The following is a 72,089-nucleotide window of genomic DNA, read 5'->3' as shown; positions in this document are numbered from 1 at the left end:
ATGTGAGAAGTGTAGATGACAAGTTCATGAATCAGAAGACAATTTGATGAATTATTTTTCAAATTGACCCAATTTATCAACGTTAGGCATAAAATTGCTTTTGGTTTCCAATATTAGGGGTAAAATTGCACCATTTTAGACGTTAGAAGTAAAATTTCTCATAAACCAAAACGTTAGGGGTATTTTTCACCTTAACATTTTAATCAATATTCAAATGGCTATTAGAGGTGCTCGATTTTGAAGTTTAGGAGCCATAGTGAATTAAGTGGAAAGGTTTAGGGCTATGGGTATAAGTTTCCCTTATAAAATAGATAAAAATCATTTGGGCGGGAAAATACTCCGTCCATTTGCTTAGTCGCGCGGGGAAGTACAAGCAGAATCAGATCACAAGACTCGTGTCTCTCTGCACTTCCCCTTCTTCCTAAACCTACTCACACCTCGCCATTTTCTCTCATATTTTATGCCCCTTAAAGTGAGAATCTACCGGAAACTCACACAATGAACGCCGGTGGCCGGAGATGGGGCCGCAAGGATTTTGGCCGGAGTTCGAAGAAGCAGAAGCTGATTCGCAGCGCTGAAGAGGAGCTCGATGCTAAGTTCGGTTTTGATCTCTTCACCGAGGGCGAAAAACGCCTTGGTTGGCTTCTTAGTTATGCTCCCGTAAGTGGAATCCATTTTCGCATATCCGATACAGCCCCAATTTGTTGAGCTCATCTTGAATTTCTTGCGTTTTATCTGGTTTCTTAGTCTCGGAGGAATCCAATTGATTTATGTTTTTTTTGGGTCAAATTGCAGTCATCTTGGGAGGATCAAGAAACAGGCACATCGCATAGTTGCGTTGATCTCTATTTTGTTTCTCAAGTGAGTTCCTCTTAGTAAAAAAATGTATGTTTTGGTTGTATTGCATTGATATATCAAATTAACTATAAAAGAGTCGTTTCAATTGAATTGCAGGATGGTTCTGCTTTCAAGTCGAAGTTCAAATTCCGCCCTTATTTTTATGCCGCCACAAAGGTAGAGCAACTATTTGTTGTTTTTCACATAGTTCTTTTAGTTGCTAATCCTACGTGATGTACCTAATACAGGAAAAAATGGAAATGGATGTTGAGGCCTATTTGCGTAGACGCTTCGAAAGTCAAATTGCAGATATTGAGATTGTAGAGAAGGAGGACCTAGATCTTGTGAGTCACTTTATCTTGTTTTTCACTAGGTTTAGTCCTCTAGTTGTATCGTTTGAGCCTTGGAGGAATTTTTCCTTTTTCAAGTTTGGGCTCTTAGATGTTTTCTCTCCTCTAAATCTCCAATGCCCACAAAATGCTTCTCTAATTTTATTGAATGTCAGCATGAATTGATATTCTTCCAGTGCTTTTGATATTCCACCTGTTGCATTATTTGGTGTATGTTTGTATCTACTGATTGCTTTATCTAATTATTGACAGAAAAACCATTTGTCCGGTTTACAAAAAAGATATTTGAAAATATCGTTCTCAACCGTCCAACAACTGATGGACGTGAAGAGAGATCTGTCGCATGTTGTTGAGAGAAACCAAGCAAAATTTGAAACTGCAGAAGCATACGAATCCATATTAACAGGGAGAAGGTAATGCTTGCTCTTCTGAATATACATTCCATATTCTTGGAAGTCCCATCATTTGGCTTAAAGTTCTAATAAGAAACTTTTTTTTTTGTCACATGCTTTGCACTTCACATTCATCTTGAACCTTGACTTGCATTTTACATTTAGTTATTGCCAATACGTTTCTTATGGTATTTGGTATTCGACAAGCAGAGAACAAAGACCTCAAGATTTTCTTGATTGTATAATTGATCTTCGGGAATATGATGTTCCATATCATGTCCGCTTTGCCATTGACAACGGTGATTTGTTATGCAATTCTGTCTATTTTTGTTATGTTATTTCTTTTCAAGTTAAATGAACTTCTTAACTATTATGTGACAACCTATAATTCGATGCCACTCAGATATCCGATGTGGGCAGTGGTACGATGTTAGTGTGTCCAGTAACGGTGTTAAGCTTGAAAAGAGGACTGATCTTCTGCAGCGTGCTGAAGTTCGCATATGTGCATTTGATATCGAAACTACCAAACTTCCTCTGAAGTTTCCAGATGCTGATTATGATTCAGTAATGATGATTTCATACATGGTTGATGGACATGGGTTCTTAATTATTAATAGAGAGGTAACTATATATATATATATATATATATATATATATATATATATATATATATGTATGTATGTATTATCTTATGGCATTTCTTGTTGCTATGATAAATATGTTGTACGTTGGTTTTTAATACATCCGTCTCAAATGTAATATCTTATATCTCACTTTATCCATTAAGTAGACAGATTAAATGTTGTGCGGTGGTATGCTATATTTTGTACATTTAGTTTTCAAATTGTTCCTTTTGAATATTGTTTTATCCCTTTTCATCTCTTAATGAAAAGGATGATCATGTTTAGTTGCTTCAATTGATTGTTCCTTTATTCAGTAGATCATATGCAATTTATGCAGCATGCTGATGTGTTTGCAAGCTGAGCATCATAGAGAAGATTTTAAAGTGTATTAAGCTGTTACAAAGTGCATTTAGATACAATATGGAAAGGCAATGAAATTTGAGACATGCTTTTGGCAAGTGTTATAGACCATGGAAATAGAGAGAAATCCATGGGATACCATGTAGATTTAGAGCCTACATGAATATATTTTACTTAAGAGCAATGCACATATATACACAATGTTCTCCTTCAATCAAGGAGACAAACTGACCCTACCAGCAGCCCTATATCAGCCTTAGGCAATTCATTAACCCTCAAGCTGAATCATGGATTTTAATCATGTTCAGCTTGCTATAGATCCTTATAATATAGTCTTAAAGACAATACAACTCAAAACAAGAAACTTAAGATGCTTTGGATATATAAAACATAATTTGCGAGACACAACCTAGAAGCACAAATCGGACAGGAGAGACGACAGAGGAACATCAAGCTTTGTCGGAAACGGACAAGCAAAACTCATTCGAAGCAACACACAAGAGGCTGGCAGCAATGTAATTGCACAAAAGGAGATTCACCGGCAAACTAACCGGACTGACATGTCGAAAACAGAGAGGCAACGGCGACGGAAGAGGTTCGACGACAATCCGTTGAGGTGAAACCAGACTCTGCTCACAAGGCAGACAGTAATGCTGAAAAAACAGCCCAAAAACACAAACCCAGAAATTCTGCTCACAAGGCAGAAAACAAATTCTGGAATCTCAATCGAGAAACCCAAAACAGAAGCCAAAACAAGGCTCTGATACCATGTTATAGACCATGGAAATAGAGATAAATCCATGGGATACCATGTAGATTAAGAGCCTACATAAATATATTTTACCAATGCACATGTATATACAATGTTCTCCTTCAATCAAGGAGACACACTGACCCTACCAGCCCTATAGCAGCCTTAGGCAATTCATTAATTGCAGTGACTTATGCTGAAATAGGTATATCCTCGAGGACATTCAAGAGGTAATGAGAAAAGAGAAAATGATGCATATTAGGTTAATACTTCATGTTGCTTGATATTTTAAGGAGGTCTGAGGTGTTTCTACTATGATATAAAAGGATACAAATACTTATATTCCTGAAGTAAAATTCAACTTCATCTGTCTTTATCTCTTGTTCAATTTTTCATCTTTATTTAAACCTTGACCTCTCTTTAGATATTAATCAAAGTTATTGCTCTTTCAGTGTGTAGGTGAAGATATAGAAGATTTAGAGTACACTCCAAAACCGGAATTTGAAGGGTACTTCAAGGTGACCAATGTACAAAATGAGGTATTGAAATTCACCAATCTAGTAAAATTGGGATGCTGATACATGATTCTGTTGGCTTAAAATTTTCTGCTTACTTGCAGGTTGAACTTCTTAAAAAGTGGTTTGCTCACATGCAAGAAGTTAAACCTGGTATTTATGTTACATACAATGGTGATTTTTTTGACTGGCCATTTCTCGAAACAAGAGCAGCTTATCATGGGCTCAAGATGAGTGATGTATGCTTCCTATTTGTGCATTTACTTGTTTGTACTTATAGCTTATGTTAATAAAATGTGACAACTTGAAGGCTATCAAATAAATACATATCAACTTGTTATCTGTTTTAGTTTTTAATCCCTCTTGACTAGTCATTTTGATTATGTAAATATTTGTAGTGAATGACTATTATCCGCATGTTATGAATATTACTGATATGCTTGTAGACATTCAAATTCTACTGTTCTCCATTTATATTTTGTTTATTGGAAGTAAGTAGGCTGGGGAAAGGAAATGAGGAAAGCCTTATATTTTATGCAGTATTTTGAAATTATTTCCTTGATGGTGCATGGTTTATTTTCCCTTTCATCAATTGCTGGAATGGAAGTGTAGCGGGCTTTTCATTTTTGGTCGGAGGAAACAAAGAGTTCAAGTTAATTTGAAGATTGCATCTTATATATGATGAGCTTTTTTTGTGAGATTTAAACTGCTGACTTGTTTCAGACTGGCAACTTACATGTTTTGGATAAAAAAAGATATTTAGAGTTCTCCATTCTCATTGATAATCAATTCATGGTGTTCGAAACATATATTGTATGTTTAACTAATGGCTTTATTTTTTTCTATTCAGGAGGTTGGATTTTCATGTGACAAGAATCAGGGGGAGTGCCGTGCTAAATTTGCTTGCCATTTGGATTGTTTTGCTTGGGTCAAACGTGATAGTTATCTCCCTCAGGGGAGCCAAGGTCTTAAGGTGCAACTACACACTGGGGGATCATCCTTTTTCATCAGCTTAGTTTATGTTACTGGTTAATCTAATTATTAAAGTTCGATTGGTTTTGTGCTATTAAACATGCAGTTTTTGGCTTTTTAGACTTCTTTCTTTGTTGATGCTCTTTAATAAATCAGATGGAAATAGTACTAAGTGTCACGCCGTTGCATTACTCTTTTACTTTAGATCCTAGATACAACTCTAGACAATATAAGTCCTTGGTTTTCTGTCCTTGTAATGTATTGATTTCGTTGCTTTGAACTTAGGGAGTATTTGCACTTTTTGTGACTCCTTTTTACCCAAAATTTCAAATCCAGGAAGTTTTTGAAAGAATAAAATGGTCATTAATTTTTTGTTTGTTTACCTGGCAAGAATTTTCTTGTACATTTTTTAGGTGAATGGAGATTTTTAGATGGAATGATGTCTCATGGTATCTATATGTTACGCAAAATCCTCTAATAGAAAAAATGGCAAATTGCATGAATTTAATGCAATTTCATACAAGGATAACGTACCTCCTATGCTGTATAGGGATTCGATGAAGTACTTGCCTTTTCCATTATTTGTGTTATTCTCAACTTGCAATTAAGCTTTATTTTTTTCTTATTGATTTAACCCATTTTTCTTTTCTTGATCATAAGTCAGGCTGTTACCAAGGCAAAGTTGGGTTATGATCCATTAGAGGTCAATCCAGAAGACATGGTTCGCTTTGCAAAAGAAAATCCTCAGGTATGAGTCAGCAAAGTGCAGTGCTTCCAAATAGCGCAGGTTAAAAGGAGTTTTCTATTTTCATAATCCTTTCACTTAAAAAATGAGCTGTCCCACATTTTACTCTGTACATTTTTTCATTATGGAAAAATGAAGGAAAAATATCCATATAGCTGAATGCTACCAATTTAAGATCAATGCTTAGTTGAATATACTTCTTTGCCAGCAGTTAGAATTTAGTCCTATATATATATATATATATATATAATATTTTAAATTGAAATTGCTTTATGCGCTCTTTGCACTAAATCACTCCTTACACTGTTTTTGTTTCTGAAAATGTTGCAACAGACAATGGCCTCATATTCAGTTTCTGATGCTGTCTCAACTTATTATTTGTATATGACCTACGTACATCCATTCATTTTCTCTCTGGCAACTATTATTCCCATGTCACCTGATGAGGTTCTACGTAAAGGCAGTGGAACACTATGTGAAATGCTTCTTATGGTGCAGGTTAGCTCTTGTGCATATTTATGTGGGAATATTGGTCCTTCTTTGTTGTGTTTTTTCCTTTCCTTTTCTTAACTTTATTCACACATTTTCTGTAGGCATACAAGGCTAATGTTATCTGCCCTAACAAACACCAATCTGACTCGGAGAAGTTCTATAGGAATCACCTTCTTGAGAGTGAGACGTACATTGGTGGCCATGTGGAGTGCCTTGAAAGTGGTGTCTTCAGATCTGATCTGCCTACTAGCTTCAATCTTAATCCGTCTGCGTATGATGTAAGTTGTTCCATTTGAGCAAATGGTACAAGTTCCTGAACTGGAAACTTTTATATGTAAATCCATGCATATATGTTTAATTCCAATTCATTGCTTCTGATGCTAAAACTATTTGGTAGCTCATAGTCATCTATGAACCACTGGCAGGTTTACATATCCACCTCTTATGCTATAATAGCCTTGAACACCAACCTTTCACAGAAACCAGTTATCGACCCTTCCTAGGATGCTCCCACCTCATGCAAAGATTATGGATGAATCTAAAACTGCTATGGAGACAGATTACCATTTCGGACCATGGAAGAAACTTGGGTTTTCTTTCTATGTTGGCAAGCGGCTATATAGTTCTTCCACATTGGATATCTTTCCAAAGCCCCAGGAAATATAGGGCTTGTTTAGTTGTGGAGAGTAGTAGCTGTTTTTCTGAAAGGTTTTCTAAGAAAATAGAAAATAGAAAACTGGAATTTGCTTTTTAGTTAAATAAGTTTTCTAATTAGAAAATGAAAAGTAATCAGCTGCACTGATCAATTTCTTGCCAACGTTTTTGAGTCCCTAGGGGGGACAGTTGGTAGGGTTGTTGTTGGATTAATATTCTATAACACCCACATATAGAATGAGACTTTCTTTCAGTATAAAATAATAGTAATGTTATAACTTCTATTTTACTAATGAGAACATTTTGATTTCCAGCAACTGATCAATAATCTTGATCGCGATCTTCAATATGCTATTAGAGTAGAGGGTAAGATGGACTTGGACATAGTTGCTAATTATGATGAAGTGAAGGATGCTATTATGGAAAAGGTATCAACACTTTTTTTCCAATTGTTCTAGAATGTGGTTCTGAGAATAATACAAAAACAAAAAAAAATTGTATTTTTCTACTTTTGCTCATGCAGCTTCTGAAGCTGAGAGATGAACCTGTACGTGAAGAGTGCCCTCTCATTTATCATCTAGATGTGGCTGCAATGTATCCAAACATTATTCTTACAAACAGGCTTCAGGTACAATGACTAGTAAGCTGCTTTATCAATACTGGATCTTTTATAACAGTTCAATTTTGCTTTTATGTTGTAATTTTACACAGTGCAATCAAATCTTGACCTAAATACCCAAAAGACAGCTATTTTTCATTACATTGATGCTAGAATTTTGTAGAAATAAAGAGAGCCAAAAGACAGCGAGGCTACTGTTGTATATGTGATGCTGCTTAGTTAAACATAGAATTTCTCTGGGGAAGGCTTATCTTTGCCAAGATTTTAGGAGTGAAGTAGGGGTTTTGTGGCTAATTACGCTACATGTATAATTTTGAAGTTAGGATATTGACAAATAATTGTAGCATGTTGTTATAGTTTTCTCATTATATTATATTGTCTGATAGAAGCCCCATTTTTATATTGTTGGTTTCCAGTCTGCATCTTGAAAAGGGTCCTTTATTATATAATTTTTTGTTTTCCAATTCCAGCCCCCGTCTATAGTTACAGAGGAGATTTGTACTGCATGTGACTTCAACCGTCCTGATAAAACTTGTCTCCGAAAGCTAGAATGGGTTTGGCGTGGAGAGATCTTTATGGCGAAGAGAAGGTTCTCCTTTATACCCATTATCTTCCTCTGGTTTTCTTCTTCTGTAGCAGTTGTGGACATATAGTCAATAATTTTGCATGAACTTGTCATTGATCAATTTCAGCGATTATTATCACTTAAAGAAGCAAATTGAGTCTGAATTTGTTGATGGCACTGATGGTCAGCTGTCAAAATCTTTTCTTGACCTTCCTCAGTTGGAGCAACAATTGAAACTGAAAGAGCGTCTAAAGAAATACTGTCAGAAGGCATGTTTCTATCTTGATTTCAAATATTTGCTTAAGCATGCCTATCGTACTAAGTTCTGGCATATCTTTTAGGCATATAAACGTGTAATTGATAAACCTGTCACTGAAGTTCGAGAAGCAGGGATTTGCATGCGTGAAAATCCATTTTATGTCGACACAGTTCGCAGGTATGCAATTTTTATATGTTATGGCATAGTTCAACTGAACTGATTTTCTTCTTTATAATCATTTTAATCTGTTTGTTGTACCCTCTTTGTGATTATTATTTTTGCCGTTTACTGCTAATGCGAAACCTAATTGGTAGCAGAACTTGCATATGATATACCAGAGATTAAATAATAAATGGATATTAGTTTATTGTTTTATGTTGCTGTTATACTAAAACCTTTTGATTCAATCATGTTCAAGCTTTCGCGATAGGAGGTATGAATACAAGGGACTTAACAAAGTTTGGAAGGGGAAGTTGTCAGAAGCCAAGGCTAGTGGAAATTCCATTAAGATCCAGGAAGCACAGGTATGTAAGTTATTTGTTTCTTGAATACCATGAAAGAAATGTTATCATGATTATGAAACTTCTTTCGTATACAATTTGCTTTTGCTTATTTGTTTGCAGGACATGGTTGTGCTTTATGATTCATTGCAACTTGCACATAAATGTATTCTTAATTCCTTCTATGGATATGTCATGCGCAAGTGAGTTGGCTGCTTTCGTTTTTCTGATTCATAGCAGCATGATTTTGGCTGTTGTCTTATTCAAATTGATGATGTTGCATTTTTCTTTACCAGAGGTGCAAGATGGTACTCTATGGAAATGGCTGGTGTGGTTACATATACGGGAGCAAAAATAATTCAGAATGCTCGCTTGCTGGTTGAAAAAATTGGAAAACCACTTGAGTTGGACACGGACGGTATTTGGTGCGTGCTGCCTGGATCTTTTCCAGAGAACTTTACATTTAAAACAAAGTAAGATACTGTCTTCATGTTGTTATATTTTTGTATCATGAAACTGAATCTTTTTTTTTGTGTACTCCTGTTGTTCCATTTGTAGATTATGCTACCTTAAAGTCTTGGAATAAAAAGTATATGTTAACCTTCATTTGGAATATATATGTTTCAGGGACTTGAAGAAAAAGCTAACAATATCATATCCCTGTGTTATGCTCAATGTTGATGTTGCAAGAAATAATACAAATGAACAATATCAGGTCAGTTGGAACTTTTTATTGATCTAGAATTTTCAACCTCACATCAAGATGTTATGATGTACAGTTGGCATTTGAGATTTTATCGCTCCTTTTCCCTTGCAACCAATTATTAATGATTGTTAATTCTAGCTTTCTTTCTGAAACAGACACTTGTAGATCCTGTAAATAAGACATATACATCTCACAGTGAATGTTCAATTGAATTTGAAGTGGATGGCCCATACAAGGTAACATAAAACAATACATTGTTCATAAAACTGCAACTTTTTGCTTAATGGTATAACTTTTTTTTTATTTACTTTTGTTTATCATGTAGGCAATGATTATTCCTGCCTCCAAGGAGGAAGGAATTTTGATTAAGAAGCGATATGCTGTTTTCAATGATGATGGAACCCTTGCGGAACTTAAAGGTTTTGAAATCAAACGTAGAGGTGAGCTGAAGCTCATCAAAGTTTTTCAGGTACCTTTTTTAGTATTTTTCGTCATATGTGTTTTCCTAAAGGGTATGCATTTTTTATTTGTAAACATTTAGCTGTCTTGTGCTCCATTAGTTTAAAAGATTGGTGCAAAAGCAAGTTTTTTTGAGTAAAGTGCAGTGGTACGATTTGCTTATTGCATCCAAGTCCGGTAAAATATGATTTCATATAGAGAGATTTTGGTCAGATAGCACAAGGAAACTAAGAAAAGTATAATTGCATGACCTATTCAAGGAAACAGGTCATCTACTGAATATTTAACTTTATATATATATATATAGCTATCTAGTAATGTCCTCTTAATGTATCCTAATTCTGATAATTTTTCTGTTTCTGGGCTGAATATTGGCAGAACCCTGTGATGGATTATCACTTCAAAAATCTACAAAACATTGTTATATATGTGATTGTTGGTTCAGAGCTTTTCTGCATGAGCTGGATAATTTAAGGTGTTGAATTTGACGTGGTCTTTTCTGATATAAAAAAGTGTTTCTAGCATAAGAAAATAACTAAATTGCTCTATGTCGTGCCTTCACTACAGTGCAATCATCTTGAATCTACAATTCCTGCCACACTATAAGTTTATCCATTTTGGATGTGTGTATCATCTTTATATGCACAATCTGCACTTTTTCTTTGGCAGGCTGAACTTTTTGACAAGTTTTTGGATGGTTCAACCTTGGAGGAATGTTATTCAGCTGTAGCTGCTGTGGCCAACCGATGGCTTGATCTTCTTGATGTATGTGCAAATTACACGTGGTTGTTGAACTATTAAATTATCCTTTTAGACAAACTCTGGGTTGCCTTGAGACCTTTTTTTCCTATGTACATCTTTTTTCAAACTCAAGGTTGTTTATGAGTGCATGAATGTTGAAGAGTGAAACTTTTTTTATGAACATTCTTATCTCAGAATCAAGGAAAGGATATTGCTGACAGTGAGTTGCTTGATTTCATATCTGAGTCAAGTACAATGAGCAAGTCCTTGGTGGACTACGGCCAACAAAAGTCATGTGCAGTTACTACTGCAAGGCGTCTAGCAGATTTTCTCGGTGACGCAATGGTTAAAGATAAAGGACTACGCTGTCAATATATAGTAGCAAGTGAACCCAGGGTATGTTTCTTTTTCTATATATATATATATATATATATATATATAGTGAATGGTAAATGCATGGCCGAGTATTTGCTGTGTTCCACTAGCTCAAAATGGTTTTACATCATAGAAGGTTTGTAGTCCTGTCATCACTGATATTTAGAATAGTGGTATAAAGATGGATTATATTGTAGAACTACTAGAAGAAACTCTCATATCATAGACTTGGTCTTTATCCGCTTAGGTTGACAAGTTGCAACTGCTTGTCAGTTGTTTAGTCCCCAATATGAGCGCCTTATTCAAAGCCTTTGTGCTGTAGATTGGTTATATTGATTTGCCAATTTATTACTAAGTTATTAATGGGAAAATAGGAAAGTTATTTGTAAAGACACCATGTTGATAACCGCAAATTTTTATAATTTTGCCAAATGTGACATTGGACGTTAACTGTTGACAATCAGTAGGTTTGTGATTGAGTTTTTTTTTTTTTTTTTTTACTTCTAATATCCTTCTCTATATATATTGTTTTCATATTTGTAGATTCTCTGCTACATTTGAAAAAGATGCATGATAGAATCAATTAGTTTCGGATAAGAATTACAGTCATGTAGATAGTAATCAGTTTAAAAATGAGATAAGCCCGATCTCTTTTACATTACTATCTCTCAGATATTAATATGAATTGGCCCTTTAACTATCAGCTTAAGCTTTTAGTTCGATTGGTTACATGACATGGTACCAGAGTCTCTTTGACCAAGTGATCGATAATATTGTCCTTTGCCCTTTCTTTGTCGATCTCCTTTAATGTCTTTAATTGGTGGTCCAATATGTCTAATATTATGTTATTCTTGTACTTTAGCTGTATGATGTTACTAAGATTATTGTAATAATAATATGTGCAGGGAACACCTGTTAGTGAGCGTGCCGTTCCTGTTGCAATATTTGAAACTGATGCTGGTACTCACGTATCTGTTTTCATTCAATCTTTCTTTTTCTTTACAAATCAATATGCTAAAAATACTTTTTATTTTACAGAATTGAAGAAGTTCTACTTACGAAAATGGTTCAAGACTTCCACAGATGTAGCTATTCGATCCATCATTGACTGGTCCTATTACAAGCAGCGGCTGAGCTCAGCAATTCAAAAAATTATTACTATCCCTGCTGCAATGCAGAAGGTTATACTTCATTTTTATCAGATCAAATGCTAATGGGTCTATCCTCTTGTAGCCTAATGGAAATAACTTGTGCCTTTTGCAGGTTACTAACCCTGTCCCCAGGGTGCTTCATCCAGACTGGCTGCACAAAAAGGTCAGAGAAAAGGAGGATAAATTTCGTCAAAGAAAATTAGTTGATATCTTCAAGAAATCCAGCAAGGAAGATTCATTGAGAAATAATGATGCTACGACTTCTAACCATATGATGGATGGGGAGAATGTTGAAGATTTGGAAGACTTCCAAAATAAAAGCAGTTCTGTATATGGGCCCAGACCAATTGTTCGTTGTTATGAAATTAACAATGCAAAACATTCAACCAAGGCAACAAGTAAAATGGATTCCTTACAACAGCAAGATGATGGTCAAAGTTTGCATGAACCATCTTCCTTGTTGCAACAAAATACTAAATCTATTGCTGAAAATATTGACAAAAATGTAGATTATCAGGGGTGGCTTGAACTAAAGAAGAGAAAGTGGAAAGATACTCTGGATAGGAGGAAGAGGCAAAAGTATGCTTATTTATTTATTTATATATAATACACATCGAATGCTTATTTTGTGCCTTTGCAAATTGAGGTTTGGTTATTAGCCCATTTCTCCTTTCCCCATTGTGATTCTTCTTCTTCCTTACATTTGAGAAAAGTAATTCAAATATTTACATCCAAAGATGCCAACAGCATATGAGTTCAGATATGTTATTGTCAGCATCCACTTGCTGTTGTACTTTCCTGCTATAATTTTGTGACATGTTCATCCACTCTATCTTTTTCCTTACCTTCCTGTCTATCATTGTGCAATTGCTTTATCAGGCACATATTTATTGTAGTCGATGGTGTTAATCAATATGTTCTTGTCATCTTTGGTAGGTTGGGTAACTTGAGGAACTCAAGTCGTGCTGATGGTGCTTTTGAGCCATTAGGAAGTCTGATAAATCGTAAAAAAAATCAGCATCGAAATGGTGTTGGTTCATATTTTACGTCACATGAAATAGCTTTAACACGATGCCATTGGCAGGTATTGATTTTTCTGTTGTTAAGCGATTTGGGTGCTTTAATTGTTTTATTGCTCCTTAATTCCTCTTTTATGGTACAGATAATCCAGCTGCTTCCAATTTCACATGTTGGACAATTTTTTGCTTGGGTAGTTGTTGAAGGAATTATGTTTAAGATTCCTATAACAGTTCCAAGAGTTTTTTATCTCAACTCTAAAGCACCTATAACGGAAAAATTTCCTGGAAGGCGTGTGAACAAGACTCTACCTCGCGGAAGGCAAATCTATGACCTAGTCGAGGTATCTCAAGTGTTGCAGTTCTTTTGGTTATTATCTAGTGTTTGATTTTCTTTATTCGGTATTTTATTTTTTTCTTTTGGCTATTATTTAACTATAGGTTACCATAGACGAAGATAAATTTAGACAAGAAAGCAAAAAACTTGCGGCTCTTCTTGCAGATCCAGAAGTTGAGGTTAGCATATACCTATTCTAAGGTTTAAAATGGTTCTTCTTATTCATGAACCAAGTACTTTGAGGCAGGATGACTCTTTAATGTGAAACAAAATTGCTACAGAATGTTTAGTTTTACAGTTGTATTGCTTAATCATATGGATATAGAATATCCTGTTTAGTTCTTTCCTAGTTTAGAGTGCATTATACATTTATATATACTATGCCATGATTCCTTGAATGATTCTTATTCATGCGCCAAGCACTTCGAGGTCGGGTGACTCTTTGATGTGGAACAAAATAAAGTTAGTCCTGCTGCCAATTCATTAAGGGACGTTAGATGGTGAAACATGCGTCCAGTGCCACGATTCTCCTATTTATCAATTAGTATGCTCTTATGATGCGGCAATGCAACTTCTATTTTACATGGATGCATTATTAGAGTGCCAAGTGTATAGTTAAACCCTTGATTGATTGAGCATTTCACATTTCTTCCAAGAAGAAAGTCTTGTGATGTTACATACATCCATACTCTTACATGTTCTTTCGAACAATTCTTAATTTCTTGGAATTTAAAAGTTGAAGCATCTCAATGTTAGCAGGAATTATGTCACACATGGACATTTACTTATGTTTTTGACCTTAAGATCGATGACTAGATTCTTCTCTATAACATAATTCTTTCAGCATTTGTACACATAATTCCTGTGTGACATTGGGATGCTTCTCAGGTAAGGCACAATATGCTCTGATTGTAATAATTGCTATCATCACATGTTTGTTGATTCATTTGCATCTCAAATTGTTAATTCTGCTATTAGTGGTCTAGTAATAAATTCTTCTCTTTGTACTAATTATTTTAGCTTATGTTCAAATGTTTCTCATTTATTTTGAGCTCTTCTTAGAATGTACTGATTTTAGTGGAAATAAAAACAGATTTATAAGATTGAAGTTTAAATTTTTACTGGTACTTTTTACTTGCAGTATTCTTTCTGGTCTTTTGAATTTGGATTAATTAGATTAAATTTTTATCAGGGTATATATGAAACAAAGTTGCCATTAGAGTTCAATGCCATTCTCCAGATTGGTTGCGTATGTAAAGTGGATAAAACAGCTAAGAAACGGAATGCACAGGATGGCTGGAGCCTTGGTGAACTGCAGATGAAGACAACAGCTGAATGTTCTTATTTGGGCCAATCAATCCCCTTCTTTTACCTCTATCATAGGTAATTCCTTCACTATATATGGATGTTGATTCACTTTTTCTTAACAGTCCAAGAACTGTTGAAAATCATGTTCTAACCTCCATTGTTCTTCTTATGCTGAAGGCAAGTGCTTCTTCTCATAGATTATTTTTACTACTGATTACAGCCTCTCTGAAGGACGTGGAATTTTTGTTTTGTATATGACTTTTTTGGGAACTGTATGTGTTGTGGTGGTCAATCCTTATCAAAATAAGGACTTATCACCATCTTTTCTTGAAAGACAATTTCGCGAAGCTTGCCGTGCCTTATCTATTGAACAACCATCTCCTAATAGCAGTGCCATTTTCAAGGTACTTCTTCAGTTAGCAGCCTTGAATATGTTTTTGACCTCTCTTATATTGCAATAGCTGTTACCTTGTTTTTGTTATGACACTCGTAATTTCAGGTGGAATATGTTGCTCATGTCAAGGATGCTGAGAGGATTTTACAAGGAACAATAAGTGAACTCAGGTTTTATATTATTTTGATTCTCTTTGTCTAAACATTTCTTGGTACTGAAATTTAATATTACAGCAAAATAAAAAATCTACCAAGGCTACTTTTGGCTTTATGATAATTGTGACATCATTGAGGAACATAGTGTAGAGGGTTATACTGTGACTGTTCAACATGGCTTTGAAAAGGGATTGTCCAGGTTTCATAGAGACATTTATCAGTTTGTACAAAGTTCTGTAATAACCACTCAACAGTCTTTGAGTAGGGTTTTGCCAAAAGTTGACCTTTATTGGTTTAATTTGAAGAGAGTTCGATGCAGAAAATATGCTCAAATTACTATAATTATACTTTATGCAGTCTTATGGATTATTGAGTTGGAGCAAGATGACAAGTAGTCAAACTACCAGATTTTTTTCTTTGATCTGCTGTTGGAGAAGTTGTATCTTTTGCAGTCCTAATGAGTATCTTTAGAGGTCATTTGGCTTGATTAAATGTGCTACTTTTGGTCCCTTTTCTTCTCGTGTTTATAGGGTGTTTTTAGTTGTATGCTGGTTAGAATAAGAGGATACCTTAGCATCCAATTTTATTCTTCTATTCTTTCTTTTGTATGTTTAAAACAAAAGACCAGTCAATGAAGTAAAAGTGTAAAACAGACAACAACCTTAACTAGTGTCTATTTCTTATGAACTCAAGATGCGTAGGTGATGATATGTCCATGCTTGTGGTATGGTGATTTACATAGCAGTGACTTTTCTGTTTCAAACTTGTTAGGTTCTCCTTCTTATTCCATCTGCAGCTTTCAATTCAGACTAAATGTCAATTGTTTCACTCTTCTGGCTAATGTTGCTGATATTCATTTTTACCAGTCAAGCCATGCTTGTATAAACTATTTTTCTTTGTTGACAGAGATAAACATCATGGACCTACTATTGCTGTCATTGAGTGCCCAAATGCTCATCTGATGAAGTCAGGCATACAAGCTCTTGATAATTTCCCCTGCGTAAACATACCTTTCAATGCTCGTGACAGTCAGTATCAGGTAATAAGTTAATAAATTAATTACAGCTTTAGGTGCAGACTTTAGTTGACATGTATGCCCAACTTCAGAATATTTTTTGTTTTTTCTACATACCAAAACCAACATATCATGACAAATATAAATACGTGTAATAACATAAAGTCCTAGAGCTTAATTGATTTCTATCCGGTATGTAATATATATAAACTAAAGAGTAAGTTACTCTCAGATATAGCTTAATTACACTCTCTAGAGCTTACTTCTAATGGCCTATATTATGTAGGTACTGGGGTGGCAGCAAGTGGCAGCGAAAATTGGAATGCAACGTTCTGCTGCTTCGTGTCAGTGGCTGAATGAAAGGATATCTCTATCTAGATATGCCCACGTAATTTTTTGGCTTATTTATTTATTTATTTATTTATTCTTCCTGTTAATGGATTTCTTTTTGTTTATGCATGCATGAATAACATATTTTCTGGGACAGGTACCTCTGGGAAATATTGAACTTGACTGGCGTATATTTACAGCAGATGTTTTCATCTCAAGAGCATTGCGTGATCACCAACAGGTAGTTAAATAGAAGAATAATTAACTCACAGTTAATTATGAAGATTCCCTTACCTTGTAGTTATTTTTCCGTTGCTAACAAATAAATGAAGTCTGCAGAAGCTCTGAGTCCATTTCTTAAAGAGCTTGTCTTTTGTGTGAGTATCTGTTTATTTTCATCTCAAGTTAATTTTTTTTATTCTTGCAGCTGCTTTGGGTATCTGATGACGGTGTTCCTGATCTAGGAGGCGTTAGTGAAGAATCTACATGTTTCGCAGATGAGGTTAGTTTTTTAATCGATACTCAACTTCTAAACTATTGATGCCCTGACATTCTTTCTTTTATTTGTTCTGTGCCTGTTTCAAAGAAGGTGAAATAATTTGCACTAATTTATCACTGTCATAATTTTCTTTGTAATAATATCTAGTGTCTGTGTTGTTCTTCTTTCTGAATTTTGCTAACGGATATTTCAAAATAGGTCAATCAATGTATTCTTATATACCCTGGAGCATATAGAAAAGTTACTGTGGAGTTAAAGGTGTGGAAAGTATATTTTTTTCGCTTCTTTTCTTTCTTCTTTCCTCTTTCATTTTTTGCGACGTTGAAAAATGTAATGAATTCAATTTTGTTTAAGCATGGTTAAATTGTTCTAATACAGATTCATCACCTGGCTGTAAATGCTCTGTTAAAAAGCAACCAAATCAATGAAATGGAAGGTGGTTCTTTGTTGGGATTTGAGCAGGACATGAATTCTGGTCCACACAATTACGATGATGATGCTACCTCATCTGCACCTGCATTGCGTGTCCTGAAACAGCTGATCCAGAGGTGTCTTTCAGATGCAGTTACTTCAGGAAATGTCTTCGCTGATGGATTGCTGCAACATCTTTATAGATGGCTTTGCAGGTTGTAGTGTTATAGCTTGTTACATTTGATTATTCATTTTGACTCGAATATTTCTGCTTAGTGCTTACTCTTTTATATTGCAGCCCTCAATCAAAGCTTCATGACCCAGCTCTTCATCGCATACTCCACAAGGTATATGCTCTGGAATAGAAGGAACTTTTTTGTCATTAATGAATGTGGGCTTAAGGCAGTCAGCTGCAAGTCTTCTCTACTTCAACACCGTCTTTTCTTTTTCCCTCTCGCTCTTGATTAAATATCCTCGCCTCCATCCTAAAATTTGCATTTATGGTTATAAAAAGGGAAATGCCCTCGCTGCTCTGCTTGCCACTCCTATAATTATAAAAGCACTTGCAAATATACAGTTCCTTTTTGTATGTTATTTTGTTCCTTCATTTTGCTGTATCAGTTGGTTGACATATACCTGATTGTTTCATTCGTAGGTCATGCAAAAGGTGTTTGCTTTGCTGTTGGCTGAATTTCGTAAATTAGGTTCCACAATCGTATTTGCAAATTTTTCGAAGGTTATTATTGACACGGGAAAGTTTAGTCTATCCACAGCAAAAACTTACTGTGATAGCTTGCTCAAAACATTGCAAACAAGGTTTGACTTGGCTAAGGAGCTTGTAGATAAAATCTTCCTTCGTTGTCTTTTCGTGTAATTCTCTGTCTATGCTGATTGTAGGGAGCTGTTCGAGTGGATTGAACTTGAGCCGGTGCAGTTTTGGCATTCCTTGCTTTTCATGGATCAGGTTTGTTCACTCTTCATTCCACTTCCAGCTTTCCTTTATTCTTAAAAAGCAACATATATATGGTATGATCTGAAGTCATTTTCATGTCTTCTATTTCATAATTTTTTCCATTATTTGTCTCGCTTGGGCTTTAAATGACATGTTATAGCATCCTTTTCCTTTCTTGTCTTTCGTCTCATTCCTGCAAAAGACAATAATCATTGATGAACAATTATAAGTGCATATAGAGAGTACAAAAAATGAAGAATAAATCGGAGAATTGCATTTAAAATGTATGGAATGGCTTCCATGAAATTTACTTAGTTAATTTGGAGTTTTTTACCATGATGTTTAGAACTTGAAAAGAAATTGTTGAATTACTTCAACCCTCAGGATTTCAATATATTTTGATTAACTACTATGACATTTTATGCAATTTGGGAGTTATGTCTTATAAACACGTACATATCTTCCTTCATTGATGCATGTAACATGTAATGTTCCATTGTATTTTGCTGAATTCTACACATTGTTATATAGAGTATCCAGACTGGTTTATTGGATAGTTCAAATCGCATTTCAATTTTTATATCCTAGCAGCGCCCATCAGTTATTGTTTGAAATGACAGATAATTACATTCCTTTGTTTTTACCTATCATTAATGTCACATTGGCATTTTTGATAACTTATGGTCAATTACTTGCTCCGTTTTAGTACAACTACGGTGGAATTCCGGCCAGAGCAGATGACATATCGCAAAATGAATTTCATGAGGATAATTCCCAAAGACAGCAATCACAAGTGGACATTGTCTCAAGCTGGAATATCGCTGAATACCTACCCAAGCAACTCCAGGTAGGTTTTCTCTCCAACAAAGAAATCTCGAGGAATAAAATTAGGGAAAAGCATATAAATTAATTGTGGTTTTAAGCATTTGAAAAGAAATTCCTGAAGTTTAAAAGTCTCAAATACAGGTATAAGGTTTTCTCCATTTGAGTAGAAAAGTTTTTTCACTAAAACCATCTAAATTTACCTGTGGCAAATTTTCAAAACAAAATTCCAGCCGTATTTTCATCCCATTGAATCCTAACATATAAACATTTTAAATCAGATTTTTTTAATGACTTAAATTCCTCTTGTTTACTAACTTTATGGTGAAAAAATCTATCTTTGCAAATGGAGGAAATCTCCGACCCAAATTTAACAAACTTTTATACCACTAGGACATCTTTACAAATGTGCGAAACCCAAGATTTATTTTTGTTCTATCCTATAAAATTATTGGTCTATCCTATAACAACAGTCTTTAACCTTTTTTGTTGGTCTATGGATCTTTCTCATATTCCAATTTGATAAATGGTACTTTTTTTTTCTCTACCCGTTGCATTTTCTGGTTCCGTTTGCTAAATATAGATTTTGGCAGGATCATTTCGTGTTAATCGTCTCAGAATTCATGTTTATTCCGTGGGAATATGCACAAAAGCATGGTGCAAATGGAGCATCTTCTCAGGATGTCACCTCATGTACTCCATCAATCACAATTGCAGCTGCTGAGACATATGATACACACATGGTGAAATATCTTCAAGGGCAGGTATTACTGATTATTTATTGTCCTCAATTGGTATAACTCTACGTTCCACGGAAAATTTGATTTTAAAGCGTTTCATGTTTTTGCATCTGTTTCGGAAACCAAAACTTGTGAAATGTTTCCTTAATTTTTTAAAAAAGGAAAGTCATTAATAAATATATTTTGAGAACTAGATTAATTCTAATTATATATTCATTAAATCCTTAATATTTTCTAGATCCTCTTATACAAGCTTTCAAAATGAAAAAGTCTCTTTTCCCTCTATTATGCGACTTGTATCTAGTTCTTTTTTAATGTATATATAAACAAAGATCAAAAAGTACATTCTTATCGTTTTAAAAATTATAGATATATTCATGTATTTTTATTATTTATACGTTTCCCCATGTTCTAATTTCCTATATATTTTTTACATATATGTTTTCCGGTTTCCATTTCAGTTTCTATGTCCATGTAACATAGGTATACTTTTTTATTCCTTCTTGTGAATAAATTCTAAAAAACGTTGATTGGGACATGCAGATCGGCACTTATTTCACAGACAAACTTTTAGGGATTGTTCGTGATACTGTTCGTCATATGAAAGGAAAAAACAAGTCCGACACTGATCAACAAACTTCGTCCAGTTTCTCACAATTTGCTGATGATATTGGTAAAAGGGATCCTGCGCTAAAGTTCATTACGGATGTCTGTACTGTTCTTTTCCTTGACCATAATGTGCAGCACGAAGTTCTGGTACTACTCTAACTGAATTGAAGTATTAAGCTCTAGATGTTCAAACTGAATTAGCAAATAATGCAAATTTATCTCGACTCATATGTCCATGGATAAAGTGACTTTAAATTAAAGGAGAATCGCTTTCTGTTAAGTGGTTCTGGAGTAGTGCGGTAAATGAGTCTAGCCGCTTATGATTCGGCTTGAAAAAAGGTTGACAGTATTCGACTCTATTTATAAACGAGCCGAGTTTGAGCACTACGTTATAGGTATAGGTTTATGAACATGTGAAGTAATTAACGAGCTGCTCGCGAGCAAAACTCGTGAACAGCTCACGAATTGAGTTCGAACTCGTCAATTTTTTGACGAGCATGAATAGGTCAAAATTCGGATCGGCTCGAATCCTATTCCGAATTAAATTTCATCAGGTAACTTGAGTTTCCACAATATCTCGATAGGATGGCAAAAGTATATTTTGTATCAATAAAATAACTATCTTTGTATTTTGTATCAATAGAATAATTCTAAATGTTTTCGGTCCAAATTCTCGCTGAAAATTGTTGACTAGGACGCTTAGTCGATTCAACAATAACGTAAGTGCTATTTATTTACTGTCATGTGGCACCCATTTTCTTTTACCTTCCAACATTTATTTACCACAGTAAACAAAACTAACCTAGTAAATGGGTGCCATGTGGCATTAAGTTAATACACGTGGTGTTTACGTGGTATAGTTTAATTGACTAAGTGAGAATTTGCCTGAAAATATTCAAAGTGAGTTTATTGATATAAAATGTAAAAGTGAGTTATTTTATTGAAATCAAGTTTACTTTTACGACCTTGCCGGGACAATATTCAAACTTAAGTGACTGTCAGTGTAATTTACCCGAATTTCTGATATAAGTCGTCGAAATATTCCAGTTTTAAGTAAACTCCCGTTTGACAGAAAGCTTAACTTTTAGGTCTAATCGGAATAGACAACAACTAAGTTGTAAAGTCTTCTAATATTTGTCTGTTATTTATCAGGTGTTGAGAAAGAATCTCTTAAAATATGTAAAAGTGCGCGAGTTTGCTCCCGAAGCTCAGTTTCATGATCCCTGCCCTTCCTTTGTCTTGCCGAATGTAATTTGCAGGTATGAAATTAGTGATAAACATATCCACCTACCAGTTACATTTATTGATAAATTCAGTTGTCTCATAATGCTCACTCAATTTCTATTTATCTCAATAAAATCATTTAACTTTAAGTTTTATCTCAACTCAGTGATTAAAAGAGATCAGAATGGCATGAGTGACACATCAATATAAGTCAATTCTCTGATCGAAACGACATATGGAATCCACATATGCGCTACCTGGCAACCATATGTCGGTTAATTTTATGGAAAAAAACATAATTTAATTTTTTTCAATAAAATAACCGACACGTAGCTGCTCGTGTTGTTTTGGTCAGAAATAAAACTCATACTGTCTGTGTTAGCCATGACATTATTCTGATGCCTTTTAAATACTGAAATTGTCGGAGTGATTTAATTGAGACAAAACTCAGTTGAGTGATTTTATTGAGATAAATTAAAATACAATGACCATTTTGAAAAAATCATATATGTTCAGTGACGAACGGTACATTTAACCCATCCACCTACATATATGTTGCATGAAAACTTTTGATTTAAAAGTGTTTTAAGTTTCAAAATTTTTGAGAAACTTGTATAGTATATGTTTGAGGTCACATTTTCATAATTTTAAATGGTCTGATACATTAATAGCTCCAACTTGTCCATAAAAGTAGATTGACTTTCTGAACTTTTAACTTTATTAGTGTCTCACCAGTTCTCTAAACTTGCTTATTTCGTATGACCATCTCCCTAAATTTGTCCATAAAAATAGATTAACTCCCTGAACTTTGCAAGTGTCTCACCAGCTCCATAAACTTGTGTATTCCGTAACAACTAAATACAAAAACTTATTAAACCTAAATTCTAAAAATACATCTTCATCTATTCGAGAGTTAATTTTTTCTCTTCTCCTACCTTATGAGTTAGTGTTGCAAATTTAAGTGACCGAATGGATGATGATTGAGAGTTAGTATTATGGTCTTTGTATCTAGTTGTTACGGAATAAGCAAGTTTAGAAAGTTAGTGGGATATTTGCAAAATGCAGGGAACTAATATACTTTTATGGACAAGTTTAGAGAGTTGGTGATACGAAATAAGCAAGTTTAGGGAGTTGGTGAGACACTAACAAAGTTCAGAAAACCAATCTACTTTTATGGACAAGTTCAAAGAGCTAGTAATGGAAACTAAATTTTCTGTCCTCAATCACCGTACGACTAATTTGTACTTCATCTCTTTTGTAGATCTACAAACTTTCAAAATAAAAAAAAATCTCTTTTTTTCCCTCTAATATGTGACTCGCATGCAATTTTTTGTAATGTATATATATAAATTAAATATATATTACGGATATATTTATACATTTTTATTATTTACACGTTTTTCCTGTTTTTCTATTTTCTATATTGTTTACAAATATCATTTTCTGTTTTCGGTATACACGCAATATAGGTACTGGCCTTGCAGAAATGATTTTGGATAATTCAATTTATGAACACTGGACTTGATCTGTAGAATATGTCTACAAACTACAATATGTTGATGTCAAAATTGAAAAAAACACCCCATTTTGGTGAACTTGAGCACACCAGTTTTCCTTTTCTAGTGTCACAATAATTCAATTACTATCTATGTTGCACGGAAACTGAAATGGACACCGAAAAACTTTATTTCTAAAAAATTATAGTTCGGAAACAGTAATAGAAACTGAAACAGATACGAAACGCTAATGAAGAGTTTCCGTGCAACATAGATTACTATGATTCACTTCGGAACACATTGCAAAAACAGTAAATGTAGCTCTTCTTTCCTTATCTGAAGTTGTTGATTACTTCTAATAGTAACTGTTGTTTCCCAAATATGTTTGAACAGCTACTGCAATGACTGCAAAGATCTAGACTTGTGTCGTGACTCGGCTTTACTGGGTCAGGAATGGCGCTGTGCTGTCCCGCAATGTGGCCAACCTTACGACCTAGAAATTATGGAGAATGCGCTTCTTCAAATCGTCCGGCAGCGGGAACGGCTCTATCATTTGCAGGATCTGGTGTGCACAAGGTGCAACCAGATCAAAGCTGCACACTTAGCAGAACAATGTGGATGTGGAGGATCATATAGTTGCAAGGAAGATGTGTCGGAATTCCGTAAAAAAATGCAGATTTTCTTGAACATCGCGGTTCGACAAAAGTTTCAACTCCTTCAAGAGTGTACTTCATGGATTTTAGGAGTTCCAACTCAATAGAAGTAGTTTGTTCATGCTGGTTGTCTGGCCGGTCAGCCCGCCTCCTCGGCTGCTCGAGTTAGTTTGAAAATGACCGGCCAAGAGATCATTCTAATCCAAAAATATAATTTGGACTTCTTTATCTTGACTTGTCCAGTTGAGATATGTAGTTGAAATGGTATGCACCTCCTTTTTCATTAGTCGGGTCTTCTCATGCTCATCGACAAATTCTATTATGATCTCAGTTCAGGTCAATGAAGTTGATACATATGGTGCGCACCTCCTTTTTCATTAGTCGGGTTTCTCATGCTTATCTACAAATTCTATTATGATCTCGGTTCAGGTCAACAAAGTTGAGGTTAGGCTCGAGAGACTATAATCAAAGGAGAAAACGACAAAAAGAAAAAGAGGTGAAGGTGATTTTTCGTAGTTGTTCAAAATCAGTTGGTTCCGAACTAATTATGAGCTGACACGTCAACAATGTTACGGATGCGTCACCTCATGAGAATTCTAATTCTTAATGTATCTCAAATCATTCATTGAGTGTATATTATCTAAGTTGTATATAACTTTTGTTTAGGTAAATTATAATAGAAAACTTCCTTAGTTGTATAATCTCTAGTTTTTTATTCTTAACTAAATAGAATGTAAACGAATACTCTTAACTAAATACTTTTGATTCTTAATGCATTGGATAATAGAAAATAGTTCAATTTCCCTTCAACAGTATAATCTCTAGTTTTTTATTACAAGATATTGCTATATACCGCACCCAAAATTCCTTATCACCGTCCCGTTGGACAATTTTGCTCTTGGTATAATTTTTTTGTCAAAATTGGGAATTTTTTTTTTGAGAGAATTTAAAATTTAGCCTAAACGGATGCGGCATATCGCCCGACCCATGGTGGGAACGGATGGTATGCCGCATCCGTTTAGGCCAAATTTTGAAATATGCAAAATCGTAAAATTTTTAATGACGAAAAATACTAAATCATTCAATTTTTTTTGCGAAAAATTAAAATTCTCCTATTTTTTGGTGATGAAAAATGCAAAATCGTCATGAAAAATATATATTATTTTCATGAGTTCTTTGATAAAAAGATGTAAATCTTAATGTTTCCGACTCGTAATCATCCATTTTCGGGGTTCGGATTGTTACACATCAATTATTTTCATAATTTCAATTATTGTTGTTCGAGTTTATGATTTTGGAGAGAGAATTTTCAGTTTTTGATCAAAATTATGAGAAGGGCAAAAAAGTCAAAAAGAGGCGGTGAAAAGGAATTTGAGGGCGGTATTTAGCAGCTCACTTTTACTTTGTGTGAATTACACCCATGGTCATTGAACTTTATCCATTTTCACATTATGACCATTGAACTTTCTTCCTCGTATGGCCACTGAACTTTACACTTTAACACCGGCTAAAAATAAAAAATCCAAAGTGTTAATAATATTTTAAGGAACTTTAATTCTTGAAAATTTTCGTTTTGAGGTCATTTAGGTGTTGTTTGGTTAGGAGAGAGAAAGTGAATTTTTAGAGAGAGAAAGCTCCAAAAAATGTAATTTTCGAAAATAAAAAATGTAGTTTCATAGTAAATGCCGTTCTGAACAACTTTAATTCTTGAATATTTTCATTTTGAGGTCGTTAACGATCGTTAACGGTCATTTTGAGTAGTTAAAATTGAGTGGCCACCGATACTAAAAAGTGTAAAGTTCAGTGGCCATACTGGGAAGAAATGAAGTTCAATGGCCATAATGTGAAAATAGGTAAAGTTCAGTGGCCATGGATGTAATTTACCCATTTTACTTTTGTAATAGAAAGTTTAGTTAAATTTTACTATTTTCTAAATAAATGTAAATGAAAATTAGCGACAGTATTTTCTATCAAAAAAAGTATTTTTACCGTGGGAACAAAATTGAAAATATTCCCACTAACCTTATCTCTTATTTAATTGAAGGTTATAAATTAGAAAATAGGTATAAAAATACAAATTTAGTCCTAATCATTTCACAGTCACGTATAACAGTTTATGTTAACCGACTCCGAATCATTTCGGAACTAAGGCGTTGCATATAAAATTACTGAAAATTTTAAAAAACTGATTTTGCAGTTAAACCAATTTTTTAAAATTTTCGGTAAAATACAGTTAAAATTGATATTGCTTGCAAATATTAGAATCAAATTTGGACCATTTTAAAACTAAATCTACACTTCAACAAAAACGTTAGGATCAAATTTGACACTTAAATCCCTAAAAAAAATATAAAAATTGTAAAACACAAAGCAAACTATTCGAATATTTTGTGTAATAAAAGATTAAAAATCTTCTAATAAAGCAATAGAAGAAGTCGGCAATTTACTTCGTTTGTATTATGTACATGCATACAGCTACTGCACAGTTTAAATTTTGGTACCAGAGCATCTATATGAATCCAAATCAATCATTGTTAACATCTAATCAAGGTTGTAAAGGCGTTAGTCGGCCGGACAGAACCTTCGAGTATTAACCGGCAATTAGTCAAAGATTAATCGGATTTGTATTTTTGTATTTTTTATTTATTAATCAACAAATTATTATATAAATTCAATTAAAATATGTATTATATTATTGAAAAACAATATTATAAAATTATTTAATATAGAAAAACACGTATATTTAGAACATATATTTTTAAAAATGTGCAAATGTTAATATTTTAACGATAATATCATTGAAACAACTCAAAAATGAATTATAATAATAAAAAAATAAATTCACAATATAAAATGATTTTCTTTATCGTCGATTAGGTGGCGCCAAGACGGTCTAGGCGGCGTCGAGGTAGCCTAGGTGGAGCCCAAACGGCTAAAAAACACTTACGAACCAAAAAACGCCTAGAGGAACTAATTGAAAAAAATCGGGACGGATTCTCAATTTCGAGCGCCTAGGCGGGGCCTAGACGGTCGCGTCATTCTCTACGTTGGGATAAAACTACTCTTGACTTGACAACATTATTTAGTATTTTTTGCACCTTATAGCTTCTAAAATATGATTGATGTACAAATGGAGCACAAATTATCACCAGAAGAACCATCTTTTCGTAGATGAAATAGGAGCTGGTTTCTCTATAATCTCATCCTTCTTTCTATTCTCTTCAATGCCTTGCTTCAAAGACTCCAACCTTTTCCTGCACAAAACAATTAATTATTGCTACTCAGATTCATCACAAAAAATAAAGGTAAATTACTCAATTTTTGAAACCCGGCCTAAGGGGGCATTTGGTTACCTACTTTTCTCACCCTGTTTGCTTTTTCACTTTTAAAAGACAGGTGTTTGGTTAGACACATCATATTTGCGTTTTATAGCTAAAAAGTATTTTTTTTTTTTTACAAAATCAGGGAATCCATACTTTTTGAAAAACAAGCAAAAAGGTGACAACAAACAACATGTAAACCAAACGAGCCTTAAAAGTCACTCAAGTTTGCCTCTTCAAAATCAACGATAATGACATCAAAATGGAAAAATCCAAAAATTAAGTTGTTTAGAACCACTTTTACTGTGGAATCACATTTTTTTTTTATCTCCAAATCACTATTTTGGGAGTTTTTTTCTCTACTAACCAAATAATACCCGAATAATCTCAAAAACAAAAAGCTCAAGAATTAAAGTTGTTTAAAATATCATTTCCATCAGCTCTATGATGAAGGGTTACATCCTATTAGAGTGGTCAATGTTGAGGGATTTTTATGTTAGTAAGGGCAAAGTTGTGTGACTTTTATGTTAGTAAGGGCAAAGTTGAGTGACTTTTATGTTAGTAAGAGTAAAATTGAGTGACTTTTATATTAATTTTTGAAGTTGAGTAACCATAATGTTAATAAGGAAAAAGTTGAATGGCCATGAGTGCAATTTACCCCAAAAAAATTTGTCAAATAGAAACGATAAGAGTACGCATTTTGGCAAGATAGGACTAAGGGGTAAATTACACCCATGGCCGCTGAACTTTACCCATTTTAACATTATGGTCACTGAACTTCAATTCTTAACGGTATGACCACTGAACTTTACACTTTTTTAACATCGGTGACCATTGAATTTTAACTAACTCCTCAAAATGACCGTTAACGACCTCAAAATGAAAATATTCAAGAATTAAAGTTGTGCAGAACGACATTTACCATGAAACCACATTTTTTTATTTTCCAAAATCACATTTTTTGGAGCTCTCTCTCTAAAAATTTACTTTCTATCTCCTAACCAAACAACACCTAAATGACATCAAAACGAAAATTTTCAAGAATTAAAGTTCCTTGGAATATCATTAACTCTTCGAATTTTTTTATTTTGCCGCCGTCAACGGTCGTTTTGAGGTGTTGAGTGGTCACCGGTGTTAAAAAATGTAAAGTTCGGTGGCCATACTGTTAAGAAATGAAGTTCAGTAGCCACAATGTTAAAATCGTAAAGTTCAGTGGCCATGGGTGTAATTTACCCTAGGATTAGGGCTTCATACATGTGGAATCCCTAAAACTCCAATTTGGACTCAACCACTTAATGACTCCTCAAATTTTCAGAACCACCTTTTTTACACATCAACTTGGAATGATTTTTCTGCCACCTCAACTTGCTTGAAACTAGGGATGTAAGGAGCCGAGTGGCTCGACGTTCGGCTCGGTAAAAGCTCGGCCATGACCGAGCTGAGCTTGAGCAAGATGAAGCTCGTGAGCTGGCTCGGTTATATTTTCATGAACAAACTCAATTACAATGTTCAGGAACAGGGTCGTTAGCAAGTTTAGTTCGATTTTTTTTAATAATAGTATTTCTATAAAAGGGGAAATGTATACTAGGCAGTTTTGTGTGAAACTTTATTTTCTTAGGTTTCAAAACTAAATAAATTTCAAATGACATTTTATTTTTTTTTTGGAAAAACAAATGAAAATTATTAATAAACATAATTAATGAGCCTTGGCGCAACGGTAAACGTTGTTGTCGTGTGACTGAGAGGTCACGGGTTCGAGTCTTAGGAGCGGCCTCTTGCCAAAAAATTGGTAGGGGAAGGCTTGCTCCCAGTACACCCTTGTGGTGGGACCCCTCCCTGAACCCTCGCTTAAGCGGGGACGCGTAGTGCACCGGACCGCGCTTTTAAACATAATTAATGAACATAATTAATGAGCTACACGACCAAATAAAAGAGCAACTCAACTTGCTTAAACTTCCAGTGGCACGAAAAGTGTGTGATACTGCTACGGAAAAAAGGGGTTGGCCATGGCATTATAAGCAAGTTGGGGGGACAAGAAGGTCATTTTGAAAGTTGAGAGAATCCTTTAGTTTGGGTACAAGTTGGGAGGATAAATATGTACTAAGCCTTAGGACAAAATTAACTTTTTTGGCCAAATAAGTACTCAGTTGGATGAGTCAACTCGCTAGTTGGACTAAATTGGTGAACAAATGAAAGGTGGAGGAGTTTTTTTGGCAGCAAGAGTTAATTTGGACTTTATTCATCCCAAGGTGAAACTGCTAGCCTAAAGGTTCAATCAAGCTGAAACTTCTCTAACTTCTCTGAGAAAGGAAATTAACTTTTAAAAAGACCTTTCCTCCGCCTCAACTTACTTGAAACGATTTTTCCGCGACTCCAACTGTCACGTCCGTGACTAAATTTTTAGAATTTATATTTTGATATTAGTATATATGATAATTATTAGGTGTAATTGACATCTCCACATTTTCGCTTTCTTAATCACATATATATTATCTTCAAAACTCATCATATCATTTCAAAGTATCTTAACCTTACTTCATATCTGAGATATGTATATTTTTCAACCAACTATTAAACTCTCAAATATCAATTCCAAATCATACTAAGGAGAAAAATCAAACAAAAACCAAATTCTGGTTTAAAACTCAAATGACCAACATATTTCGTTTCCAGCATAACTTTTTCATACAGAGTCCGATTAAGGCGATTCAAACACTCTTGGAATCATAAGATAATAATAAAGAACTTTCATTTAGGACTCCATGACAGATTCAATCTATATCTGGTCGAAAAATGCATCATAAGATTCAGATACGAATTTGATTTTCCAGCAGCACCTATATAGATAATTCTCTATATCTCTAGCTCAAAGTTATGACTTACTCATAACCCCTATCACCAAATATCAAATAATTTACTATTTTTCATATACCTGGATATTGCTAACCATCAAATCTCAGTTTTACACCTCATTAGCTAGTTACTCAATCCACGAAAAATTCCAAATTATCTCTAAGCTTTCACCAAATATCCATATAGCTATCACCAAATATTCATATTCCTCGATTACTATCGATTATTTCTTAGCTATCATCAAATATCAATATTCCTCGATTACTATCAACCATAGGTCCGAAGAATTTAACCTAGAGCTCTGATACCAAACTGTCACACCCGACCCTAAACGACATCAATCGGCATCGGGCGTGAAATAGAAAGATCATAATCAATACTTAATACTCTCCAAATTTAGATCACAATCAATTAAATAGTAAAGTTCTAATAATAATTCTACCAATAAGCAACAACTTCCGATTCTCGCCTAATTGGTCGGTAACCTTCTCTCTATCTTGTACTTTCTCACCTAAAAACATTAAAACATTTAAAAACATGAGACAAAAATCTCAGTAAGAAACTATCAGCTATAAAAACCAACTTTATTTAACATAGCTACATATATACCTTTATAAAGGGATTTAATCAAAACCTTATAAAATATACTCAAAACCAAAGTTCATAATATAGTCAAAGTAGTAAACCAAAAATATATAATCTTGTATCAATTCTTGAGTTCAAAACCTTATAAAATATTGTAATCAAATAAGTGTTTTATCAAACCAACTCATATTTAATCAAACGTAAAACCTTATATCAAAATCAATCATAACCGAAAACATAATCCAAATGAACTTAAAACATTGTATCCATCCTCGAGTTTCTCCCCTTAAGTATCAATCCATAACCACATATATAATCGAGACGTCTCTTAACATTGCCTATCCCATATGGTCTTACCCGACACTTCTTTGCCATACCCAATAGGTCTTTCAAACTGTGTACACAGGTCATGTCCCTCACTGAACATGGTCTTCAAATATGGAACCACCGATCCGGATAACTCTCGAAGGATATAAAATCATAACGTGATCAAATATCCGTTCACAATCAAATTCCAAACTATTTTATAACCAAAAATCATTTGGCTTCAATTAGCCATTTTGTATGATAAAAATCATATTTGGACTTCAATCCAAAATAATAACAATAATAACTGTAACAGATTTCTCAATCCAAACACAACTCGTAAGAAATCATCAAATTCACCAAAACATATATGTATATATGTAAATCAACCAAATGAAGCCTTAAATCAACATCCGAAATTCACATAGAAACGTAATAAATAGCTTCATTTGAACCATAATTTCACAATAAAAAGCAAAATCAGGAAAAACCTCAATTTTAAATTCATGTATAACCCTAAAATATCAATGTCTGAAACTTCTTTGATTATATATATATATATATCTGTATACATAAAACTCAAAATATAGGTGATAGTTACTTACCTTGACTATTAATTGAAAACCACAAACCCGTTCAATTCGCCTCTAAATTCTGTCTAAGCCATTTCCCTCCAAACACTACCGAAACTCAAAAACTCTTCGGCTAGGATTTAGATCTATATATAAAGATGCTATGTTTTCAATTTCGAATGATTCGGACAGTCGAATTTCCGTAAATCAAAGAAACGGAGGAGAACCGGTTCAGAGAAAACTGATAAATTTAAAATGAATATTGGAGATCATGATAGGAGTTTAATAAGTTATGAAATCTTAATTGGAATAAATGATATCCGAATTCAAAGTGCAGATTTATTGTTGAACTTTATCGGGTTGAGGTTTAGAATTATTGAGAGTTATATAAATGATGTTTAGAGAGATATCGATGGTAGTGATCAAAGAGAAGTAAAGTGGGAGAATATATTTGATGTTTGAGGAAATAATTAAGATATGAATTTTGTTGTGATCTTGGAGATGATTTGAGGAAAAAAATTTGGATTAGAGAATATGAATTTCGAGGACGAAATTTCTTAAGGTGGGGAGAATTGTCACGTCCGTGACTAAATTTTTAAAATTTATATTTTGATATTAGTATATATGATAATTATTAGGTGTATGATTTTTATTGGTGCTATAGAAAAAGTTTGGAGTTAATTTGAGGGTTTTATGTGTGAATTAAAAGTGATGATAATTTTTAAAAGATTATGTAAAGATGGAGGATCAAACTGGATAATTGCCAGATTTGGTATATATAGATAGAAATGGCGGAAGAGGCAGAGATTATCCATATATATTCATTATATTCATTTTAAATTTATCAGTTTTCTTTGAACCGTTTCTCCACCGTTTCTTTGATTTACGGAAATTCGACTGTCCGAATCATTCGAAATTGAAAACATAGCATCTTTATATATAGATCTAAATCCTAGCCGAAGAGTTTTTGAGTTTCGGTAGTGTTTGGAGGGAAATGGCTTAGACAGAATTTAGAGGCGAATTGAACGGGTTTGTGGTTTTCAATTAATAGTCAAGGTAAGTAACTATCACCTATATTTTGAGTTTTATGTATACAGATATATATATATATATATAATCAAAGAAGTTTCAGACATTGATATTTTAGGGTTATACAGGAATTTAAAATTGAGGTTTTTCCTGATTTTGCTTTTTATTGTGAAATTATGGTTCAAATGAGTGAATTTCGGATTTTACTTGATTATGTTGATTTAAGGCTTCATTTGGTTGATTTACATATATACATATATGTTTTGGTGAATTTGATGATTTCTTACGAGTTGTATTTGGATTGAGAAATCTGTTACAGTTATTATTGTTATTATTTTGGATTGAAGTCCAAATATGATTTTTATCATACAAAAGGGCTAATTGAAGCCAAATGATTTATGGTTATGAAATAGTTTGGAAGTTGATTGTGAACGGATATTTGAGCACGTTATGATTTTATGATTTTATATCCTTCGAGCATGGCCTTGGCGCAACGGTAAAACGTTGTTGCCGTGTGACCAGAGGTCACGGGTTCGAGTCTTAGGGGCGGCCTCTTGCCAATTAAATTGGCAAGGGAAGGCTTGCCCCCAAAACACCCTTGTGGTGGGACCCCTCCCCGGACCCTCGCTCAGCGGGGACGCGTAATGCGACCGGGCCGCCCTTTTTATATCCTTCGAGAGTTATCCGGATCGGTGGTTCCATATTTGAAGACCATGTTCAGTGAGGGACATGACCTGTGTACACAGTTTGAAAGACCTATTGGGTATGGCAAAGAAGTGTCGGGTAAGACCATATGGGATAGGCAATGTTAAGAGACGTCTCGATTATATATGTGGTTATGGATTGATACTTAAGGGGAGAAACTCGAGGATGGATACAATGTTTTAAGTTCATTTGGATTATGTTTTCGATTATGATTGATTTTGATATAAGGTTTTACGTTTGATTAAATATGAGTTGGTTTGATAAAACACTTATTTGATTACAATATTTTATAAGGTTTTGAACTCAAGAATTGATACAAGATTATATATTTTTGGTTTTTGGTTTACTACTTTGACTATATTATGAACTTTGGTTTTGAGTATATTTTATAAGGTTTTGATTCAATCCCTTTATAAAGGTATATATGTAGCTATGTTAAATAAAGTTGGTTTTTATAGCTGATAGTTTCTTACTGAGATTTTTGTCTCATGTTTTTAAATGTTTTAGTGTTTTTAGGTGAGAAAGTACAAGATAGAGAGAAGGTTACCGACCAATTAGGCGAGAATCGGAAGTTGTTGCTTATTGGTAGAATTATTATTAGAACTTTACTATTTAATTGATTGTGATCTAAATTTGGAGAGTATTAAGTATTGATTATGATCTTTCTATTTCACGCCCGATGCCGATTGATGTCGTTTAGGGTCGGGTGTGACACCAACTTGCTTAAACTGCCAGTGACACATCGAATGTACAACACAAGGCTATCTATGGCAATTTAAGCAAGTAGATGGAAAAAAAGTCGTTTTGAAAGTTTAGAGGATCATTAGGCGTTAAAAATACCTTTCCCCCGCTCCAACTTACTTAAACTGCTAGTGACACATCCAATGTGCAATACAGGGCTATCTATGGCAAATTTAAGCAAGTAGATGGAAAGAAAGTCATTTTGAAAGTTTAGAGGACCATTAGGCGTTTAGGTGCAAGTTGGAAGAGGTGAATATGTTTAACTATTAATTTAAGGCCTAATGCTTCCACAGCCCCCTTAACTTGTCCAAATTGGTCATTTTACCCCCTCAACTCATCGAATGTCCTATTTACTCCCTTAACTCCATAAAAGTGGTATTTCTCACCCTCTCAACTTGTCCATTTAGCCCTCCAACTCATAGAATGTCCTATTTAACCCCTTACCATAAACCCCTTACAATCCATTATCGATGCCTAAATTGATACCCTTTTTTAAACGTTAAACCTATATTGGTGCTATTTTGTACGTGGAACCTAAATTGATACTTCTCCAAAAAAACCATATGCTTATTTTGGTACTTATCCCTACATATAATGTCTTTAACTTGTTTAACAAAATAAAAAGTTGATATTAAAAAAATATATTTTCAAACTCATTTGAATAAGTCCTATTAATTTTGCACTATAAAGGGGTAAGAAATACTACTTTTATGGAGTTAATAGCGTAAATAGGATCATTAGGAGTGAGGAATACCACTTTTATGGAGTTAAGGGGGTAAATAGGACATTCGATGAGTTGTGAATGGGTAAAATGACCAATTTGGACAAGTTAAGGGGGTGAGAAATACCATTTTTATGGAGTTAAGGGGGTAAATAGGATATTCGATGAGTTGGAGGGGCAAAATGACCAATTTGGACAAGTTAAGGGGGCTGTGGAAGCATTAGGCCTTAATTTAAAGATACAAATAGCAAAATCTGACTCCAAACGCCTAAATGATTTGCAGTAATGGAGAATCTTTAGCATATCTACCCCCTGACGATTGTACATCTACACTCTTAAAGATTCAACGATTGTACATCTACACTCTTAAAGATTCAAGTGGAATATCTTTCAAATAAGTAAACGGCATTTCGTTCTGTGTAATTCGTTCAATGAAGCAGAAGGGTGCAGTTAAACATTACTTGGTATCTGTGAGGCGACCATGCAAGCTCCATCTCTGCCGAAATCCTTCAATGCCTTCAACTCCACTCGCAAGAATTAAGCGCCTACAATAAGAGTGAAGTGGAATTACACGAGTAGATGAAAGACTCGTTTGAATGGTTATCATTTTGGCGCATTTTTATCATATACAAGTGCATAGAACATATAAATAACATGACACAATTACACGCCAAACCGAATTGACACCATGTGTATGATTGATGCCCAAATCTTTGTAATGACTCTATGAAATGGAATATCAATCATTTTTATGGTGATCTATGGTTTCTTTTTCGGATATTGTTGCTTTATAATCCATTTCTTTCTTGTTTCATCTATTATAATTAGGAACATGATGGTTAAGCAAGTTTATTCCACTTAAGATACCTAGAGAGCTTTATTCAAAGATAAACTAGTTCAAAATAGAATGGGATATTTGTCAATTTTGTCATATCGTTATTGGGAAAGTTCAATTTTACCCTTATCATGCAAAACGACTCAAATTTGTCTCCGTAATAGATATCTTAGCTCAATTTTACCCTTTTCGAAGGAATTTCGTCGCTAATTTTCATCAACATTTACTTAGAAAAGGGAAAAATTGAACTAGAGTAATAGGGACAAATTTGACCCTTATCTCGAAATAGAATACACAATATAGGATAAGATATGAATCCGCCTCTACATTAGAACACTAAGCATATGATCAAAACTATTCTCAAAGAAAATACCTCTCCAATGATGCGACTTCTAATTCAAGCTGGGAAGCTTTATTCAAAGATAAAGCTAGTCGAAAATAGGATGGGATACCGGTCAATTTTGTCATAACGTTATTGTAAAAGTTCAATTTTACTCCTATCATGCAAAACGACTCAATTTTGTCTCCGTAATAGATATCTTAGCTCAGTTTTAACCTTTTCCAAGGAATTTCGTCGCTAATTTTCATCAACATTTACTTAGAAAAGGGCAAAATTGAACTAGAGTTTCCAAAATAGGGGTAAATTTGATCCTTATCACGAAACAGAACATAAAATATAGGATGAGATATGAATCCGTCTCTACATTAGAACACTGAATAAGCATATGATCAAAACTATTCTCACAGAAAATACCTCTCCAATGATGTGACTTCTGATTCAAGCTGGGTAGCTCTTTCTTTTGCTCCCTCAAAAGGCATTGACAACCCTAGTTTACGCTCACTGTCTTGAAGCCGTTGTCTAATTTCCTTATCCTGCAACTCAGTTTTCGAAGAAGATGAAAAAAACTTTATTAAATGGTCACTGAACCAACCTCCAAAATATTCATTGCAGATTATGAAATTGAGTATGAAAAATACGAGAAAGACAAGCAGATAAGAATATCCTTCTTCTCACCCTTCTTTCAGCGCACTGTCGATATAAAGCAAGCTCATCTTGACAGAAAGGCTCAATGTCATTGATTTGCAAACCTATAACATACATCAGGATTTGATTATTCTCTTTTTCCATGACCTTACAATGGGAAATAAATATAGAAAGCTCAAGTAGATTACAAATATATTTTAAGGTTGTTCACCTAATTTACATATTTTACGAGTGTATTTACGTGCAGGCCTCAAATGAGAATGTCAATCATTTACACGGTTAAGCAGTCATGGATTATAGAATATTTTGCAAAATAACATCAACAGATACCAAATGATAACCACAAAATAGTCAAAATAAGAATTACATCCATCTACTAGAAACCATAACTTACACAAGAATAGGTTTCTTAAAACCCCGTCGCACAAATCAACACCTTCAAGCACATGAGACGCAATTTCTGGTGGGATGACTGGAGAAGGTGGCCCCATCATTAGATCATCTCCAACCAAAATAGTTTCCTCCATCATTGGTTGTGAATCGACTGAAGACATATATAGTGACAACAGGCTTGTAAATATGTCTCAGATGTAATACTTACAACTAGGGTGGCAATTTCTGACACGAAAACACGATTTACAGAGACAACTTGACTAACACGATGCAATTGACATGACAACCATTTTTCTAGCATTTATATCATATATAATCATACTATATATGAGAAAACACAATTTTGACACAAAACACGAAATTGCCACCTCTACTTACAACGAGCTAATAGTTAAAACATGTTGAGGAAATTATGTAAGACAAAAAGCTCAGGCCACAGTTTGGCTCCACATGTACATTTGGCAGATTGAAGAAAGAAATCCTCACAACACAAGAACTGGACTTAAGAGGGAATCATTAATGTCAAAAAAAAGAAGAATTTAGAACACTTAAAAAAAGAGTAGAACAAATAAAAAGGTCATATAGAAGGGAAACTATGCTATATATATTTAAGGTAAAATACATTCATAGCCCTGAACTTTAGCGCTACTAACATTAGGGCCCCTAAACTTATTGTTGTAACTTTAAAGCCAAATCAAAGAAAACCTGTTTAAAAAATTAACGAAATGACGACCTAGACAAGTTTGACTACATCATTGGCTCTTTTTTTATCCATGTCACGGTAAATTATAGTAAAAAACCTATTTCCAAGTCACCATTTCGTTAATTTTGTAACGGATATTCTTTTACTTGGACTTTAATGTTACAACAATATAAAGTTCAAGCACTTTTATGTCACGAAACAAAGTTTAGGAGCCATAGTGTTAATAGCACTACAATTCAAGGGTTATGGATGTGTTTTAGCCTATATACTTATAATGCAAACTAATGTTTAGAATATTCTCGAACTATCTCATTTGATGTCAAAAGCACCAAACCAATTCTTAGCCGTATAAACCTGTAAAATCTCATAGTCCCCAGCAGTTTTTGCACATAGTTTTCCATACACCCCAAAATGAGCTATACTTTGTTTAGACTTACTGGTAAATCATCTTAAAAAGGAACACAAATCCCAAATTAGATAGGAGGAGCGATCACATACCATCCATTTTAGCTTATAAGAGAACACTTCACCACTGGAAAATTCAAGATTCGATTTAGTATCAAAAAACCTGTAAAAGACAACAAAGGAAGCAACTTTCAGTAAAAAAATGAACACTGAAACCAACATGATCAGCTAACTTCGCAAATAAATAACAAAAACCATTAGAAAAATACCTATCCACCATGTAATTTAGTTCCACAAGTAAAATAGTGATGATGATTGTAAACACAGAAAAATACATCTCTATTGAGGATTTTTATCAAACACTATAATGACAATAACAAAATAATACCTACCCACCATGTAATTTAGTTCCACAAGGCTTAAATGCACCATTGGTCATTGAATTTTCATAGCTGTTTTAAAATGGCCACTCAACTTCAATTTGTCTCCATAAAGTCACTCTGGCGACTTCAAGAGCAAAAGGACACTAGAAAAATGACGTGCCTACCACATAAGTAGTAGTCAATTTTACCGCTGACCAAAATGACACATGGTTGCCACTTAGATGACACGTGACTGCCACCTAGCTGGCAGACACAACACGTGGCGGCTAGGTGTCGGCTAGGTGGCAGCCATCGATCATCGGTGAAAGTTGACTAGTGTTGATGTAGAAGCCATGCCATAGTTTCAGTATCTTCTTGCTCTCCAAGTAGCCGGAGTGATTTTACCGAGACAAAATTCAAAATTGAATGATTTTATTGAGAAAAATTGAAATTGAGTGAACATTTTTTGAGATATGACCAATGGTGCATTTAGCCCCCACAAGTAATAATATAGCGGTGATTGTAAACACAGAGAAAAATACATTTCTATTGAGGACTTTTATCAAACACTATAATCACAACAACAAAATAATACCTATCCACCATATAATTTAGTTCCACAAGTAGTAAAATACTGATGATTGTAAACACAGAGAAAAATACATCTCCATTGAGGACTTTTATCAAACACTACAATGAAAATAACAAAAGAATACCTATCCACCATGCCATTTAGTTCCACAATTAATAATATAGTGGTGATTGCAAACACAGAGAAAAATACATCTCTGTTGAGGACTTCTATCAAACACTATAATGACAATAACAAAATAATACCTATTCACCGTGTAATTTAGTTCCACAAGTAAGAAATATAGCGATGATTGTAAACACAGAGAAAAATACATCTCTTTCAGGACTTTTATCAAACACTATAATGACAATAACAAACTAACCTACACACATATGATTGATTAGCGGTTCCATTTATCATAGACTCAGTAATAATAGTAATGCAATTAACTAAAATAACTAACCTCTCAATGGCTGAGGAATTCGCAGTCAGGAATCGAGTGGAACTGAAGAAGGACTCAACTGTAGAGAAGCCAAAAACCTTGAGTGCTGGTTCAGTCGAAACTTAATTTCAGACGAGCAAGAGATTCTCTCTCTATCAAAGGAAAGTTGAGGTGAATGAGGAAGAAAGCTAGAAATTGATTCCAGATGAAAGGATTCTGGAGTTTTGCCTACTGGTCTGTGGAGCGGAAAAGAGGCAGAGGAGAAAATAGGGAGGTTGCTTGCTGAAAGCTTCAAAATAGCCTTAAAGTTGATATTCCATATCAATTTTACCCATAGAGTTTAAAAATTATACAATTTGATTTTTTTAGAACGGGATAAGGTACCAAAATAGGCCTAAAGTTTTTTGAGAAATATCAATTTAGGCTTTATATATAAAATAACACCAATATAGATTTAACGTTTAAAAATGAGTACAAATTTAGACCTGAACGTAACACATCATTCCTATTACTACGTTAAGTTCTGAAAAACTTACTTGAATATGAATGACGTGTCATATTTCGTTCTTAAGCCTAAATTGATACTTTTTTTAAACATTAAACCTACATTAGTGCTATTTTGTACGTGAAACTTAAATTAATATTTTCACAAAAACCTTAGACCTATTAATTCATTAAATTGTACCTTTTAAGTCATAAATTTTGTTATTTCCAATATATATGTATGCCACTTTAGCACTCAGTAGTAACAAATTATAAATATATATATATATATATGATAAAAATAAAATAAAATAATTTTTTTTATAATGTGTAAGGTATGAATTAAAACAAATCTAAATATTTTATTGAATTTAAAAATATTAATCTCCAAAATTTATTATGAAATTAGAAAACGTACAAAAATTAAAATAATTAATATTCAATTGATGCAGAATATGAGAACAAATATGTATGTCTTTTTAATGATGTTTAAAATTGATTTAATTTGTCTAAGAATAAAATTGGTTTTGATTATCATAGGGATAAAATTATACCATTTAAAATGTTAAGAAATTACTCTAGATTATCAACCTTAAAAGTATTTTTACACCTAATTACAAATGAAAAGAGCCTTATTTGGGTGTAAAAATAGAGTGGAAAAAAAAGCTATATACTGAAAATTATAAATTGGACAATTGAAAATGACATTTTTTTTTAGAATAACCTAAAAAAATGCCAAGAGTAATTTTAGTTGATCATAAATCACATAATCGAGAAAGTTAGTAATTAATTTTAGATATCATTATTAAAAAAAATATGTGTTTGTATGGTTTTTTATTTTTATTAATTATATATTTTTAAATATAAAGCACGTAAACATAAAAGTTAAACAAAAAAAAGTATTTGAAGTCTGTAAAAAATATTAATTGTATACAGTAAAATTCCTATATAAGAATACTCTATATAGGAATAACCTCTATTTTGTTATAAAAAACCCCGGTCCCAACTTGATAATAATCTCTATTACCAAACTCTATTTAGTAATAACCTTCCAATTGTTATATAAATAGTCCGGTCCCAAGTGTATTCCTATATAGAGGTTTTACTGTATTTTTAAATGAATAGATATTTAATTAGATAAAATCATTTTAAATCATTATGTAGGTGATACGTTTATAGTAAGTATTGTAAAAATTATAGATAAAATAATTTTAAATACTGAATTAAATATGAAATGCTAATATTTCATTAAATATGAAAAAGTAAGTACTTATTACAAAGGTAATAAGAAATAAAATATCACATATGTATGAACTATGCCTAATACATATCCATAAAGCTAGGGCTGTAATCGAGCCGAGCCGAGCTTTGGCCCGTTCAAGCTCGGTTCGCTATAAAATTAACAAGCTCGAGCCTGAGCCGAGCTTGCTATAAAATTAATGAGCCGAGTCTGAGCCGAGCTTTGGCTTGCTCAAAGAGCTAGAGCCGAGTTTAGAGCTTGTTTCGAGCCCAAAATCCTCTTTTAGACTTGGTTCATTAAAAAAATTATCTAACTATGAATTGTTTGTTTGTAAATTGTTAATTATATTTGTGAAGTTTGCTCGCAAATAACTCTTTAATTGTATACATAAACAAGCTCACAAGCAAAGTTCGTGAATAAATAAACAAGATGCTTACAAATAGTTCGTCTATTACTCATTTATTATGTTTGTGAACGAACTCATCTAATAGCAAATGAAATAATATTAATTTTAGATATTTGTGAACTAACACAAAACTATATAGTTTTCTACAAAACTAAAATTTGTTCTTAAATGTTCTAATCGAGTCTGCTCGCGAGTTTTCGAGCCGAGCTTTGACCTGCTCAAGATTGGCTTGTTTACGAACCGAGCCAGTAAATCGTGTTCACGATCGGCTCGTTTACAAATCGAGCCGAGCTTTTATCGAGCTGAGTCGAGCCGAGCTTTTACCGAGCCGATCACCGAGCCGTTCATGAGCGGCTCTGTTCATTTACAGACCTACACAAAGCCACAAAGGTAAGTAAATGATTATGAAAAGCAGAAAAACCATTAAAAGTACGATAAATATAAAAAGTAGATGGAACTCTAAATTCTCAGAGCAGCAATAGTAATTCAATCTTCATCATCTGAACCATTCCACATTTTCGGATCTAAGTCTTTTCTTTTACAATTATGTATGTCGAGTGATCTACGGATACGATCTATAATTTCTGCTCTTGCTAAATCGGAAAAGATTACCAATGCAAAGATTATAAATAATAAATGTAATTCGTATTTCGAATGGATTGAGAAATCCGTAAAATATAGGAGATCCAACTAAAAAATAACAAAGAAAATAAGAAAACTAGGAAAATAAAACGGTGGAAGGAGGAAGAAGGAAGAAGGAATTCCTTCATCCTCCTTAGACCTGTCCACGGGCCCGGGTACCCGTCCGCCCCGCCCAGGCCCGTGTCCCTTGGACTGGGCTTGGACAATAAAAATTGTTCATCGGCCCAGCCCGGCCCAGGCCCGCCAAAGCCCGCCTATTTTTTGGGCGGGCTTGGGATTAATAAAAATAACACGGACCGGCCCAGCCTGGCCCGCTTATTAATATTAATTAATAAATATATATTTATATATTAAATATTTATTTTTAAGTATAATATTTATTTTTTTATAATTAACAATTATATATATATATTTAGGTGGGCTTATATGGGTTGGGCTCGTGATTTGATTTTTAAGCCCGAGCCCAACCCGGTCCGAGCCCGTCTAAATTAATTATGGGCTGGGCTGGGCTGAGCATTTTTATTTAAAAACCCGACTGGCCCGGCCCGAGCCCGGCCTATGGACAGGTCTAATCCTCCTACACTAGCAATGACCCGAAAGAACTCCAAAACAGCCAAAAATATATATATATATATATATATATATATGTTAATATTGGTGAAGCATGAATTTGATAAGAAAAAAGGGCGACGTTAGTCTTGGGAGAGGAATAAAAAGGGAGTAATTCTTTTTTCTTTTTTTTTAATTTTCTATGTTTAGGAGTTTTAGGGCATCTCCAACGGTTTTTTTTTTTTGAAGGCAATCTCCAACGGCTTCTTAAGTTGGCTCTTAAATTAAAATTTAAGGAGAGAGAATGAAAAATCAGCTCCAACAGCCTCTTAGTAGCTCATCAAATCACTTCACCCTCTCTATTAATAGAGAGCTTCTCTCCACCTCTTAGTGTCTCTTAATTTATTATTGAGAAGTCTCTCTCCTCACACTATTGGTAAATATAATAACAATTAATAATTTTAATAATAAAATAATAATGAGTATTGTTGGAGATGATATGTCTTAGTCACTCTTAAATCACTAAAAGTCAATTATTTATATTATTTTTAAAGAGTGCACTAAGAATCTCTTGGAGATGCTCTTACACCAATATCATGATTGGTTTGAAAATAAAAAATTTACATTGTTATGATTTCAGAATATGTTCAGAATGTAATATCTTCAGGCTATGCGTATGCTTATGTTTTAACACAAAATAGTCACAGAAAGCACCAAGATCTTCAAACCCAATATAATATTTGATTCTTAAAAAAAAAATTGTGCAACAAATAATAAGAATTTGAATAATATGAGACTTATACCATCATGCAGCATTGATCTTGATCTTATTGATAATACGACGTCACAAGTGGGTACAAATAAATAATAAGATTTGCATTATTATTGTTGGGCTACCAATTGTGCCATTTATAAGCTCCTCCTTTTCTCTCTGTTTTTTCCTCTCTTTTCTTCATTCCAGATCCAGTCATTTTCGCTATTGTCACCGTCACCGTCACTTTTCAGGTTTACTTAGAGGACTCCCATATTTTAGTTTTCGTTTTTAGCTTTATATTTACATTTTCTTGTTAGTTTGAAGTCTATATACCTTCTTGAACTTCTTTTTCCGTCAGATCTACACTTGTGAGCTATACTTCTTTCTTTTATTATTTCTTCGGTCTTAGCAAGAGCAGAAAAGGTTTATCTTGTTCGTAGATCTATAGATCTGCGTGGATGCACAAACAGAAAGGACTCAGATCCGAACGTCCGGAAGAGCCTAAATGATGAAGTATTACAACGGGTTTTCAATGGGATTCGACTTACGAGAAGGATATGATGTCTATATTTGTTGTATTTGTATCTTTTATTATTTTTATTGCTCTTTGTAGTATTTTTATTGCTCTTTAAAGTCTATTTCTTCCCTTTGTGGGGTTTTGCCTGTATGGAATGAAAGTTTTATTCCTCTTTGTTTCGTGCTGTATTTGTATTTTTAAGTTAATGGAATGATATATGGTATTTTATCAAAAAAAAATCAATTGTGCCATTTATGACATTAACAAAAAAAAAAAAAAACTTTTATGGGTAAATTATACCTATGACCATTAAATTTTATTATTTTCACGGTATAACTATAAAACTTCAAAACGTAATATAAAAGCCACTTAACTTTATATTTTATAACATTATACCCGTCTCATATCATTTTATACAGAATATAGATAATTCTATTAGAATCGGGTAGTGTCGGGTATCCATTATCATTCCTATTAATAAAACATAATGTAATTCAGGATCAATCAGGATTTTTCGATAAGTTCAAAACGCGACTACTGTATTAAGCTAAAAATTAAATCATGAAAAGCAAGAACATAATCAAAATTTCTAGCAACTAGCTAGTTCATATTCCCTCAATTAACTAAAAGTTTTTTAAAAAAAAAAAAAAGCAATAACTTGTTTTGTCTTAAATTTATTAAATTCCCAAAGGATGATAATAACATCACTTGATGTAATAAATCATTTGGACTGCCTATATTCATCACCACAATCACCAATCTCCTTGATAAGATTTTTCCCTTTCTTGGAAACTTCTTCTATGTTTTTCATGTCTTCCTCATCAAGAACCAGAGAAAATATTGCATTTGCATCATTTATATGTTCCGATAATCCTAGACGAACTCCGATCATCGATCCCGCCACTTCAGGCTGTAATTGTCAAAGATAATAAACAATTAGACTATTTATTGGTATGGTACGAGAGCCTCTTAAATTAGTTGAGAGGTTGAGAATTCAAATCCCGACAACACGATTTATTAAAGTGATTAGTTACCTGATTGAGTATGTATTTTACTGCAACGGTTGGGATTGAGACTCCATGTTTTGTGGCTATTGTTTTGAGAGTCCTTAGCAAAACTTGGAAGTCATTCCATCCTCCCCAAGCATCCAAAAACTGCCAATATGCATATTTGTGATACAATTAATCTTTATGAAAAATAATTAGAACGGTAAATTTCTGACATTACAACACGATTTGTAGAAATGACTGATTGACACAGTCTATTTGCTTTCTTAACTTGTTTAAACTGCTATGACTATCTTCTAATTTTCACGTGACAGTAATTTTTGAAAGAGAAGACAACATAACACGAACAATGTAAAGAGGGGAGAGGAGAATTTTTTTTAGAATGAAATTTTTATAAATTTTGAAGACGATTTTTAAGATTTTATTTTATTTTTTTTTTGAAAAATCAAGGATAATGAGGGTAATTTTGAAATGGAATAATAGGGGTGAAAATGAAAACAAAGATCTATTTTACTGCAATATTTGGGTTTATTGATTAAAAATCAAATGAGACAAAAATCTCGTAATTTAGGAGATTAGTGGATAAATAAGATAATTAAAAATTGTTTATAAAAGATATATCATGTGCTTCCTGAACTTGGTATAAAAAAACTGATTGTCTCCCTGAACTGAACTTATAAAGCGTCTCGTAAACCTACTGGATTTGCTTAAATGACATGATTAACCCTCTAAATCCATGTGACAAAGCAAGAGAGGATTTAGAAAAATTAAAACTATATCATTTTAAGCAAGTTCAGGGACAAATGACCATTATAAGCAAGTTTAGAAAACCAATAAATCACTGTAAACAAATTTAGGTAGCCAATGAATTACCGTAAGCAAGGACGTACGAGAAACTCAACAAGGAGGGTGCAATTTTTAACAGTGGCGGAACCACAGAACAGGCCGAAAAAGCAGGATGCAACTTTTAATAATGACGGTAACACAAGACAGACTAACAAAAGAGGATGCAACTTTTAACATTGGCAGAACCACAGGACAGGCTAACAAAGGGGTGCAACTTTTAACAATGGCGGTACCACCAGTGACAGATCCAGGATTTACTATCTCTCGTGATTTATGAGTGCTAAATTGATATTTTGGATGTTTTACATAAACAAATTAAAAATCCGTCCACAATTTTCATAGAATATTAGCATTTTCTGGCGACCAGTAGGTGCTCAAGCCCCCCTCTATAGGGATGTAAGTGGGGATGGGGACAAATCTGTCTCCGTTTAACTCGTGGGGACAGGAATGGGGCATCCCCGACTAGTCGGGGAAGGGGGATAGAGAATGCATTCCCCGCTCCGCCCAGTTTACATCCCTACCCCTCTAGATCCATTCCTGGGTACCACACGTCGTTTTTACAAACATAAATATTCTAAAATTGTAAAATGCATTAACTAGAGTTTCACATGAGAAATTTTACAGTACTCCCGACCAATGAAAATCATTTTTGAATCCCACTATATGGACATGATTAGTGGAAAAAAAAACTATATATACATGTGTCGTGAATTCATTGGTCGGGAGTATTACACCAGGAGTACTCTAAAATTTTCTGTTTCACATATCATACCTTTTTGTATTTTTGAAGGGAAGGAGTGTTCAAAGGTGGAGCAGCAGAATTTGACAAGTTTGTATCTAGGTATTTTTCAGATAATAGTCCACCCATTACTGTTCCATAACTGCATTTGACAAGTATATATTATTAGGAACGGGCCCGGGTACCCGATTGGCCCGCATATAATAGACCGAACTTAGATTGAGAAAAATAACATTAGACCCGGCTTGATTCTGAGCAAAATTTAATCAAATACATAGATAAAAATCGAACATACGTTATGAGTTTAACTCCGGTTTGTCGACAGAGCTCGGCCATTTTCTGTTGCGGACGCATGTCGATAATTGAATGTTGAACCTGATTACGAAATCATAGCATATATATTAGATACAAATATTAAAATGAACAATTCGGGTTAACGTGTCATGATCGTGTTATGTTCTATATGTATTTCATGTAATAATAATATATAATAAGGATAAGGTGTAAAAATACTCATAACATTTATAGTCAGAAACAATTTTACCCCTAACGTTGCCAAGTTGGGTCAATTAAAGAAATAATTCATCAAATTGTTTTCTTGGTCATGAATCTTATAATCTACACTTCATATCACGTGAGTCATTTTATCACTCATTAGTAAAAGATCATAAACATATGAAAAACATTTAAAAAAATATTGTCTAGACAAAAATATTTCAAAATATTTCGCCGAATTTAGAAATATTAATCTCAAATTCTATTATTAAATAATAAAAAAATATGAATTTTTTTAAAACGAACTGATATGCAATTGGTGCCGAATAAGAAACAAGATATCCGTGTTCTATAATAATGTCTGAAATTGACCCAACTTGCCAATGCTAGGGGTAAAATTGGTTTTGGCTGCCAATGTTAGGGGCAAAATTGCACCATTTTAGACGTTAGAGATAAAATTTCTCCTGGTCGTGGGTATTTTTGCACCTTATTCTTATAAAATATAAATGCAGTAGAAATGATAATCGTGTCAAGCGGATCATATGAATTAAATTGTCTCTGTAAATCATATTATCGTGTAAGAAATTTAATATTAGTTTACCTGATTGCTGACAATAGGAATTCCATTTTCCAGGATTATTTGCAATCTTTCAGTGTCAAAATTTGTCAATGCAATTGTCTTGATTTTACCTGAAACAGATTATCAAAAAATTTGTATGCAATTTGAGTAATTAATATAGCAATTAAAAAACAGTAAAAATATATTATTAGTATAAATACTAACCTTCTTCTTTGAGGTCTGTTAGGTGTTTAAGAAGGTCAAGATAACCAAGATTGGAATAGTCCCACCTATTTGAAGTTCAGTTTATATATAAATTGTTCAGAATTATAACTAATAATTTCTAACATGATAACACAATTTTTAGACCGTTCATGTCATAAAAATAAATTGAACATCCTTTTTAGAAAAATTGATGTGACATGATTTGATTTCGGATTCAGCGATATCAATACCCTAAAATTCAAATTTATTGTTGTTTATAGATCGCAATTTGGGAAATTATAGCAATAACCGGTCCTTTAGAGGACCTCATACATTGCGACATGTTTTTTTTTTGTGAGAAAAACGACACGTGTTGCAAAATGTATGGTGCATTTAAAAAATCCAAACTATAATTTCCCCCACGATTGGAGAAATTTTGTTGCTAGAACTGACATAATTACAGAGAGTGCAATATAACCTCATATTAAAAAAAAAAAAAAAATACAATACGCCTGATATATTGCGTTAGATACCAACAGAAAAACATCTCCAACAACCTCTTAGTTTGACTTTTAATTAAAATTTGAGAAAAGAGCTAAAAATCAACTCCAAAAACTTCTTAATGGCTTTTCAAATCACTAAGAGTCTCTACTCTATGTCCTCTCTATTCATAGAGTCTCTTTATAGTCTTAGGCCATCTCCAACCACACTCCATAATCTATTTTTAGAGTAAAAGTGAACTCTAATGGTACTCTAAAACCTTACTCTATTTTTAAAGTAAGGCTTTTGATACTTTATATATGAAGTATCAAAATATCTTACTCTAATTTTAGAATAAGATTTAATAATTATTTAAGAATAAAAATATCATTTAATATAATAATTGGTATGTAAAATTAATATAATAACAATAAAATATTATTTGTTGATAAAAATATTCTTTTTAGAGTTATAAATGGAGTAGATGGTTGGAGAAATGTTACTGTAGTAACTCTATAATTGAAGATGGAGTAGAAAAAATAGAGTAAATGGTTGAAGATAGCTTTAGTCTCTTTCTTATTTGATTTTTTTAATAATAATTTATTATTAAGAAGTCTCTTTCTTATTTCATTTTTTTTATTAATAATTTCTTATTGAACAGTCTCTTCCTTATTTTATTTTTTATTAATAATTTATTATTGAAGAGTCTCTCTCCTCTTATTATTGGTAAATATAACAATAATTAATAATTTTAATTATAAAATAATAAATAAGGACTGAATATGAGTAATATTGTTGGAGATACAATGTTTTAGTCGCTCCTCAAATCACTACGAGTCAATTGTTTATATTATTTATAGAAAATGTAACCATCTGTGCAATCTTATTTAAAACTAATAAATTTGAAGGATCGGGATTCGGGACCTTTCAAGAACCTCCATACATTTGGCGACACATGTCAATTTTTCTCGTAAAAACAACACGTGTCGGATAAAGAAGTATATGTACTATACCAGTGAAGCTGAAGCATGTCCAAGCAGGAAACATCCATTCTCTTAAGAGTAGTGTTGATACAATCTCTCACATAATTGCTTGTAATCTTATCACTAACTGGTTTTTGCACCCACTTTGTAAGTCTGCATCATAATTAATTAATTTAAAAATCTTAATTAATTATATATCAATGTAATTTCAACTTAATTCTAAGGATGCATTTAATATAATACAATTAATAAACATAATTAAAATTAATGTATATATGGTTTCTGACCCTTTAATCTGATCCAAGAATTCAGGTGTGCGTTCTCGACGAACTTGATTTATGAAAATTCCATAAACTTCTTCGGCTGGTCCATCTGCAACATATATTAAGGATGCGTTTGTTACGCTGTAATGCAATGTAATGTAATCAAGGTTGTAATGTAATGGAATGGAATAACCATTACATTACCATGTTTGGTTAGTAAAATTTTACAATTGATGTAATGTAATTACCATTACATTATCCTTAGGGGTGTGCATCGGTGCAAATCCAAAACGAAAAAACCGAATACCAAAATGATCAAAATAATTCATACCGACACCGAACCAAGTAATAGGTAAAACCGAATTAAAACCGAATTGAAATATGCGGTTCGGTTTAAACCGAACAAACCGAATTAAGTTAAAAATAACAAATAACAAATAAAAATCACTATATTTTCTCATTAAATTTGCCTCAACAACAACAAAAATTGAAATATTTCCAAAATATATCTATATTGAGTTATTATCTCAACAATATAAAAAAATTAAACTTGTATAATCAAATATATGTGTATATATATATATAAAAATGTAAAATGTGTAATTCGGTGCGGTTTAGTGTTTTTACATTTTCTGTCAACCCAAAATGAACCGAACCGAATACCGAAATAAACTTAAAATTAAAATCGATGCCGAACCGAATTGTTAAAAAAACCGAACCGAAAAACCGAATTCACTCGGTTCGGTATGCAGTTTAAACCAAACCGATGCACACCCCTAATTATCATGTTTGTTTTGCTATGTATAATCAATAAATTTCTATTTACTCATATAAATATATATAACAATAGTAATAATAAAAAATTAATAATAATGTGATGTAAAAAATTGGAGGAAATGAAAAGGTTAGATTGAAGGAATTAGAAATACATATTGGAATGTAATGGGAATTCCTATTGATTTCTTTGGTAATCCTCGTTACAAAACTTATTGAACAAAATTGAAATCATGGAATTCCATTACATTCCAATAAAACTATAAAAGGCATCCAAACATAGTAATGAGCTTTTAATGTAATGAGCATTCCATTACAAAGCCCATTACGTCTTACCAAACATACCCTAATTAATTAATTAAATGAATCAATTTATATATAATAAGATCAAGGTACGAAATTTTAATCAAAAAAAAAAAGATCAAGGTACAAAATGGTATAATAATTCATAAAGAAAAATAGCAAAAAAAAAAAAAAAAAAAAAAAGAAAAAAACATCACGACCTGATTTTTCATTTTTTGTGCATTAAGTCATGTTTTTTTTTTCATCAAAAAAAAAGTCATGTTTTTTTTTTTATTTAAACATATTGAACACATTGATCCCGATCTTTTATTTTCTATTACATTAAACCCCCACTTATCAAATTGATTAGTTGTGAATATATAATACACTTTAAAACGTGTTCTTAATTTCATATGTGTTCGAAATTATATATTTTACAACTCGAAATAAGGTTTTTATAATTTTCCTACAACCACACGTATTAAAAACTGTTTCGAACTGTTAAAAACAAAATTTTCTAATGCATGTGAAATGAATAATACTCTGGTAATCGAGTTTTATCAAAACTATAACATTTATGGTTATCTGTTTTTGGTTACAAAAAGTTTAGGTAGGGATAGGTCTATCCACTCTCAAGGTCAGGGCAAACCACAGACTTCGATGAGAGTTTACAGTGGAATTTACAGATTATCTACCAATAAGGGCTAAATTTTGACGGAATGGGGAATCGAACCTCAAACCTGTTAAGTAGAGGTTCAACGCCTTATTAAAACTAACATGTATGGTTATCAGAGGCTTAATATGTCTGGAAATAAAAGATCAGGGGCTCAATATGTTTAAATAAAAGATTATGATTTAATACACCAACAAATAAAAGATTAGAGGACTCAAAATTAATTGGTTTAATAGCGCATAAAAATCACATATCCATAAATCTGAACCCAACATAATAATAATGGCTAACTCATATAAGCCCAAAGTATCTACTCGGCCCATCGAAGCCCATCCATTTGGCCGGATTTGGACTTGAGGATATATTTGAATGAAATTAATATCAAAATAAAATAAAATTTATTGGTAATTATCATTATTTTTGTTAATAAATTACCATCCAATGATAAAAAAAAATATTTCATATTTTGATAAAAAAAATATAGGAATTTACACCATTTACCTATACAAATTAAAGCTTTAAAGTGAATTATATTATCAAAATCATTAATTAAGTTTTTATTCTATGTAAAATCAAAAATCGTAACTATTTAATATAGATTGTAATAATTATTGTATTGGTTTAAAATGGATTTGGAGAAGAGGTTTCGAAATTGTTCAACGCAAATAATTTTCGGCTCAATTAATAATTTTTATTTAAAATGTCACAAACCTGATTTATGATTTTGATAGTTTAAGATCATGACTTAATCAACTTAATTTAGGGAGCCAAATAATATTATATCAAAAATATATATTTTATTTAAATAAAAAACATAATACTCATTTGGTTTCCTAAATTAAGGTTTCAAAATCAATTAAAACCTTAAACTATAAAAAATCATCAATCACATTCTTAAACTACAAAAAAAAAAATCATCAACTGAATCTCTATTTTAAACAAAAACATCAATTGAGGCCTCATCAAATATAATTCGGTTGAACAGTTTCAGACCATATTCGTCAAATCCATTTTGAATCAACACATAGATTAGTACAATTTATATCAAATATTCACAGTTTCTGATTTAAGACAGTATGTGGACTTAATTGATAATTTTTGTTTAGTTTAAGAATCTAATTGATGATTTTAATAGTTTAAGGTCTCAATTGATTTTGAAGTTTTAGTTTAAGGATCAAAATGATAAAATAAAATAGTTGAGTTAACGTTACTATAATAGACTGACTTCCCGCCAATGGTTGCCACGTGTAACCATTTCCCTGACAATAGGCCGCTGGCGAAATTTACTCAGAAAGATGTGATTACTTACAGTGATCGGACATGTCAAAGGTGGTAAGTCTGGCGTCGGCATACCGGAGCATAGACTCCACAGCTTTCTCCGTCTCAATTGAGCCCCAACCACCACTCATTTGCCACATTCCGTTGATGACTCGGCATATCTTCAGCGAATCCTTCCCGTTCACCACCGTCACGTGGCGGGACTCGGCGGTGGATGTCGTGGAGGAGCACCTGATCACTGACCTTGCACCACCTGCTCCGGCTAATGATGATCGGAAAAATGGAGGTGAACTAGATTTCAGGACGGAGAAGTGAGGGAATGGACGGCGGATTAGAGCTGATGACATTCTTGATCGGACGGCGGAGGAAGCAAATTGAAGAGAAAGAGAAGAGTTAATGAAATGTTTTTTTTATCATCTAAAAAAACAAATGTGTTTTTTTATAACGAAGGAAGATGGAATCTTTTTGGGGTTAATTACATTGATGGTCAGTTAAGTTTGGAGTGTGTTTTAAATAGGTCACCGAACTTTATTTTATTTTAGGGATAAGGTGCAAAAATTTATTAATGTTTACGGTTAGGAGTAATTTTACTCCTAACGTATAAAATTGTATAATTTTACCCCTAAAGTTGGCAGCTAAGAGCAAATTTACCTCTAAAGTTGACAAGTTGGATCAATTTTGAAAAATAATTCATCAAACTATCTTATCGGTCATGAATTTTGTTATCTACGCTTCACATGTGCGTCATTTTATCACTCATTAGTAATAGATCACAAACATATGATTAGACGTAAAATTAAAAATAAAAATAAAAAATATACTGTTTTTGGTATGAATTGGATAAAAAAATTCAAACATTTCGCTAATTTACAAATATTAATCTTCAATTTTATTATTAAATCACAAAAAATATAAAATATTTATTTTAGAACCAACTGATATGTAATTGGTGCAGAATAGGGAACAAAATACACGTGTTTTATAATAATGTCCCAAGTTGACCCAACTTGCCAACGTTAGAGGTAAAATTGTTCTTGACTACCAACGTTAAGGGTAAAATTGCACCATTTTAGACGTTAAAGGTAAAATTGCTCCTAACTATAACTGTTAGGAGTTATTTCTTTATTATTTACATAATATATAACTTCTTGAAATTGTCACATGACAGAAAAAATAAATGCATATTTTTATTTTTTTTAGTTGTCATGTGACATTGATTTCCATGTGCTGTTATATTATATGTAGCAGACGTAGTTGTTATTTAGTGATTTTCTGTTTAAATTAATGAAAATAATTTTATTGAAATAAAATGAAGTTAAAAGCTTGTTTTGAAAACCAACCTCAAAATTTAATAACCATTATTGCAATTTACTTATTTCATCCATGATTAAATTTCTGAATATTAAATTCATCCAACTTTACATTTGATTTCTTTTGCTGATCTTTTGATCCAATTCTGATAACAACCATATGGATAGAAGAAACACGACACGTCAAATAAATTTTCTACATGTTTGTTTAAATGACATGTCACTAAATCTCACTTAATACATTTATGTAAAAAAATGACCTAGATCCTAACACGGATCAAATTGACTTAATCAGTTTGATTTTGAAGACATGTTAAAAAAGTAGTTAATTTGAAATTTTTTTCTAACGTACTGTTATTATTAGATTCCAGTTAAAAACTATATGAGAAATTACATGTAAAATTGGACGCGTTTAATATTTAAAAATTAAATTTTGTGAAATTGGATTTCCATTTTTTATATTTGAAGGATTAAAATGCAATTAACCTAATGTTGTTATATTAGTTTATGGAAAGAAAATGCTAAAAAGGCAGTTTGTTTTTCTTTTTTTCTTTAGGTCCACAAAATTTGTCTTTTATAGTAAATGAGGTGGATACTATTTCTTTTTTTTTTTAAAGATATATAATACTACATTACCATATATAAAAAGAATAGTTGTTATAATATTGTTATATATATATATATATATATATATATATATATATATATATATATATAATAATGCATTACCATATATAAAAAAGTAATTCTTATAATATTGTTTTATACATAATAATAGATTACCATATATAAAAAAATATTATAAAAATTATTTTCATTTTGTTAATTAGGCTTTGTAAATTGTATGTACTTCTAAGAGTGTGTATATTTATAGGTCAAGTATGTAAAAAAAATCTATTGATGGGCTGGGCTGGGCTGGGCCTAACTGGTCCTATACTTATTAGTTTGTCCAAAAAGCCCACAATATATTTATATGGAGAAATTAATTGTAACTGTAGGTATTTTTTCATTATAAAGCTGATAAAAATTATATTCTAAAAAGTTTTAGTTTTTAGGTTATTTAGTTGTTTGATTAAGGCCTCATTTTTCACCGAAAAATATTGTGCTGGAAAATATTCGATGTTTGCTTGCTTAGAAAAAATAAATTTAACAAAAAACTTTATGTTAATCAACAGAAAAATATATGAAGAAAATGAGAAAAATGTTGAACCATTTTTCTAATTTTTCTAACCTTTTAGAACCCTATTTCATTTCTTTTTACCCTTTTAAAATAGTAACCATCCACCGGTTCTTCTTGTTTTTCAGTGCTGAGCCAAACATCGAAAAATATTTTATTTTTCAACAAACATTGTTTCTTATCCAATATTTTCCAAAACATAATATTTTCCGTCAAATAAACAGAGCCTAAGAGAGAGAAAGCTCGAAAATTATTATTTGGAAAATCGAGAATTGTGATGTCATGAGAAATGTGATTCTAAACAACTTTAATTCTTGCACCTTTTCATTCTAAGGCATCGTTTGGATGAAGGTATTTTAAAGTAAATGAGGGTAAGCGAGGGTAGCTAATCTTGTTTGTTTTGAGGTGTAATTGAATGTAATAGTAAATGAGAGTAGGTGAGGTGAAATTTGGCTAATTTTCTTTACACCTCAAATTGGATGGTAGGCAGGTGACAGATCTTTCTTTTCCAAAATTACCCTCTATGTTTTATTTTAAAATAAGACATTGTTTGGATATAAAAGTAATTTTGTATATAACCTTACCTTATTATTAAACCATCACTTACCTTACCTTCTATTCAAATACAACAAGCTATTTCATACACTTCACTTACATTACTTTACCTTAAAATATCCTCATCCAAACAAGACTTAAGAGTAATAGTATTTTAACTTGGTCAATGGTAAAATATGTCATTATCAAAGTTATTAGGCTCGGACCGGACCGTCCGGTCCGACCGATCGAACCGGCGAGGAAGCCTTGAAATAACCGGAGAGACCCGAGATTGGACCGAGACTAGGCGGGCGGGCTAGGTGGGGTCAAGTCATGGGACCTTATTGTGGTGCGGCATTCGCGTCGCCCACGTTGTGTGTGTGCGCCCCTAACCCGATGGTTAATCGATTGCACCCCTGCCCCTACGCGTGAGAGAGCCTTTTCCCTAGTAATTGATTAAAAGCTTGTAAAGCTCATTTACTTATAAACTAGTTAAGTTTCTCATTTCTTTCCTATGTGGGATGTGAATGTTTAATTCCATTTTATCTTCTTCCAAACCATTTCCAGTGGTTCACTTTGAGCATCAATTTCTTATTCATTATTTGTCCGTTTTGAGTTTATAATATATTTTTAAAAGATCTTATGACATAGAATACGTTGATATATTTCAATTTATTCTGAATTTAATTTATTCGTTATATATTTAAGACTCAAATTAACAAAAAATAACAAACCAAAATTATTTATAATTTATTTTGGATATATATAATGTATAAAAATAATTTTAGATTAATTATATATATTTAATGTATATAAATATTATTTATTTATCTTTTCGAAAAAAAAATATTATTTATTTATTTATTACGTCATCCGGTTTGATCAATCCGAGCCATCCGAGCCATCCGATCCGACCAAGTGACCTGTGACCCAGTCATCAATCCGGTTTGATGTCCGGTCCGGTTCTAATAACATTGGTCATTATGCTAATAAAGCGCAAAGTTCAAGAGTCATAATATCAAATTTCAAAGATTAGACGACATAATAAAAGTAAGTGTAAAGTTTAAAGGCCATGTAACTAACTTGGTCCAACACCATATAAATATTGTCCGCTTGATCCAAATCCAACACACTGGGCCCAATGATATTAAAACGCGTCTGTATATATTGGATTTTCATCTTACCAATACGCCTCAGTCACTCTTCCTCCATTTACGATGTGAGATTCAGTTTATTCATATTCCCATTATAATATCTTAGGACCGCTTCTTACTATGGTCTTCTAATCAGTGGCGAATCCAGGATTTGAGGGAGCGGGGGGCAAAATTCTATGTAAAAATTTTTTAGACAAAAAATGTAAAATTGTTCAATTTTTTTATGACAAAAAATGCAAAATTGTTCAATTTTTGGTGACGAAAAATGCAAAATCGTTCAATTGTCATGCATTATTTTCATGTTTTTTTTTGATAAAAAACGTAAATTATAATGTTTCCGACTCGTAATCATCCATTTCCGGGATTCTCGGGTTGTTACGCATCAAATATCCCTAACGTTTTGGATCAGGTGCAATTTTACCCCTAACCCCTAATGTTTGTAGCCAAGAGCAATTTTATCCCTAACGTTGATAAATTGGATCAATTTCAGACACTATTATAAAAGACAGTCATTTTTTTTCTTTATTTTGCACCAATTGCATATCAATTTTGTAATTTTGCACCAATTTTACCTCTAACGTTGATAAATTGGATCAATTTCAGACACTATTATTCATGACCGAGAAGACAATTTGATGAATTATTTCTCAAATTGACCCAATTTATCAACGTTAGGGGTAAAATTGCTCATGGCTTCTAACATTAGATATAAAATTGCTCCTGACTCAAAACATTAGGGGTATTTTTGCACTTTAACCATTATTTTTGGATTTAATTTTTTTTTTTTTTTTTAATGGGATGAAGGGGGGTGGGGGGGGCAAATGCCACCTTTGACCCCCCTACATCCGCCGCTGCTTCTAATGCATTTTAGCTTCTTTGACTGCATAGGGACATGAGTTAGAGTTAGTGTAGTATTCTTAGGCAATATGATAAGGGTGTTTATAAAGAATATTTATGTCAAGCATGTATTCTGCTTTGTGTATACACATGTTCATGTGTTGGGTTGGACTCGGACCGAATATAGTGAACTTTTATTTAGAAATGCTCAGTTTAAGTCCGGCCCAATCTGGTATTAATTTAGACGGACTGAAACTCAAAAATCAAATCTCAAATTCAACTTATATAAGCTTACCTTAAATATATATGAATAGTTTTTAATAATAAAAAATAAAATTTATACTTAAAAATTAATATTAATATATAAATAAATAAACTAATATTAATAGGCGGACCGGACTGGACTGATCCGTGCTATTTTTATAAATCTCATGCATGTTCAAAAAATATATGGGCTGAGCCTAAGGATAATTTTTCATGTCCAAACTCAGTCCAGGGGACACGAGTTGGTACCTGGACCTGTGAACAAGTCTTGTATACCAATTTATGAATTAATTTGAGAAAAAGTTGCAAAAGTATTCTTAGTGTTGAAAATTAAGAACAATTTTAGCTCTTTAACGTCTAAAATGATGCAGTTTTATCTCGAACTAGTATGAACACCCGTGCCATGCACGGGATTGGGATGAGCTATAACTTATATGTTGTAGTGTGATTAAAAGATAAAATGAATTTAAAAATTATAATAAAAAATTAATTTTAAATTGTAATGAATAACATTTACCAATTTAAATTTCGTAGTTCACAAAAAAAAAATACATTATTAATTTGCTATACATATTTAAAATTTAAAAATGATAAAAAAATCTAATGAAAATTAGAATTATTTGAAATTTACATTTTCAGAGATGTAAATCGTTATATTCGTGTACTAATAAAAAATGAACTCGAGTAATATTGTTATATTTAATGATAAAATTATTCTATTTTAATAAATACTTTTTTCAAACTTACATTCTGAGTACAATTTCATAGTTTGTACTCCTGGTCACTAATAAAGATTTTTAATCTCGTCCTACTTTTAACTCTTGAAACTGCGATATACAATTGCTCATGACTGAAAAATGGACGTGGAAGATATAAGTCAATAGGATAAAAGTGGTTGTCCTTGATTTTTGTTTATTGTCATCGCGAAACAAAACACCAAGGGATATTTTCTACGCTTAAATCTGAACCGTACCAGACGATGTCAAAGAAAGTCGATGAATGACACTTTTTGTCCAATATTACAACCTGTAATTTGTTCAGCTTCAATCACGTGTTGAAGAAGTCTCCATCAGTTTAACACAATTGCAAAACAAAATTGAACCAAAATTAAGTAGGCAGAAAATCTTTAATAGTTTAAAAAAAAAAAAGAAACTCTTTAATAGTTTTCTAAAAAAAAAAAAAAACTTTTTAATAATGATTAATAAAATAGAAATTAAAAAACAGTTTCTAGCCCTCGACAATTAAGAAACCAAATTATCTGATATATTAACACATTGAATTTAAGTAAGAATCACTTTTCATCTTTTAGTTTTGGAAGAAAACAAAAGTAGTTTTAATTTACTATTTTTATTTTAAACTAAATAATTAAATGATAATTATTAAAATCAATAATTAATAATTCAAATAACAAAAAATCAGAAATTAAATAACATAAATATGTCTAAAAAATAATACCTAAATAATAAACATAAATGTACAAAAAATAAATATACATAAAATTAATATTTAAAATAACAAAATATTTAAAACAAAATGTTATATAAAATAAAAGGATTTAAAAAAAATCATAAATTGATAAAATGATTAAATAAAAGGATTTAAAAAAAAATAATAATAATAAAATATTCTAACTTTGCTTGCGGCAAAGATGCCGCAAGCAAGTTGGCTCTTAAAAGAGCCAACTTGCTTGCGGCATCTTTGCCGCAAGCAGATCTAGCTCCGTTGGAACTGGATTTCATGGGATTCCAAGGGCTCTCTTTAAATCTAGAGAGCTCTTGGAGATGGCCTAAGAGAATCAAATGACTTCAACCCACATTGAATTTACCTTGAGGAAGAAGAGTAAGTTTTCTTCATTTGCATAGGACCAAAGTTCATTGCACACGCAAAATTTCAAAGTTAAAAAGGAAGTGAAGCTACACGTGCAAGTAAAACCAAAACCATAAGATTATGAAATAAGATGCACCTAAAAAATTGAATCACAAATACACGGGGAAAGTTAAAATAAACTGGAAGATAGACATGAGAAAAATGCAATTGACCCAGCCGTTGGACCCGTTTTGACACTATGAATCAAAAACAGTTAGAAAAGCAGTGAAAGGTAAAATGTGAGGATGAAATCAAACTCAACAGTCAGAGATATTGGTGAAAACAAATTGAAATGAAAAGCAAATACCGATTAATTGACAAAGATTGTGTATCATATGAACATTATATTCTAAGCAATAGTTTCATTACTAACCCTTTGGCCTAGTATTTCAGCAAGTGAGAAGTTGGAATCTGCACCTGCAAATATAGATCTTTCATCTGCAAATGGCTCACAAGAGCACCAACACAAAACTTTGAATACATACTACAAATGAGAGGCTCAGCAAATGATTTGGAGTAATGACTGTAAGTCCCTAATGCTATAACACCAACTTTAAACTATAAAGATAAGGAGTCAAAAGTTACCTGTAAATTGGGTCGGCATCACGAGCACTGACATCCAAAACTTGAAGAATACATGAAAAACAAATCTCCGCAACTCTGCATTGCACGGTTGATCCCTTGCTTAGAAGGGAACACCATATGAAGCATCCTAAAACTCAGTTATGCATAAATCTAATATGTCCACTGCTAGGATCTTCTTCCCACCAAAGAGAATCTTAAGAAGAACAGTGAACAAAACACTACGACAGAGATAAGGACATCAATTGTGAGGTTTGGTTGTTTCTCTGTCTTCGCAATAAGTTTCTGCATCAAATGCTAAAATTTCAGAAACATTCACCACAAATACTTCTAAAGTTGTAAAGAGAAAAAGAATGTTATGTCTTACAATAATTTTTCTTTCTGCCCACTTAAGGAAGGAATATCTGCAATCTGGTAGATGGCGTCAAACACCTTCTTCTGCAAAAATAGAAACGAAGACAGACAAATATAGCAACAAATCACATGATGACAACTCTAATAGGAAAATCAATGAAATTGAAATATTATAGAGAGAATACATTAGGATTCACCAACAGCTCCCCATGAAATCGTCACAAAGAGGGTAGGAAGATAAAAGAAATCAAAAGAGAATGCATAAACAATCCCAATCAAAAACACCTCTAGATAAAGTCATTGAATTGGAAAAAATGTGTGAGATGGAGAGGAGAGATCTCCGAATTAAAAAAACCGAAACAGAAATGAAGCCCAAAAGAAAAAAGAAATAAGCAGAAAGTGAAAACCCAAGAAAAGGAAAATCTAACATGGCTGGAACCATTCAATTCAACCCATAAACTTCTAAGAGAACACATAAAGGAGTCCAATTTTTAAGGAAAATCAAAAGAAAGTTAAAGTTGAATGATAATGCTTACCTCGTAGAAAGGGAGGGAGCTAAATATAGTCTGGAGAGCAGTTTTGAGATAGTGTACGGTTATTGGAAGGGAGGGAGACTGAAGCAGTTAAGGGGAGGAGTAGAGGGAGCGAAATGAGAATAGTATGAAAAACAGTTTTGAGGAGAAACCGTTCAAAATAAGAAAATTAAATAAATAAAAATTCCTCAAAAAAATCTTAAGATGCCATGTCAACAGTTTGTAAAGTATATAGATAGGGGATTTTATATAGGGGTTCGGGATTTCCAACTCACCTCACGGACCTCCCATATATCAATAGACACGTGTACCACTAATTTAAGCCACCTGTTAACTAAAATCATTTTCTTCTTTAATTCATAAAGCCCAAATTAAAAACACCACCGATCAACTCCACCTCCACCGATCAACTCCACCTCCAGCTCCACCTTCATTGTTGCTCTTCTCCATTACATCGGTAGCCGATCAAGTGCCAGGTTCTACCGATGATGAGGCGTAATATGTTTAAGGCACAAAATATGTTTTAATAGAGTTTAAGGCTACGGACAGATGATGAGGCGGCGGAGCTCCGGTGGTAAGACATAGAAAGATCGCCTACTTATGATAGAGTGAGAAAATGGATGTTGAAGCAGATTTTGAGTAATGGAAAAGTTCTGTAGAATGAAGTTGTGCAGGTTTTGAGGAATTGATTCAATTTTCAAGTTATTAAGGTGAAGTTGTTTAAATCTTTGTTCTTAAGAAGAAAAAGAAGTGATTGATTTTTTATTTTTGTATTTTTGGCTATAACAGAGTAGGAATTAGATTCCTAAAATTAAAGTAAGATTTGAAATTTAGAGATTGAAGGAGAAACACAAGTTGGAAGCAGAGCTCTCCAACTCTTTTGAACATTATCATGACTGCAATTGAGAGCGGTGACCGGTAGCGGAAATAGACGGCAGTGACAACCGGGAGACAGAGAGCGGCGGCACTCAAACGGAGGAGAATGAAACTGATGGAATTTTCTTTGGTGTATAATTAATCATATTTTTAATTAATATGTGAAATTTATAATACCACGTGTCTATCAATGTATGGGAGGTTCTTGAGGTGAGTTAGAAATCCCGGACCCCTATATAAAATCCCATATAGATAGATAGATATTGGTAATCAAAATTTTACCCTTAACTTTTAGCAAGTTGAGTAAATTTCATATATCAATAAAAAAAGATGGATATTAATAAAAAGATGGATATTTTAATTAATAAATAAAAAAAGATGGATATTTTATTTCCGTATTCTTCATCAGTCATATATTAATTAATTTTAAAATAATTAATTTTACATTTTTATAATTACATAACTACATTAAAAATTAATATTTTTTAAATCGATAAATATTTGAATTTGTTTGGTTCAACTCGTACAGAACACAATATATATATATAAATATAAATATATATATATATATATATATATATATATATATATAAAATTAACGTGTATGTGATATGTTATTGATGAGTGATAAAATGACGTATGTATGATGTGGCGATATCAAAATCCATGACTGAGAAGACACAGTTTGATAAATTATTTCTCACATTGACCAAACTTATCAATGATAAAATTGCTCTTAATTGACAATATTGGTGATAAAACTACATCATTTAGACGTTATCAATAAAATTGCTCTTGATTGTCAATGTTAGAAGCGTTTTTGCACCTTATCTCTAATTGTTATTATTACTTGCATGTCTATTTTAAGTGTTGTATATCTAAGAACCATTGATTTTGAAAGAAAATCAACCTTATATGAGATAAGGTATCAAAATAAGTTTATGATTTCAATTTAGCTTCCACGTATAAAATAACATCAGTATAGACTTAACGTTTTAAAAAAAGTACAAATTTAGGCATCGATAACGGAACGCTGAACATCATTCATATTACTCCGTTAAGTTTTGTCAAATTGTCTGTGGAGAGGAAATTCCGAACTTAATGGAGTAATATGAATGGCGTGTCACATTTCATTATCGAGACCTAATTTGGTACTCTTTTTTAAACGTTAAGCCTACATTACCGCTATTTTATACATGAAATCTATATTGATACTTTCCTAAAAGCCTTAAGACTATGTGTCAAATTTTGGCACCATTTCGGTAGTTTTCCCAATGAAGGCCTTAACAAGTGGCTAAATTGCACCGATGGGTCAATAAGTTTGTGGTAAGTTCCATAAAAATCACTGGAACTTTCATTTTATCTCATTCCGATCAATTCAGATCAAAAAACTCTCCTGAATAGTAATACGACAACCACATTACAAAGAACTTATTTTTACGTATACATGACAGAAAAAAATAAAATAAAAAATATATTTGTTATCTACCAAATAACACTTTCAATCATTTTAAATTAAGTAAATAAAAATATAATTATTTTATTTTGTTGCCATGGGGCTATTATGCCATATGTAAAAATAGAGGTGACAATTATCATATTCGTGTCATGTCAATTTTCGGATTAGTGTTAAATGAATTAACCCTAACTTAACCCAAAAACTTTCCTGTCATAATTATGCTAATCTAATCAGGTGTTAACGTCGATTTCGTGTTATGTTTGCGAATCACATGTAATTTTACATTAACGACTTTTAATTATATAAGAGAATATAGTAATATTTGTAAATATTTAATGTCATTTTTGAATTAGTATTGATGATTCGCGAAGCCAACTGGGCCGAATCCAAAACACGGGCCCAACCGGCGATAACTTAAGCCCATGGTTCAAGTTGAATGGGCTCCTAATAAAGGAAAGCCCGGAATCCTAATAAATACACTAAAACCACCCATTCAGAGAAACGGTTATAAGGGACCACGTATATGACTACGTGGGGGACGTGGCACAGGAGGAGTAACCGCCGAAGGCGGTTACCTAAAGGTGCTTATAAAAGAAATAAGGAAGCTAGGAGAGAGGTAGTTTTTTCACATCTTTTCCTATATACACGACTATCGATTTACTAAATTCCATATAAAACTGACTTGATCGTCGGAGAGTTTTCCCGGAGATCCTGTCTCCGGTTTTGTTTTGCAGGTTATTACTACGAGAATCATCCAATCAAATTCTGCAAGTTATCAATTGGTGCGGTGAGCGTGGACCTTTTTTACCAACATCTGGTTAAAGGTACACCAGGAACATGTCAGAACCATCACGAACAACCGGAGTTACAACCAGATCAACTAGTATGAACTCAAGAGGTCCACAGACCATGAGTTCGCAGCCTGCGAGTACACAGCCTGTGATACCCAGCTCGTCGAATCCTTCAGGACAGTTGAGTCCATTATTGGAGGTCCAAGTGCAAACTGAGATGGAGATGTCGAATAGTGAGTTCGTGCAAATGGCAGGACAGGTCTTGGCTACGAATATGAGCCAAGCGGCTGGAGATCGAATGATTGGTTTATTAACTGCAATCGCTGATCACAATACCGCCGTGGCGGCTGCCCCTCCAGAACCCGTTGTCACCTCGACACAACCATCAACTATTCCTGCCATATCTACGCTTCCGCGTCGTCTCGAGAGACAATTCGGGTGGGTCAGAGTAGTCGCATGACACCACATAGCAATCCAGGCAACTACTCGCACCAAGATCCTAATATGACGATCCATCCGACCTGGCAAGCATCCCAACCGATGTCAGGAATGCAAGGAATTTTTCCGCTACAACAAACGGAGCCCTTTGTTCATAGACATTCAGAGTTAATGGCATCTGGAGCGAATATGTCTGGGCGGGAGCACACTTGGAATTTTGATCCAATAACGGGACAACGGTTAGACCCACAACGAGAACAAGTGTCAACACAGTATGGCAGGTGGATATCACCCAGAATTCACCAGCAGCGGATGGAAGAAGTTCGGCGGGAACCCAATACTGAATTGGAAGATCAACTGCGAAACATGATGGAGCGAATGGGGTACACTCCTAGGGCGAGAGCAGTGGTGCAGAGTGATTCGCCTTTTGCCCCATCGTTGCGGGAATTTATTCCAGATCACAGAATAAAAGCACCGGCGATACCTAAATACTATGGGGATCCAAATTCTGACCCTGAGGCGCATGTCAGGAACTATAGAGAGTTAATGGATGTTGCAGGAGCAAGCGAGAGCATAATTTGTCGATTGTTCTCGACCACTTTGGGTGGAGCAGCATCCGACTTATTTCGATCTCTACCCACCGAATCCATTCACAACTGGACTCAGTACAGTCGTGATTTCTGTGCAAAGTTTGTAGGTTGTAAAGCAGCGGACGTGACGGACAAACAGCTAAAAGAGATCAAACAGAAAAATTACACGTCGCTGAGGGAATTTGTCGTGGCATTTAATGATATCCTGGTGCGGTTGCAGAATCCAGATATCGTGAGCATTCGCAATATAATGGCAGATGGAACCACAGACTGGAGCATGCGGGAGGAAATCATTCGCAATAAGCCACGTACGGTGGCCGAACTAATGAAAATAGCAAAGGAATTCATGGAGGTGGATGATGTTAACAGGGAGCATAGAGCTCAAACCAGGCGAGAGAGAGATGCGGCTAGATCCACTTCAGACAATCGGCGCCATCAAAATCAAACCCAATCCAAGGGTAATTTTGTCCGAAAAAGTGATCGCTCCTTTCAAGGAGGGGGATATCAAACACCATTGAATACGACTCGCCATGAGGTGTTACTTTGGATTGAAAAGAACCCCTTAAAGAAAGATGTGCAGTTTCCCGAGGCGAAAGGTCGAACCAGTTTGGGGTGGTATCCTAATAAATACTGCAGGTTCCACAGATTGAATGGTCATGATACGAATGATTGCTACGAATTGAAAAGGGAGATCGAAAAGCTGATCGAGAGAGGCAAGCTAAGTCAATTTGTTAGAAAAGAAGCGACTGATGACAAAACAATAGTCCCACATGAAACAGAAGCAAGACCAGAAAAGAAGCAGAAAAAGGGAGTGATTAACGTAATAGCTGGCGGAATCTATGAGCCCCCAACAAAAAGATCTCGCCGTGAACAGCGAAAAAGCAACACAAGTAGGGGAGATGCCCTCAATTATCCATTTGCGCGAATCACGGAGCCGCATGCGGATGCGTTGGTGATCACGGTGGCCATTGAAGGATGGGACATCAAGCGGGTCCTTGTAGATACATGCAGTTCTTGCAACGTTGTTACTCGAACTGCATTCAACCAGTTGGGGATTCATGATGAGCGAGTAGAACATACTTTCATGGATGTAATTGGTTTTGGAGGTCAATCATCTCAAACCAGTGGACAGGTTGTGCTGGAGACAGAAATGGGCGATAAGAACCTAAAGTGGAGAGGGGATCTGGAATTTGCAATTGTGGATCTTCCGTTGGCCTATAATATAATTCTGGGGCGTCCGTTTCTATCAGAAACGGAGTCGCTCATTTCGATGAAGCATTTGACATTGCACCTGCCAACGCATCAAGGGCGAGTGGTTGTTGAGGGTGATCAGCTTACATCTCAACAAGCTTATACAATATCGCTTGAAAAAAAGCCCGATGAAGAAGATAAAGTTGACGAGAAGTTGCCAGCCGAGGCGTTGGGAGAAACAGAGTTATTCGCCATTTCAGATGACAAGAAAGTAAGGATAGCACCAGATGAAGTGCTGAAGGGGATAAGCCCAGAAATAGCAACACATCGACTGAATGTGGATAAAAGTGCAACCCCGGTGCGGCAGAAAAAGAGGGGGCATGCGCCAGAACGACAGAAGGCGATTGAAAAAGCAGTAGCAGATTTGCTAAAATCAGATGCAATCCGAGAGGTCACCTCTCCAGAATGGCTAGCCAATGTAGTATTGGTTAAAAAGCCAAATGGAACATACCGAATGTGTGTAGACTTCAAAGATTTGAATAAAGCCTGTCCGAAGGATATGTACCCGCTACCTAACATTGATATATTGGTAGATGGGACTGCGGGATTTGAAGCTTTGTCATTCACTGATGTGAAATCCAGTTACCACCAGATACCAATGGAGAAAGCGGATGAGATCAAGACGTCATTCATAACTCATCAGGCGACTTATTGCTTCAAGGTGATGCCCTTTGGACTGAAAAATGCGGGAGCAACATATCAGCGGATGATGAACAAGATATTTTCAGACAAATCAGGTGAGAACTTCTCGATTTATGTAGATGACATGATCATTAAAAGCAAAAAAATGCAGGATCATCCGCAGGATATTAAAGAAATTCTGGAAGTACTGATCAAATATGGCCTCAAATTAAACCCGGAGAAATGCACGTTTGGAGCGAGAGCAGGAAAATTCCTGGGTTTTATTGTTAGTGGCAAGGGAGTTGAGGCGAATCCTGAGAAGGTTAAGGCGGTGATGGAGATGAAGACTCCAAGAAGCATAAGAGAAGTACAACGACTCAATGGGCGGTTGGTGGCATTAGGGCGATTCATATCATGCTCTGCTAGAAGATGTCTACCTTTCTACAATGCCATAAAAAAATCTAAGTCCTTCGAGTGGACTCCGGATTGTCAAGAAGCATTCGAGGGGATAAAGCGATTACTATGTTATCCGCCCTTGATGAGCAGGCCAGTGGATGGAGAAGATTTATTTCTTTATGTATCCGTCACCAGTACGGCGATATGCACCGTAATGGTGCGAGAAGAAGAAGGGCAACAGTATCCGGTGTACTATGTGAGTAAAGTCTTAAAGGATGCAGAACTTCGATATTCGAGGTTAGATAAAATGGCTCTCGCGATGATAACCACGGCGGCTAGGTTAAAGCCATACTTCCAGGCGCATACTATTATTGTGAGAACTGGCATTCCAATGCGAAAGGTATTGCAGAAACCTGACGCATCCGGAAGATTAATGGAATGGTCAATTCGCTTGGGAGAATTCGACATTCGTTATGAAGGAAGACCAGCTTTAAAAAGTCAAGTACTTGCCAATTTCGTGAATGAGTTCACGTGGGATGAAAACGAATGTCCAAAAGTACAAAAAGAAGAGTGGAGTATGTTCACAGATGGAGCATTATCCGCAAATGGGGCTGGACTGGGAGTCGTTATTAAAGGTCCGGACGTTATTCGCCTGTACTATGCAGCAAAGTTAACATTCAAAACTACTAACAATGCTGCAGAATATGAGGCAATGATATGCGGATTGAAATTGATTAACGAGCTTATGCCAGAAAGAGTGGTAATCTACAGCGACTCTAAGCTTATGATAAATCAGATCACAAAGAATTATCTGGTGAAATAGGAAGATCTGGTCAAATATCATCAGGTTGTTAGTAGATTGACACATGAGTTAACACATAAAGTAATCGTCTGGGAGATGGTGCATGTTCCAAGGGGCCAGAATAAGAAGGCTGCCGAGTTGGCAAAAGCGGCAGCAAGTAGGGACCCATGGAGCCAAAAAGCATGTAATTTGGAAATAAGGTCATCACCAGCATTCGAAGCCGACCAGATTATGGTTATCGAAGAGCTAGAAGATGATGAAGATTGGCGGATGCCCATTCGCCAATATCTGGAAAATGGAGATTTGCCGGTTGATAAAAGTTTGGCCAGAAAGCTAATTGGGCAATCAGCGAGATACTCAATTCGAGATGGGACTTTGTACCGGAAATCGTATACATGTCCATGGCTGAAATGTATTAGCCGCAACGAAGGAGATTACGTGCTGAGAGAACTCCATGTAGGAATTTGTGGTGCACATGAAGCATCCGCAGCATTGGCAAGAAAAGTCAAGTTGATGGGATATTATTGGCCAAAGGTGGTGGAGGATTCCCAGAAAATGGTAGCGGAATGTCGCAGCTGTCAAATCCATGCGAATGAAAAGCATGTCCCTGGAGCCGAACAAGTCACTATAATGACGGCGTGGCCATTCGCGACGTGGGGGATCGATATAGTGGGCCCATTCCCAGAAGCAACAAGGAAAAGGAAGTACTTGGTAGTCGCGGTGGACCACTTCAGCAAATGGGTAGAAGCAGAGGCAGTAACCGCTCAAACGCCTGAGCGAATGATCGAGTTCTTACGAGAGAACATTATCATGCGGTTTGGAATCCCGCAAATGCTCATAACCGATAATGGTACCCAGTTCAACTGTGTCAAATTCAAAGCATATTGCGAAAGCATAGGGATCAAGAATAATTTTTCCTCCGTAAATCATCCCCAATCGAATGGTATGACAGAGGTTACCAACAGAGCCATGATTCAGGGCATCAAGAAGCGACTCGGTGATAAGAAAACGGGTTGGGTGGATGAGATACCGCATATGTTATGGGCATACAGAACTTCGGTGAAAGCAGCGACAGGTGAAACACCCTTCTCGCTGGTTTATGGGGCCGAAGCAGTTCTTCCTGTTGAAGTCAAGTCACCCACAGACAGGGTGATTTATTACTGCGCCACCCAAAATCCTATCAATGTTAAGGATGCATTGGATTCTGTTGAGGAGCGAAGAGAAAAAGCTTACATGCGAATGGCAGTATACCGCAATAGAATCAAAAAGTATCATGACAGAAAGGTGCGAAAGGTGATAATCAACGAGAAAGACTTGGTCTTGAAAAAGGCGGACAAAATACAATCCAGAGAAGGCAAAGGAAAATTGGGTGTCAATTGGGTTGGGCCTTACAGGGTATCCAAGAAATTGGGACCGGCAACCTTTGAAATAGAAGAAATGAGCGGGAAAAAGCTCCCGCGCACCTGGAATCTAGAGAACTTGCGCCAATACAAACAGGCTGAGTAGTTAAGGGAAATGACGAGTACTCTTTTTCCTTTTATGAGTCTTTTCCCACTGGGTTTTCTGATAAAAGGTTTTAATGAGGCTTTGATCCCACACAGTTTATGTATCCATGTAACGTAAAGTTTTTTTATCTTTGGCAAAATAAAGATATTCAACGGTTACAATTATTTAATATGCAATAGCTGAATGCATGTCCTTCTCAACTGATAATAGAAACACATAAATGTGTTGCCTATAAAAAGAAAGGCGGATGCATGATTACGCATCATTCGCAAAACCTTATGATCAAACCTTATGATTGTTTAAGAATTACAAGGCAGACATAAAATTAAGCGAATAAACGAGTACTCAAAAATTACGAAAAGGGTCTGGCCACCCTAACGAAAACAAAACTAACTACGAAAAATTACAAGTATGAAGTCGGCAAAAGGCAAGGGTCACATACGAAAGTAACCGACATTAAGGCAACAAGGGATAGAAACCCCATAGAAATTGCACATGTAAATAAAACGGCAAGCGAAGAAAGTAAAGTCACTCGGTTAATATATGCTTAAAGTTTGTTACATACAAAAGTTCAGATATGAATAAAACTATACTACAGTTTCTTCCTCTTCGCCCCTGTTGCCCCTTTCGCCTCCAGTGGCTTCCCCATCTTCTTTAGGGTGATCTGCTTCAAGTGAATCCCCAACAATAAGATCAGTAATCGCATCAGAGCGAGGTACCTCTGGCTCGATGTGAGAAACATTCTGCGGTGCACCTTCTTCTACATCCTGGTTTGGGATCTCGCGGCTGATTGGAAAGACATTGGAACTCTGCCAGTCAAGGAGAAGTACCTCATCCATGTCAGCATCTTCCGCCTCCAACTTGTCCCATTTTTCAGCTAAATCCTTTTCAGGAATGGAAACTTTGGGGCGATTGAGTACGCGCTCTGGATGCTCATGTTCATAGGCCGCATGGATCCGCTCTCCATACCAGTAGATGCGGGAGCTTTCTTCAGCTACGATCTCCTTCGCCTTCCTCTTTTGCATCTCCAAAGCTTCGTTGGCCGAATTCAGATTATCAACGGCCTTCTGAAGCTCATTGGACTTAGCCTGGAGTAATTTAAGAGCTTCCTCCCTCTCGCTGACAGCTTTCTGACAGGCATCCTCGAGAAACTTTACCTTGCCTTGGACATCATCAAGGAGCGACTTCTGAGTCGCCAATTCAGTACCAAGGTTTTCCAGCTCTCTCGCCCTTTCAGCATCCCTACAGAGGGCACCCTCCGCAAAATTGATAATCTGCACATTGGGCGACACATGAATGGAAGAGCAAAAGGAGGCGTATAGTTGAAAGATAGAACGTGAGTCAAAAGCAGTATACCTCTATAGCACGCTTCTCAATTCCCTCCATAGCAGTTGGAAGCGGCACTTTTTCGCGGATGCGAGAGGCAGATGGGAGTCGTCCAAGGACATTGCCTATAGAAGAAACAATGTCCTTACAGGAAAAGTTCACAGCCTTACCGAAGGTTCTAGTCCACCATCCGCTCATATCGGGGATCGACTGCGAATGCGTAAGGAAAAGAGTCAGGAGAATACGATGTGGTGGAAAATAAAGAAACCGAGAAACGTGAAAATAAAGAAAACGAGAAAAGAAGGCAAATTATAATACCTCGTGGAAGGGAGCGTGGTACTTTTCCTTTGATGGGGAGGATACGGGCGTACCACCAACATGCAAGACCGCAGAAGTGTTTTTCTTCTTAGGGCGGGAAGACTCTACATCCGCATTGTTCTTCCGTTTCCGATTTAATGTAAGGTCCTCAGAAACGGGGTCCGGCGGCACGGAAACAATGGCAGTACAAGTTGCCTCGACAAAAGGAGACGCCTCCACAGATGGATTCGCCCCTGCGGAAGAGGTTGCTTCCGCCAGCCGTTTCTTCCTCCTCGCCAAAGCTTTCGCCTCTCGATCTGCAGCGAGTTGGGATAAAGGGTCACCCCTGCAAAGGGTTAAAAGAATTCATCAAAAGGGAAATAAACTAACAAT

At 34.1% G+C, this 72,089-nt stretch overlaps 3 protein-coding genes and 2 long non-coding RNA genes across 8 annotated transcripts; 2 read left to right on the top strand and 3 right to left on the bottom strand.

The window, feature by feature from the left end:
- Positions 1-337: 337 nt before the first annotated feature.
- Positions 338-24,826, top strand: LOC136223043 (DNA polymerase epsilon catalytic subunit A-like). The gene is made up of 49 exons (XM_066010826.1): positions 338-660; positions 796-861; positions 955-1,014; positions 1,086-1,181; positions 1,440-1,600; positions 1,790-1,878; positions 1,983-2,200; positions 3,766-3,852; positions 3,933-4,067; positions 4,679-4,801; positions 5,465-5,548; positions 5,879-6,043; positions 6,139-6,315; positions 7,006-7,119; positions 7,215-7,319; positions 7,781-7,899; positions 8,003-8,144; positions 8,217-8,311; positions 8,553-8,658; positions 8,758-8,837; positions 8,931-9,107; positions 9,262-9,349; positions 9,496-9,576; positions 9,666-9,809; positions 10,469-10,564; positions 10,736-10,936; positions 11,821-11,875; positions 11,954-12,096; positions 12,179-12,645; positions 13,003-13,150; positions 13,229-13,426; positions 13,524-13,598; positions 14,612-14,802; positions 14,948-15,131; positions 15,227-15,291; positions 16,183-16,315; positions 16,578-16,679; positions 16,779-16,862; positions 17,049-17,123; positions 17,319-17,378; positions 17,499-17,746; positions 17,830-17,878; positions 18,187-18,347; positions 18,429-18,495; positions 19,190-19,330; positions 19,899-20,069; positions 20,589-20,801; positions 21,807-21,913; positions 23,768-24,826. Exons 1-49 carry the CDS (start codon positions 499-501, stop codon positions 24,132-24,134), a joined length of 6,675 nt encoding a protein of 2,224 aa, XP_065866898.1. The 5' UTR covers positions 338-498; the 3' UTR covers positions 24,135-24,826.
- A 1,999-nt stretch (positions 24,827-26,825) lies between these two features.
- Positions 26,826-39,844, bottom strand: LOC136221735 (uncharacterized). Of its 2 annotated transcripts, XM_066009170.1 has the most exons (7): positions 39,580-39,844; positions 38,274-38,343; positions 37,074-37,223; positions 36,710-36,783; positions 36,449-36,567; positions 35,321-35,404; positions 26,826-27,281 (listed from the first exon to the last, which is right to left on the bottom strand). In XM_066009170.1, exons 2-7 carry the CDS (start codon positions 38,278-38,280, stop codon positions 27,173-27,175), a joined length of 543 nt encoding a protein of 180 aa, XP_065865242.1. In that variant the 5' UTR covers positions 38,281-38,343; positions 39,580-39,844; the 3' UTR covers positions 26,826-27,172. The 2 variants fall into 2 exon arrangements, with proteins under 2 accessions (XP_065865242.1, XP_065865243.1); XM_066009171.1 differs by lacking the exon at positions 37,074-37,223.
- A 4,899-nt stretch (positions 39,845-44,743) lies between these two features.
- LOC136223772 (perakine reductase-like) lies at positions 44,744-53,128 on the bottom strand. The gene is made up of 9 exons (XM_066011932.1): positions 52,764-53,128; positions 49,750-49,834; positions 49,493-49,615; positions 48,021-48,085; positions 47,838-47,926; positions 47,037-47,116; positions 46,775-46,883; positions 45,184-45,303; positions 44,744-45,059 (listed from the first exon to the last, which is right to left on the bottom strand). Exons 1-9 carry the CDS (start codon positions 53,077-53,079, stop codon positions 44,871-44,873), a joined length of 1,176 nt encoding a protein of 391 aa, XP_065868004.1. The 5' UTR covers positions 53,080-53,128; the 3' UTR covers positions 44,744-44,870.
- A 5,542-nt stretch (positions 53,129-58,670) lies between these two features.
- Positions 58,671-61,470, bottom strand: LOC136221912 (uncharacterized). 3 transcript variants are annotated; one of them, XR_010685373.1, is made up of 6 exons: positions 61,347-61,470; positions 60,824-60,894; positions 60,460-60,741; positions 60,248-60,312; positions 59,834-59,921; positions 58,671-59,049 (listed from the first exon to the last, which is right to left on the bottom strand). It is a non-coding gene; the product is annotated as an uncharacterized lncRNA (long non-coding RNA). The 3 variants fall into 3 exon arrangements; XR_010685372.1 differs by having other exon boundaries at positions 59,834-60,312; XR_010685374.1 differs by lacking the exon at positions 59,834-59,921.
- A 283-nt stretch (positions 61,471-61,753) lies between these two features.
- Positions 61,754-62,393, top strand: LOC136221913 (uncharacterized). Its single transcript, XR_010685375.1, has 2 exons — positions 61,754-62,053; positions 62,133-62,393. It is a non-coding gene; the product is annotated as an uncharacterized lncRNA (long non-coding RNA).
- Positions 62,394-72,089: the final 9,696 nt, after the last annotated feature.

The sequence above is a fragment of the Euphorbia lathyris genome, chromosome 3, assembly GCF_963576675.1.
Source record: "Euphorbia lathyris chromosome 3, ddEupLath1.1, whole genome shotgun sequence".
Classification (NCBI taxonomy): Eukaryota; Viridiplantae; Streptophyta; class Magnoliopsida; order Malpighiales; family Euphorbiaceae; genus Euphorbia; species Euphorbia lathyris.
This window is presented reverse-complemented; position numbering and strand designations above follow the sequence as displayed.

Coding starts and splice junctions, on each gene's coding strand:
- LOC136223043 (XM_066010826.1), top strand. CDS start 499: ATGAACGCCGGTGGCCGGAGATGGGGCCGCAAGGATTTTGGCCGGAGT. Junction 10,937..11,820: donor TAGTAGCAAGTGAACCCAGG/GTATGTTTCTTT, acceptor TAATATGTGCAG/GGAACACCTGTTAGTGAGCG. Junction 17,747..17,829: donor CTTTATAGATGGCTTTGCAG/GTTGTAGTGTTA, acceptor TTTATATTGCAG/CCCTCAATCAAAGCTTCATG.
- LOC136221735 (XM_066009170.1), bottom strand. Junction 36,784..37,073: donor TTTAAGAAACCTATTCTTGT/GTAAGTTATGGT, acceptor TGTATGTTATAG/GTTTGCAAATCAATGACATT. Junction 36,568..36,709: donor GACAGTGCGCTGAAAGAAGG/GTGAGAAGAAGG, acceptor ACTGAGTTGCAG/GATAAGGAAATTAGACAACG.
- LOC136223772 (XM_066011932.1), bottom strand. CDS start 53,079: ATGTCATCAGCTCTAATCCGCCGTCCATTCCCTCACTTCTCCGTCCTG. Junction 46,884..47,036: donor ACCGGAGTTAAACTCATAAC/GTATGTTCGATT, acceptor TGTCAAATGCAG/TTATGGAACAGTAATGGGTG. Junction 45,304..46,774: donor CCCTTCAAAAATACAAAAAG/GTATGATATGTG, acceptor GCATATTGGCAG/TTTTTGGATGCTTGGGGAGG.